This window comes from Taudactylus pleione, unplaced genomic scaffold, assembly GCF_031769625.1.
Source record: "Taudactylus pleione unplaced genomic scaffold, aTauple2 ptg000279l, whole genome shotgun sequence".
NCBI classification, from domain to species: Eukaryota; Metazoa; Chordata; class Amphibia; order Anura; family Myobatrachidae; genus Taudactylus; species Taudactylus pleione.
In genome coordinates, this window is record NW_028284681.1 from 3,405,038 (window position 1) to 3,477,126 (window position 72,089).

The following is a 72,089-nucleotide window of genomic DNA, read 5'->3' on the forward strand; positions in this document are numbered from 1 at the left end:
GGGAATGGGGTGGTTAGGGTTAGGCACTTAGAGGGGGAAGTTAGGGTTAGGCACCCCTAAGGAGGGTTAGGGTTAAGGGGGTTAGGTTAGTGGATACTTACCTATCGATGATCGGAATTTTCAGCGCTGTCGGGCTTCCGCTGCATCGCACTTTGCTCCTGTCGGGCTGCCGCTGCGGCCGGCGGTATTTCATTCCCATTCCATAGAGATGCACAGCAGGGGAGAGATCAGTAGAGAAGCACAGCAGGGGACAGATCTCAGGAGATGCACAGCAGGGGAGAAATCAGTAGAGAAGCACAGCAGGGGAGAGATCACAGGAAATAAACAACAGGGAGAGAACACAGGAGATGCACAGCAGGGTAGAGATCACAGGAAACACACAGTGGGAAAAATAACACAGAATGCACAATGGGGGATACATCAGAGAAGACACACGGCGTGGGACAGATCTGAGTATATGCATAGTGGAAGACAGATCAGAGAAACGGATAATCCATGTCCACATGCTGTACGGTGGCTGGTTGATCTCCGATCATTTACTTGCTGGTTATGCAGCATTATCTGTTATCTTATGATTGAAGACAGCGGAGAGAAAAAGTACCGGTATGTCATACTGGCTCAAACCGCCCGACTTCGAGCACTGGGCCTGATTCGGAGCCGCTCTTAAGTGGCCGCTCGTTCGCTCCGAGCAATGTTCGCACAACTGCGCATGCGTATGGGTCGTAATGCGCATGTGCCAACCAGTCAGTGCGATCGGAAATCGAGCGCTCGCAAAATAGCGAGTGCCTAATTTGAGTGACAGGATGAGGCGTTTGTGGGTGGTAACGGGAAGGTGCTTGAAAACGGGGAGTGGAGATCCGAACGCAGGCGTGCCAAATGGCCAAAACGGGCGTTTTAAGGGTGTGCATAATTAACAAAGCAGCGTCATCAACCACGTCACTTGGTTGTTTCTTAGCCTGAACTGTTCACATGATTGCGGTAGGATAAACCTACCACAAGCACTGCGAGCAGTTCAGATGCCTTTCGATGTACTCGATTAATCAAATAAATAGCGGAGATGACGTATGATGCGAGCGGGCCAAGGGGGCGTCTTTACAAAATAGCGAGCGCATGTTTTGTTTGCTCGCTCAGACATAGAGGCGTCAACAGACCGCAAAGAGCGAGCGCTCAATTTAAATAGCCGGCCCCTATTTCTGACCGAGTGAGCGCAAATAGCGTGCGGCTCTGAATCAGGCCCACTGTTCAAAACCCATTGATGAATAAAGTGGTTGCACTCAACTTTAGTGAATCATTTGAATAATTATGGAACTTTAAACATTCATCTATCACGATGTTCGTTGGTGTTTTGAAGAATATTTACTATAACCAGCCCATAAATCTGGGACTATAATAAGTCCCAATAAATAAAAGGGTCACATGAGATAAACTGAAATAAAGCTTTATTATGGAATGTAAATAGTGTACATTCTTAACAAATATGGAGTGGCAATGCATAGTTATGAGGGTATACAATACTTCATATTCATGGCAGGCTTACTTACCACCAGGATGGATTCTCTGCAATAATTTCTGCATAAAAGTACATTAAGATTTTTGTATTCCATATATACCTCCATATATGTCACCTTTATTTATAACATAATCCACGCTGACACCATTTGTAGTCAGGGGTTTAAGATGCTGTTGTAGAGAGCACTGCATATATTGTAAGTGTATATTGTATTTATGTATGTTCATATAATTCAGCACAGCCCTTTACTTATTGATAGCTTTTGCTGAATTTCAAGTACCTCCTCCACAATCAGCACTGATGGAGGCACAATTGTTATGTGAGGCCATCTCTAGCTTCTATCTCACTTCTCTGCTTGTTTGATGTATTGCTGTGTTAATTAAAAGCTATGTGTAGTACAACTTTCATTGACTGGACATTGTGATCCAAGTCTTCACTCTTCTGTTCAATGCCACAGGTAATTTTATTCTGGTTTACGGCTTGATTAGATGGCACTGGCAGAAGAAATGACATTTCAATATTTTTATTCCTATACCTTACATATGAAACAGAGATTCACATAAGTTCATCAGCACATAGAGCTCTAATTTTATACAGATGTCATATATTTTTTTATAAACTCCCTGGGCGGGATGTACTAACCATCGCTTTAGCAATGCGGTACATCCCCACTGTCTTTGGGTACATACCGCGGCTCATTACCGTGGTATGTACTAAGAATATCAACTTTCCCGATAAGAGCTGTCCTTTGCGATGCTGCCGGGCAGAGGGACTTCTGGGTTTGACACCCAGAAGTACCTCTGGGGCCGTGGGTGCTCATACCCAGGGGGGAGTGTCCTGAAAAGAAGCCCACAGGCTTCTATTGGGTAATGCCCAAGCTTTGGGTACATAACGCTTTGGGTAATGTACAAGCTTTGGGTACATACCGCGGCTCATTACCATGGTATGTACCAAGAATATCGCAAAGGACAACTCTCCCGATAAGAGCTGTCCTTTGCGATGCTGCCGGGCAGAGGGACTTCCGGGTTTGACACCCAGAAGTACCTCTTGAGTCGTGGGCGCTCATACCCAAGAAGCCCACAGGCTTCTATTGGGTAATGTCACCTAAAGGTGGCGTTACTCATAGGGATGAAGCTTTGTACATATGGGAATGCTCTAAAAACCCTGAAAACTGCATTTTCGGGGGTTTTACTGCATTTTCCTATTTAGTACATCTTGGCCCCTAACTGTTGAACTCGCTTGTGACCCCTTTAATAAATTCCTTGACATAATAAACCTTATAATATATATCATCTCCATTAAATTGTATGAACATACTTAGGGCCTGATTTGGAGTTGGCCAGGGCCGTGTTCATGTCTGCATCTGTTGCTTGTAGCACATGTGCAACTTCAAGCTAAAAAAAAAGTCTGTCCAAATCAAATGTACAAGAACAGAGAAGCCTGCTTTCAGCATCCATAGAGGCACAATCGGTCACACAATCTAAAAATTTTTTGGATTATCCGTCTGAATATAGCCTCCAATGTGGCAGATTCTGCATCTATGTATGAAATCACTATCAGCAGCACTCCCACGACACACCAAAAAGACGCTTATGAGATGGGCCATCTCTGTGGGACCACTTAGCCACCTCCCAGGAATGCCCAATATATTTTCCAAATATTTCTAAGACTTACAGGGGTATTTAATTTGGAGTGAAAATTTCGGAATCAAATGTCATTTTCGCCGATTTCAATTATCCCCATATTCAATTTCAAAGACTTATCGCAGGTTCGAAAAGACTTTGAAAAAAAAATGGGGATAACTTTTCACCACTGAATAGGTGGCGAAAAAAAGTGCAGAATTGGGGTTTAGGGGTGCAGGCTTAAAAAAAAATAGCCTGCAACCCTGGGAATGTCATTTAAAAATAAACTGTGTCAAAAAAAGTTATAAAAAAAATTAGGGACACCCCAAAAAAATTACTTAAAAATCCGGGTGAAAAAAAAAATTGATAAAAGTGTTTAAAAATAGGGAAATAGGTTCAGGGGTATTCTGAAAGTATGCAGCAGGTGTTTTCTAGAATAGGCTATTAGCAGCAGGTGCATTTTTGCTGAATTTTTTAAAACTTACTTTAGGGACATAAAAATATGCTAGTACCCATGTTCATGTACACCAAATTTGATGGGACCACTTAAAAAAATGAATAAAATAACCTAAGTGCTCTTCTGCATCACTTCTTCAATGTCGGAAAAAAAACACCTGCCGCGGATATTTAAAACCCTGACTTTCATTTGCAGGCTAAAACGGTGGTACCCATAGTGATCACCCCATGTTTTGACAGCTTTAGGGGGGTCGTACAATTTATTCCAGGTAAATCCTGTTTTTTTTCGCCGATCCTATTTTGCCGGCAGACTCTCATTGGCTGCTGCACGGAGGGAGCTGGTTGGAGCTCACTCATGAGCTCCGTCTTTCGGCTCCCTCCGCGCATAATAGAGCAGCAGAGCGGGACAGATGGCAGCAGGAGCGGGGATTCAGGTAAGTTTTTTTTTTCTTTTTTTACTTGTGTGTTTTTAAGGGGGCACTACTGGGGGCATGCTAATTGGGGCACTGCTACTGGGGGGCATACTACTGGGGAGCTTACTACTGGGGGCATGCTAATGGGGCACTGCTACTGGGGGCCTGCTACGGGGGACATACTACTGGGGGGCATACTACTGGGGGGCATGCTAATGGGGGCACTGCTACTGGGGGGCATGCTAATGGGGGCACTACTACTGGGGGCATGCTACTGGGGCATGATAATGGGGGCACTGCTACAGGGGGCATACTACTGTGGGCATGCTAATGGGGGCACTGCTACTGGGGGGCATACTACTGGGGGCTACTGCTACTGGGGGGCATACTAATGGGGGTGCTGTTACTGGGGGGCATACTAATGGGGGCACTACTACTTGGGGCACTGCATAGGGGGCCCTACTACTAAGGGGACTGCATAGGGGGCACCACTACTGGGGGCATTGTGTAAGGGACACCACTGCTGGGGGCATTGTATAAGTGGCACTACTACTGTGGGCATTGTATAAGGGGCATTACTACTGTGGGCTTTGTGTATAAGGGTCACTACTGTGGGCATTGTGTAAAAGGGTCACTACTGTGGGCATTGTGTAAAAGGGGCACTACTGTGTGTCGTAACATAAATAAGAGACACTACTTTATGGTGTAATGTGAATCAGGGACACTATGTGCAGTATAATGTGAATAAGATTGTGCACTGTGACTCCTAGGGCGGTAGCCCACTTTGTAAACAAGTACTGTGATTCTGCTGGCTGTACCCCACTGGGTAGGTGCACTACTTTTCATTTCTGCCACTGCTGTGTGGCAATGTGTCATTGATGTGCTTTAAACTGTGGTGTCTGTGACGCTGCTTTGTCGCTTGGTAACCAGTCATCTCACTGCAACCTTTGTCCAATAATGGTGAAAACTATCATTTAAACTGTCAGGTGGTCTAAATTGACTGTAAATGACTGGAAATTAAGGTTATTGAGGTTAATAATACTCTAGGAAGAAAAAAAAAGCCCAATTTATGTGATTTTAGCTTTTTTTGTCAATTTTTGTAAAAAAAATCCAAATCCAAAGCCAGTCACCGCAGTTTGGCAAATCCAAATCCAAAACCGGACGACGAATTAGAACCAAATCCAAATCCGGCAAAAATGGTTCGGCGCACATCCCTAGTCCACATGTACCTTTATTATTATATTTAACATCAGCAGATAATTAATAAATGTTATTGACTGCTGAACATTTGTGTTTCATAATTATGAAGTCAGGTTTACTTACAAGGTTTAATTTGCATATTGTTAACTCTTTTGGGATTGGTACGTTTAGTTGACATGTACATTTCCCATTTATTATTATATTTAACATAATTGTAGACAATTAATAAATGTTGTTGACTACAGAACTTTTGACAACATTAGCATGCAGTGCAGAAGCCTCATCGGCCACAAATACAAAATTAAGTGCCTGATTCAGAGCCGGACGCAAGTGGCCGATCGCTCATCCGCCGTACGAGCGGAAATATTTAAATCCAAGCGCTCGCTCGTATGTTCGCTCGTATAGCTAAACTTCAGCCCCATATTCTCCCAACCCCTCCTCTAGCTAGCGAACGTACAAAATAGCGAGCGTCCGTCTCCTCTTTGGTTGCAGTGAGCGCTCGCACAAGTCAATTCCAGAAGTGGCCCTGCCAGTTTCGATTGCCTGCTATTTCATTCTGCAAACATACTTGAATCGATTACTGGCAATCACTATATTAATTACCTTAATTGTTTGTTTCACATGATTGCAATCCTGTTTTTTTTATCAATGTCAATAAACTTTATTCTTGTTAGTGTGTGTCATTTCTTCCGCAGAATACGCATGGTTTGACCAAGGGGATGGTTTTTCTAATGGAAAAGTTTGTTTGAATGCTACTAATGTTTTTTTTTTATTTTTAAATGCAGATCTTCCATTTTTTTTTTAAATTTAAATTAGCTTACGCATGTCACTGCATCAAGCCTATCATAATTCACATTATATTTGTGAGGGTGTAGGTCACATGACTCATACACTAACTGATAGAATTGTTCCTGTTAATTTACAAAGTACATTAGCCAATCAAAATTTTTCTAGGACCTTTATTAAAACTGGTTTGTGTAAAAAAAATCATTGCCATCGTGAGAGCCAACGCTTTCTGTAGGCGGGAGCTAATGGTGCTAGTTGAGGTCATGGACGAGCGCATTACTGACTATCCGCTCCCCATCACCAATCTTCAAAAGCGCAGGGCCTGAGCCGAGGTGCGCCGCCACCTGCGTTCCCTCGGCTATCGCCGTAATATCGGCCAGATGGAACGCAGGTGGTCGGATCTGAGGCGCCGATCACCACGCCTGCTGGCCCTTTTGCGGCGCCGGATTGGCCAAAGTAAGTGTTTCTGTGTCTGTTTTTTTTTTCTCATACCTGCGTGTGCTTGTTTACAGTATATCCCTGTTTTTATTAATTTGGTCATACCTGTGTGTGCTTGTTTACAGTATATCCCTGTTTTTATTAATTTGGTCATACCTGCGTGTGCTTGTTTACAGTATATCCCTGTTTTTATTATTTTATCCCAAAATTGAAAAAAAAAAAAAATTTAATTAAAAATGTTTTTCTCCATCATTTAGGGGCAGAGCGGATAGTCAGACGGCGCCGACATGTGGCTCGTCCCCTATCCCCCACTCCCACCCAAACATCCCCTGCCCACTCTTCCCCAAATTCCCCCTCCACCCCAGACCTTGCCATCCTTCAGTCCCCTCCCTCTCCTCACCTGACCATCCCTCCAACTTCCCCCTCCCCTCAAAACCCACCTCACTTTTCCACACCCTCCACTCCCTCAGCCATAACCCCTCCTCCTTCACTTACCCACTGGCCCACCTCAGATGAGGAGGATTTTGTGGCTCCAGGCCCAGTCCGCAGTGTGGCTGGTATGTTTACATTGTAAACTATGTTTGTTTGTTTTTTTTATTGTGTAAATTAATTTGTTTGATGTTGTCCTTTTGCCTGTGCAGTTCAAAATAGTAAAGTAGTTGAAATGTTTTTTACATATATCTTTGTGAAACAATGTCAAGGATGGTTTCCCCTTACACATATGACACATGTCCAAACACTCCCACTTGTGTCTTTCTTGTTTACGGTACCAACAAATGTCATAGTTTTGCTTAGGTTTAAGACATATGTTTTTTTTAGGTTATTTCTACTTTTTGGCCCCTTATTTTTTGAAAATCTTTTCATTTGGCATTCCTTTTTTTTGGACATGTTTTTGTAACTGATGTTTTTTTTTGGTATAGCCTGAATTTTTTGTGGGTTTGAACATTCTAAATGAAGGTGTCATTTTAGTAACCCGCACATTTTTTTTCACCACAGAGGCCCAGAGGCGTAACGAGGCCATTGCAGGAGGATTGGTGGAACTCCGGGGCCATGTAATTGGCATGCTGGTGGCTTTGGACCACCTTTTGGTGATCCTGCGCCAATAATTTTTTGTATTTTGTCAAAAAACAAAGTTTATTTTGATTTATTTAAGTCTCATTCCTTGTCTGTAAATCTTAGATTGTTGAACCTTACATAAGTCTACTATTTGTCCCTGTGTTTTTAAGTAATGTCAATTTGTTTGTAGAAAGGTCAAGTAAGTATGTAAGCTTGCACATTAAACACATAACAATACCAATAGGTTTTTAGACTTAACGTCAAAAATAGATTAAATATTTTTGGTGGTAATGTAAAAATTAAAGCAACCTGCTTAGGCCTAGAATTGTAAACATGCTGATTCACCATAATACCTTTGGTGTTTGTTTTTAGCCACAAAGCAGGGTACAAAAGTTTAGAAATTAAGAAATTACAGTATTAGGCATTAAGCATGTTTGCATTTTTTGGAGCAGGTTTCACTTGTTTGTAATTTACGAAGGAAATGGTTGTTTAATGAAAAAAATAAATTTATTGCCCACAAATAATAAACACCAAGTGAATTGTCAAAACAAAATCACACAGTTAAAACACACACTAAAGACCAAAAAATTCCAAAATCCCCCCCCCAAAAAAAATCAAGAACTGTTTGAAGAAGTAGCATGCCAACATGAATCCACAAATGAGGAGAAGAAATCATTGTTCCTGAAGTTATATCCAATGTGTTCACATAAAGTCATTTGTGTTGATCAGGTAGTATGCATGGATTTTTATGGTCATTTTAGGGAATAAAACAAAAACAAAATTTAAAAAAAGTTAAAAGTGTACATTAAAATAATACATGTCTACATTGTGTCAATTAAATAACTTTGTGGAAATAATTACCTAAAAAAATCTGGCAACAATTTGATCGCGTATGGCCCCCCCACATACTGACCTCCGACCAACCCCGGGGGGGCCGTCCTCAGGAAAGGCATCCTCTGGCTGCATTGGGACACCACTCCTTATGGCAATGTTGTGAAATATCCCACACAGGACCACAATTTTGGAAACCATAGCCGGCAAATACATGAGGTCGCCACCAGAGCGGTGGAGTCATCTGAATCGGCCTTTTAAAAGGCCGATACAGCGCTCCACCACCTGCCTGGTGGCTGTAAGTGCGGAATTATACTGACTTTGTGGCCCTGGTGTGGGAACCAAATAAGGAATGAGCAGCCAGGGTGTGCAAGGGTAACCACTGTCTCCTGTGAAAATATAAAAAACAACATCAGGACCATTGTGTACCAAGCTTTGCATTGGTTTCAACAGAAGGTGTCAACTTACCCAGAAGCCACGCATCACCAGCTTGTAGGTTGTTTAATTTGTGCCAAATCCCTGATTGCCGGATGATGAAGGAATCATGTGCACTGCCTGGGAATTTGGCATTCAGGGACAGGATCTGGAGGGAGGCATCACATACCACCATTACATTCATCAAACGAAAGTGTCTTCGGTTCCTAAATATTGCCTCCAGCATTGCTGGAGGCTGAAGTAGTATGTGAGTGCCATCCACAACCGCTATGATGTGTGGAAAGCCAGCACTTTGGTAAAATTTATCCTTCACCACATTAAGGGAACCCATATCCAATGGCATTTTAATAAAATGATGGAGGTGTTTAAATAGTGCATCCATCACTGCCCTCAGGATCCTTGAAAAGGAGGATTGGGAGATTCCTGAGACTATTCCCACGGTGGTTTGAAAGGATCCTGAGGCACAAAAATGTAACACCGACATTAATTGCGTAAGTGGTGGTATTGCTGTAGGACTGTCAATTTGCCATTCAAGATCACTCTCTATTAATGAGAGAGTGTCTATGATGATTTTTGGAGGCAGACGGTAGCGCCTTAACACCTCATCATCTGGCATTCCAAAAAGGGTGACATGTGTTCTATATATCTGGGGCCTTGCATGCCTACGAGGCCTATGCCTGGGACGAAGTTGAGGTTGGTCGGGTTCTGGAACCATGGCCAAGAGAATACGACCAACATCAACCTGAAATGTTAAGTAAGGTAGTTATTGTTTTAGACAAATGTGTTAAGAAAAATATACTTATCTTTTCAAAGAAAACCAAAGAAACTTACAGGCCTGGGTAGTGTCATGTGAAAATCCACCTACATTTCAAAAGGAGAAAATATTTTTAAGATTAGCTTTATGAACTAGGAATTAAACCAAATATAGTTTTCTAAAATTTAGAGAAGGGAGCACACATTATTTCGCAAAATAGTACGCTACATTTAGACTTAAGACATGATTTTACACAGAACAAGCACACATTAGTTCGCAAAATAGTACACTACATTTAGACTTAAGACATGATTTTACACAGAACAAGCACACATTAGTTTGCAAAATAGTATGCTACATTTAGACTTAAGACATGATTTTACACAGAACAAGCACACATTATTTAGCGAAACATATGCTAAGACCAACACATGTAATTTGTTAATTAATAAAACCAAAAACACTTACCAAAAACAGACAAATATCAAAAAGTTATAAAAGGTCACTTAGGTTCCAGCCAAAATAACTTAAAAAAAAAAAAAAACAATATAAAAATTTTGCCACTATTTATTAATAAATGTTTATGGGAATTATTGAAATACTTACTCAAAAATATAAATAAAAATAGCTAATAAAAATACGCAAAAATGCTAACTTAAACAAAGAAAGTAATAAAAAAAAACGCTCCTTCAAAAAAAAAAAAAACTCTTTCACGTTCCACCAACCAAACAACAAACCACTCTACACTGAAATACCTCCAACAATCAAAAATGCCACCTCGAATGGAGTCACACCAAGTCATAAATAGTCTACATTTTCCCGCTCAAATTAAGGACAGACAATAGGAGCGCACAATGAATGATGCGGCCGAATAATGCTGACGCATGCATAAAAACGTCACTGAAGGCCCAAATCGGTCTGCTGCATTGAGAAAAAACACAATGAGTACAGAGCAGCAAAGTACTAGCCAAGAGGCGCCATGTAAGTATTTGGTTTTTTATGGGAAAATGCATATGTTTAACATTACATTTTGAAACATTTTACATTAAAAATGTTTAAACCATTTAAAAAAAAGGTGTGGAGGATGCCATGGAAGAGGCTGCTGGGCCAAGTAGGCAAACTAGGGCCAAAAAAAAAAGGCAGCCACAATTCACAAGGAAGGAGATGGAGGTTTTGGTGCAAATGTGCAACGACAACCTGGCACAGGCACCAAGGAATATGGGTGCAACCCAGAGATGGAAACTGTGGAACGACATAGCCAGTGCTGTCAATGGGGTGGGTGAGTTTGAACGTTCAACCCGGGAGGTCAAACGCCGGTACGTAAAAACTACATTTGACTAAAAATTGTTTACAGGTCCAAATACTGCAGTAATAATGCCAACTTTTTAACCAACAGATGTAGCGACTTCAAATATCGGCTTAAACAAAAACTGACTGATAGGGCTAGGCATGCATGGGGGACAGGTGGGGGTCCCACCCCTGTGTCACTTGAGCTCACGGATTTGGAGGAGCTGGCCCAGGGGTGTGTGCAGGATGAGGAGGTGTTTGGCGTGTCGAACATGGATACCGACATGCCAGACTTTGCGGCTCCTCATGTTGCCCCAGGTAAATGTTGTAATGTTAACAACTCAGAAATGTGTTTTGGAAAATATCTAGATTATAATTTTACTCTTTTCTCTTTTTTCTCACAGAGACACAGGCAGATGAGTCTGCTTCAGAGGTGAGCTTTGGCCGCAGAATTTCTTCTGGCTCTGCAGGGGAGGAAGCAGTAGTTCCGGCTGGGGAACCTGTGGCAGACAGTCCAGGGCATTCCCCCTCGCAGGCAGTGGCCCTCCTCACTGATCTCAATGTTAAAACGGATGAGCACACCGGGATCCTGCTGAGGATGGACGCCAATCTGCTACGGGTGGTGGACGCCCTGGAGGAAACTGCTGCGGCCAACGTGAGAATTGCAAATGCCCTGGAGCAGCTCGTTCGCCAGCACATGTTGGAGCCGGCCTCCCTTCCTGCCGGAACATCAGGACCCTCCACCTCTGGCACAACAACAGCCATCCCTCCAAATGTGCCTAGCCCTATGCCTAGTCCAGAGGCCACAACATCTGCCTCTGGCCAGGCCAGCCGAAGGAGATCCCAGACCCGTTCAGGCTCCCTCCAACCCCCGGCCAAATGGCCTAAAAGGCGATGACACATCTGGCTAATTTCCCCACAATCCATCTCTGTGTTTGCCCCATATTCCTTCATGCCAAAAACCTCCCTCTCCTTTCTTGTGAATTGTTTTTATTTGTTTTTATTTTTTTAGTTCAAATGCCACTTATTTTGTTTGTGTGTGGCCAAAATCATTTGTAAATTTTTTTACCTTAAAATAAATATGTTTATGAAAAAAAAAAAAATCCAAAAATGGACACAATCATTTAATAAAATTATGTTCAAAATCTGCAAAATTCTATTGTTGATTTATTCAAAAACTGGTTAAAAGGTAATCCCTCAAACAAACTTACAAACAATACAACGGAAATAGAAACATTTAATTTTTTTTAAAAAAACAAGGGTTAAAAACATGAGTTTTAATTAACACTTAGCAAAAAACAAAAGGACGATTGGTTTCTTGGCCAAAAAAAAAATATGAAAAAAAACAAACATGCGTACAATATTGTTTCCATAAAAAAGAAACACAAATATTTTAAAGGCCCACAAAAACCCCCCATTTGTTAGCTAATTGATTGTATGACCCAGAAATTAGCATCTGAGTAGTTCACCTGCGTTCGGTTTTTAGCTACTAAGAAAGGTCTATTTGCTAAAAACCTTACAAGCAGTTTAGCAATTAAAAGATGATTGTTTTTGTGGCCTCAATTGATAAATCGCTACACCATCGATGAGCCCAGGGAAGTACGAAGAGACCATCGTCATTGCGGTAGACTATACCAGACCACAAGCTGAGTGAGCAGTCTTAATGGAAATTGGATCAGACAATGACGTATCACTTGTTGCATTCACATTTGGCGCTCGCATAAGATAATTTATGTACGCCCAAAAAACACCTCGACACGCCTGCGTTTTCCCATCTCCACCCCCGTCACCACCCCAAAACAGACAGTTCTGTCAATCACATTTCACATGTCACTTCCTGTTCGCTGTGTATATGAACGACTGAAAAATCACCGCAATCAGACGTATGCACATGCACACTGTTACACCGACGCATACGTGGTTGGACAACATCGGCTGACTACGAACGGCCACTTGCGAGCGCCTCTGAATCAGGGCCTAAGTCCATATGTGTTTTGGGTATGTTCTGGTAAGTTCAGTGCATTGGTTTTCAGCTTGTAATGGAACACGGTCTGTTGAAATGCACCATTATCCAACACTCTACCATATTTTCCAATGTTCACAAAGATAAATTCAGATTTGGCATTGGCAATGGCCATTAGAACTATACTGAAGAATCTAATTGTAATTATAGAGATTTCACTATTAGCTGATGGCATAATACAAAAGCATTTGCCGTTCACAATTTAGAAAATTCCATAGTTCTTCCAATTCTTTGGCAATAGAATGCCACTCTTCCAATGTTGTAGGAAACAGAAAGTAAATAAAATAGTGCTTGCATTATCAGTCATTAAACAAATGTACCAATTTTTTTAATATTTAATTTTTTTAACAGCCTTCTCTATTTATGGATGAGGGAAGTTGACCTACTATAGAGCAATCAGTGGAGCTTCCATCACCTGTCCTCTGTTCCACACCCACCCCCAGCACCCAGCAAGCAGCCTGAACTAATCATAAGGAGAGGACGCAAAAGGCCACATCAAGGAGGGGATATGCCAAAGCAGATAACTCGACAGATACTTGAGTTGGCCAACAAGCTCATGGCAATGGATGAAAAAGAGCACATGGGGTACACCATAGCCAAAAAACTATGGAGCATGGACCCTGAAACCAGGGCAGAGGCAGAGAGGATCATGGATATTTTATTTTACAGGACCAGTGTTGGGACCCTAAACCAACACACCCGGTTGACAAATGACTGCCCTATGCCCCAACAGGATTTCAGACCTATCTGCCCTGCCCCATCGCCACAACCAGTGGCATATCATCCAGCCCAATATCCCCACTATCCCCATTTTGAAATGCGCCCACCGTCCACTACTGTGCACACAGCCTCCCACCACCAACAGTAATGTCAACAGTCAGCACTTCCTTCATGAATTTCGGGGAGACCCCATCTCCCTCACAACTACTTCCCCATGATAGTGTCCACTGTCAAAACCTTTAAAGGTTTTATATTTTTATATTTGTAAAGTTTTTTTTATAGTTCTTAAAGTTATGGCTAGATTTTAAATAAGTTAATATTTAGATTAAAATTAAAATTAAATAGTTATATTTGTTTCTATTTCTGTTATTTAATATTTAACAATTTGATAATTTGTTAATTTAATAAAATAAATATTGTTTTCATAAACTGTGTAGTTCATTTGTATTTACCTTCATGTACTGTATTGCTCCTGTAGGACTTGGACGATGGCCACACAAGTCTCAGGTAGGGATGTAGTTAGGAAGCCGATGGTCTAAATACCGACTACCGGTTTCCCGACAGTCAAATCCCGGCAAGGTACTAATGACAGGTGTCGAAATCCCGACTCCTGTCATTAGACCTATGCTGGGAGCCCGACATCCGGCATACTGAATGAAGGTAAGCCGGGCCCCAGGCGGGAAGGGTTAGGTTTTAGGGCTCCCAGGGGGACTTAGGGTTAGGCACCCTCCAGGAGGGCTAGGTTTAGGCTACGGGAAGGGGGGTTAAGCACCCCCGGGGGGAGGTTAGGGTTAGGTATCCCCCCGGAAGACTTAGGGTTAGGCTATGGGGAAGGGGGGATTAGGTGTAGGCACTTAGAGGGGGGTTAGGGTTAGGCACTTGGGGGGAGGTTAGGGTTAGGCACCCCTAAGGGAGGGTTAGGGTTAGGTGGGAAAATAGGTTTAGTTATACATACCTAATTAGCAATCGGGAACTTCACCTCTGCCAGGCTTCCACTGTCGGGATTTGAACCGCCGGCCATGTGGTATGATCTCTCCCAAGTCTTGAGAGGATATCGCTGAGCTGTACCACAAATCAACCAGTGTCCTTTCAGTAGCCAGATAGCACAGTGTAGCCACCAGTCTGTGCTCAGCAGAAATAGGCTTCCGAGAAAACTGTAGGTCTCCTGCTTTTCTGAGTGGGTTGACTAGTGTGAGAACCTCCTGGAAGGATGGATCATCCATACATAGAAATTCCTGAAGTCATCAGGGTTGTTCTCATGTATGTTCTGAACCAAAGACATGTGGGAAAAGGTGTCTCGCCTCAGCAGCCAATCCTTGGTCCAGCAACTACAATTCTTGCTCCTCTTCTGTTCCCTAATAGCAGCAACAATACAAGCACAAGGCTTTTTTCTCTACAGACTCATGATGTAGATAGAAATTAACAAATAAATTTTGCCTTCAGGACTCATGTATAAAATGCGAAGGGATGCTTCCATTTCTCCTGTCTTCTTCCAGGAGGTTTGTTTATGTTATGTTATCACGCCCTTTTCCAGCCCATTATGGTAATTCTGTTCACATCTGACTTGTCTGTAGCCTGAATCGGAAAAGTGTGTACAGTGGTACAGTACAATCATTTTATTTAGATATTTTGGACGGAGGAGGATTGAAGGTCATAAGTAGAATTATATAGGTGTGTACGCGCAAATCTGAACTGTGGTTGGGACGTCTGATCTAGAGTGAAGTTGATCGAACCATTGCATCAAAGTAATGATTGCATAGGTGTGTACACAGCTTAAGAGACATATTATTTCCTACACCACTCAGTCCTGCTCCACAACTGTCAGTGCTACAATGTCACTTTCATGCCAGTTGTCTCAGTAAGCCATGCAATTCCCCAAGACCATGAGCTTAGAGCAAATGGTACACCATGTTCCCAATACCGGTGTGGCCTTCCTACACCTCTTGGTCCAATGTTCACAGTAGAACTGGTCTGGTCTCTGCATCAGATATGATGGATGCTGTGGACCGCAATATGTTGAGCAATGGCAGGGGGACATTTGAGATAAGACTATGGAGAGCTGATCTAGGGTTCTGCACTGGTTTCTAGGCCCCAACATGGTTGTAGGTGGGGAGAAGAAGGACCAGTGCTGCACTCTTCATGTGTGTGGAACATTCTGATGTGCTCACACCCTCTCTCTAACTCATGCACCTATAGTGTTATTGGTTCTGATGAAGTATGGTGATGACTGAGTGCTGCGAATGTTAGGTCCAATGTGCATGTGTGTGCTACTGCAATTATATAAATTTTGTTAGCACTTGCAAATAATAGAAACATTTCTCTATATACAGTGCATCTGGAAAGTATTCACAACGCTTCACTTTTTCCAGATTTTGTTATGTTACAGCCTTATTCCAAAATGGAATACATTCATTTTTGTCCTCAAAATTCTACACACAATACCCCATAATGACAACATGTAAAAAGTTTTTTTGTGATCTTTGCAAATTTAATTAAAACAAAAAAACCCGAAGAAATCACATGTACATAAGTATTCACAACCTTTGCCATGAAGCTCAAAATTGAGCTCCGGTGCATCCTGTTTCCACTGATCATCCTTGAGATGTTCCTACAGCTTAATTGGAGTCCACCTGTGGTAAATTCAGTTGTTTGGATATGATTTTGAAAGGCATACATCTGTCTATATAAGATCCCACACTTGACAGTGCATGTCAGAGCACAAACCAAGCATGAAGTCTGGTTTCCTCTTTTAGTAGTTCTTCATCAAGATTCCCCCCTGGAATTCCCATCTGGACATGTTTCGTTCCAAAGGCTTTCAGGGCATTGGGATTGCTGTCATGGTATTTATAAATATGCCTGGCAATTGTTGTGAGGGGTTTACATTTTGCCAAGTCCTGACTGGCATTGTGGAACATTCCGGTATGTTCCAGTACCCTCACTTTAAGAGGTATGGATGTCTTGCCTACATAAATCTTTCCACAGGGACATTCCAGTTGGTATATTGTCCGTACTGTAGTACAGGTGATATAATTTTGAATCATCTGCTTTTTATTATATCTGTCGAAGAACCATTTTTTGGAGGTCATATATTTGCAAGACTTGCATTGTCCACACTGATACAAACCTTTTTTATTGAATAGTGGCTTCTTATTCAAGGTCATATGACTGTGCACCAGCCTATCTTTCATGTTGTGAGATCTCCTCCAACTCATTTGTATCGTTGGGGGCAGGATTTTCACCAGATCAGTGTCCGTTTGTAATACTGGCCAGTGTTTCTGGAGAATATCTTTAATCTCTCTCCATTGAGAGTTGAAATTTCCCACAAATCTGATCAGTTCTTCTCTCTGTTGTTTCATTTTTGGTTTCAACAGTGTTTCTCTTGATGTTTTTTCAGTCTCCTTAATTGTTTTTTTTTTATTAATTTGTTACTGTATCCTCGATTTCTAAGTTTTACACTGTTGGTTCCGAAATTCAAATAGCTCTGGGGTAGAACAATTTCTTTTAGTTCGTAATATTTCTCCTTTTGGAATCGCTTGGATAGTAGCAGGTAGATGAGAACTTGTTGAATGCAGTATGCTGTTTGTAGCAGTGTCTTTCCTAAACATGTCAGTAGTGATTTGGCATTTTTCATCAATCCTGATTGTAAGGTCTAAGAAATTAATTTCTTTATGACTCATGCCACATGTTAATTTCAAATTAAGATCATTAGCATTGACGATTGAGATGAACTTCTCCAGTTTGTTCCGGTCACCTTCCCATAATATAATAATATCATCGATGTAACGAAGGTACATCAAGATGTTATCAGTATAATTGTCATACTGTTCCTGAAAGACCACCTCCTTCTCCCACCACCCCGCAATGGCATGATGGATCAATGAAGCAGGTCATAGATTTATGAGTTATAATATAATTTTATATTACATTTACAGTAATTATATTAATAATCATTAATACTAAACCATATTAAATCCACACATTTTATATATTCTTTAATTTTTATTTTCATTATTTTTTAATGACTATAGACAAAGTCATTATAATACTACAAATGTAATATTCAATTATTAATCTTGATTTAACTTTATTTACCTTTTATTAATCACTCATTTCACATATATTTTTATTCACAGTTGTATCATATATTTATTTATATTTTAGAGTCACATGCTTCTTCACACTCTTATGCACATTCTATTAGCTGTTTAAAGAACTAGTTAATAAAACGCACCGTAGTCGCAATGCAATCTAGTTACATTCATACGTCTATATAATATAAATATACACTTAATTGTTACTCAACTAAGTTGCACATCATTTAATAAACCCACTTTAATTGAGTCACACTCATGAATATATTACATGGTTACTTACTATCACCTACTCATGCTGCACATTGTCACATTAATTCATTTTATTATCATTTGACACTATTATTATACACCTCTCTACTTTTAATAATATTCAATAATTTTTTTCCCTCCCCTTTTCCCTATATTAAACTACTATACTAAATTACTATATACATTGATATTTTCAAATGTTATTACATTTTATTAATTTCTGATGATTTTTATTCCCTCCTCCTTTTTATATATTAATATATTACAGTCAACAACATGGCTCAATTATGACCAAGAGTATGTCATCATATAAATGTAAATTCCATCTAGGTATTAATTTACAACAGGGGATTCTATTTTATGGGTACTATGAAGTAATAATTAAATTAAATAATTATATTAACAAATATAAAAATCTGGAAGTAATGGTTTTAACATAAACAAACATATGATTGGAGGAGAACACCAACCCCCCACCTCCGATATACATACATATGAGATCTACTAAAGTTATATTAGTCATCATGTATTTAGTGACTATGTGCAGTTCTACTGATAGGTAGGGATATGCCTTCTAGTTACGATTCCTGAGACACTAATTCTCACTGGATGAGACATGAATCTCACAGTGATTCTACAAACTAATACTGGATTGGTCCTCGTGACCACATGACCGGGAAACACAATCCCATTGGTTCCCTTGTATAGCAAAGGGCAGTGGAGGCAATTGTCTTGCCTTTGAAAAAGCTAATGGTGGGTACACACTGGGCGATATTACTGAGCGACTGCACGATTACGACATCGTAATCGTGCAATCGCTCAGTAATCGTGCACAAATCGTGCACTTTTATGTCGGAAACGACCAGCGATGCACACTCCCGCTGGTCGTTTCCGACATTGTCCATCGCCTGAACATGGAGCACAATCTGATGACCTCGTCAGGTTGCTGCATGTTGGGGAATGGGGGAGAGAGCCCAGCGCTGAACGATATCGTTAATGATATCGTTCAGCGGCTGTGCTCAATGTCATGAACGATATTGAGCACAGCCTGCCGGGGACACACTACACAGAATATCGTGTAGTGTGTACGCACCTTAACAGTGAAACGCGCATCGGCAGCATGCCCCACCATGTGTAAATTCATGCTCAGTAATAATCAGATATAACAAACTCTGACTATAATACTTATCCAGTTACAGGACGCTAGATAGTGTATGCGAGCTTACTTACTCACAGTATATTTAACCAGATGTCAAACTGGTAACAGTGTCTAATATTCAGTGTGTGTGATATTCACATAGTGATCTGGTCATACAGCACGGGCAGTATGCCCGCTGGGTGCAATTCACACTCAGTAATAACCAGATACAATAGAATTTGACTGTAATACTCGTCCAGTTACAGGACGTTATATTGTGTTTGAGTCTGCATATTCACTGTTAGATACTGTTACCAGCCACCAAACTGGTAACAGTATCTAACACTGAGCGTCTGTGACACTCACATTGTGGTCTGGTTATAAAACACAGAGACAAATTTATCATGTGTCAAGTTTAAATAACAACATCTGATTCTCACCACAGTATCTTTCTAGTGACAGAACGTCAAGAATGTTTCAGTGTGTATAAGCCTGTGCATCTCATTAAACCAGCAGCAACTGGCAACAGTGTTTCAACATTTATGTTTGTAACACTCTTACTGCAGTTAGAGCAGAATGCAGAATTGGTTTATTTAACCAATTGTGAATATTAACGCCATATATTCACAGTATGAGATCTGTGGCAATTATCATGATAGTAATATATTATTAAGGAGTTGCTTGAATACGCAAATTATATAAAGACATAAGCACACTGGATAATAAAGATATCTCCTTACTAATTAAACCAGACACTAATATGCAGCAAGAAACCAATAATAAATAATTATTAAAGGATAGATTGATAAGGCCGTGTATCGTTACTGGCACTTATCGGACATGTACTCGTGGACCATTTAATAACGAGTATATCTGCTATACTAGCACATCTCATGTATGGGAAATTAATTCTCCCACTGTACCGATTATAATAACTGCATCTATCCTATTATTATTGGTTACATGTGGGAATGGAGATGTATGGGTTTATGCAATAATTGAACCTTTTACCTTTAATATAATTACCATCTCTCCCAAGTGTTAATTGCAGAGATCTGCAAGAACTAATTTCTCATTTACAGAGCATGGATATCTAGTAATATAATAAATAAAATATAAAAACACACGGCAGGGTTTCTCTCTGATTTTATTTCACTTTGTTTATTACAAATAGTCACACAATTATCATTTTTTGCTTTATTTTTTAACCTATATATTGCTGGATTATGTTCCTGTCGGAATATTTTAATGTTTACCCAATAAAGAAACATATATTTTTTATTATTACTTTCAGTCTGTGCACCATATAGAAAGACAAACTTTTCTCTCTTCTTATGAATATTACAGTACGTTTTGTCTGATGGCAGCACCCCCATTCAGACATATCAATTTCCTTGATGTTAAATATGGGGATACTGGGAGAAAACAATATGCAACGTGTGCAGATGTACTTTTTTCCTTTGTAGCTGTTTTTAGTGAAGCAAGTCAATAAAAAAAACGGTCCCTGGTAGGCATCTGTCTGTTTGCTTGGGCTAATCTCGAGAACCACTGGATGGATTTTGATGCAATTTTTACTATTCTATAGAGCATTTTTATGCAAAATGTAGGTGTAGGTTTAGGTGTATGAAACATGAATGTACTGTATGTCAAAAGGGAGCTGAGCAGTGACAAATTTAGTGAAGCAAGTCAGTGAAAAAAACGGACGTCTGAGCGGTTTCTTGGCTTACGCTGCCTAAACCATTAAAAATATATCACAATGATGGACTTTATTTTATACCATGTAGAGATTGATACGTGTCATCTGGTTTCTCCAGAAAAAATTATGTAAGCCCTGTTTACTGATACAAAATGTAAATTTTCCCTGTTTTTAATGATTCTATTAAAATTTCTGTGAAAAATTATTCTTTAATTCAAGCAAGTACAATTCCCAGTGATGCTGGCCACACACATGGCGATTTTTTACCCGTTCTGGCCGATTCCGACACATTGGAACAACAGATCATGTAAAATACGGCCAAATCCTGAGTAAATCGTGAGTCCCCACTCACGATCACGATGCGATGCGTGTCCCCGCTGGTCGGCACGTTGCATAGTCAGATCTTCCGTGCAGTAGGGCAGATCTGACAATCTAGGAGGCGATGCACTTTGAAAGTCTGACTGCAGGAGAGATCGTTTGAAGATTGGACACCAAATCGTGTGCAGATCGTGTGGAGATCGTGTGCAGAGCTGCTGGGGAGAGTTTCAAGGGAAATCGTACACATCGGCTGATCGTGTGCAGATCGCCATGTGTGTGGCCAGCTTAAGAGTCTGCTTTGGCATGACAATAAAGTGGAGACTGTTTTTCACGTGTTGATGTCAGGAGGAAAAGCAACTCATGTCATCTACAAGGCAATGTTATAAGACCTCGGTTAAAAAAAGACTATCAGCATGAATTCAAAATTGCTCCCATGCAAAGCCAGGGCAGGTCGCTAGTATTAGAATATATAGTTGCATTTGTCATTTGTATAATATAGAAGTATAATGATTGCATTTGAGTAGGAATGTAGTGGTGATGTGTTTTAACTTAGAGCATACAGTCAATGGTGTATGTGAGATAATGTGAGGGCATATTGTTTATGTTGTAGCTAGTAGAGCATATGGCTTATGTTGTAGCTAGTAGAGCATATGGCTTATGTTGTAGCTAGTAGAGCATATGGCTTATGTTGTAGTTAGTAGAGCATATGGTTTATATTGTAATTGTAATTAGTAATGAGGAGAATTGAGTACTGTAGAGCATAAAAAAGTTGTAATGGATAATATAATAGAATGTGGCATATAATCAAACACACACACACACACACACACACACACACACACACACACACACACACACACACACACACACACACACACACACACACACACACACACACAAACTTGATTTAAGGTATACATACATATTTAAAACAGATAAAGAATTTAAAGTAACTGAAACTTGATGATGTATTATGTATGTTTTATACCATCTGTGATACAGTGTTATGTGCAAAGTTGTTATTTAAAATTGGTAAGTTAACACAAATATGTATAACATCTCAAATTAAGATTTATTTGCAAGCAGTCTTTCCTTATATTTTTCTTTGATGTGTCCTGTGCATTTAAGTGTATATGGCTATTAATGTTGTACAATATATGCATAGAATCAGTGTGTAAGTGGCTGGAAGGAAAATTAATATGTGCCGTGTATTTAACTGTAAGTCATACAGTTAGGATGTCTGCTATGATATGTACGTGAATAACATATAGTGGTATATTCATCTAATCCAGAGTTAATATAGAGCAGTTTTTTAAATCTGAGGAGCTGATTCAGACCCAGACGCTAAGAAGCGTTCGCTCGTAGTTGCCGAAGGTTCGCATTGTGCGCATACATATGCATCGCAGTGCGCGTGCGAAAGCCACTGCGAGAGATCGGGAAGCGTTTGCTTGCCGAGCATAGACAGCCCACCAGAGTGAGTGACCAGAGAAGCCGTTTGTGGGTGGTAAAAGGGGCTGGCAATGAGAAACGGGGGAGTGTAGATGTGAACGCAGGCGTGCCTGACTGAACTACTGCTGTTTCAGAGGTGTGCATAATTAACAGGCAGCGTCATAGTACACGTCACCTGGTTGTATTTCACTCTGAAGTGATCGCAGTGCTTGCGGTAGGGTATAGTCTACCTCAAGCTCTGCGCATCCGATGGTGCTCGATGTACCAATGTTTTCATGCACTTCCAGGAGATGACGTGCGCAAGTGGGCGTCTTAAGAATGGCTGGTGGGCGTCTGCATACACAAAGTGATCTCACGCCAAGACATAGTGGGCATGCTAATGCCTTGCCATGCAATCGCCTGCCTTGCTGGGTGTGCACTGGATTTGCATACACAGAGTACGAGCGAACGTTTCTTAGCGTCCGGGTCTGAATCAGCTCCTAAGTTCCGAATTGCGAGAAGACCAGAGCCGGGACTTGGTTCTACTCGGATCCCAAAGTCATTCCCAAATGGGACTCTACTCTGCTCAGAACCCCTAAGTTCAGGTGTTTTTGGTTTTGATGAAAACTAAACTGCACATCTGTAATCAATAGTAGAGTTAAATTAATGCAATATTAGCATACATGTATATAATAATATATGTTAGGGTGGGGGCACTGACTCATTTATCAGCAAGCCAATAATGCATAACATGTATTATTAATACATGTTATGTATTATTGGCTTTCTGATAAATGAGTCAGTGCCCCCACCCCAACCAAACAATATTACCCCCTTCACCCCCACACTCCCTGTAAAGCTGCCATTGCCAGCTACAATAAGCTGTATATTAAATACTGTATATTATATATATTAACAAAAAATGTATGGTGTGTATGTACCTGTAAGCAAGTGTAATGGTGCTGACAGCACCATTACACTTACTGACACCATTACACCTACTGACACACACACTGTCTCACACACAACATACAGTACATTTCTTATTACTATATATTATATGTAATATTACAGTATATAGTATTATTGACAGTCCACAGCAGGACCATTATTACACACTTACTACTACTAATGTAGTGAAGACTGAGGGCCTTATTCAGCAGTGCACTGCTGAACGCAGATTGCTGATGATCGGTAATCTGCGCAGGCATATGATCCGTTCTGCGCATGTGCAAAACTGGTCTGTGATCCAGCACAAGGACTGTCAGCAGACTGTCAGTGATTGACAGTCTGCTGCCATTTGTTGGCGGGGAGGGGGCGGCGATGCCCTCCATTCCCCGAAACTGAGGCATGTCGCTGCCGTTGGGGGGGAGGGGAGAAGCCAGGATCTCGGCTGACGGAGATTTCCTGGCTTCTTCCTCTCATCTGCGGCGGCCGGCTGCGTGACCCCATGGGTCACTTTAGCCGGCCGATGTTCCGCAGAGTATCCGATGCTGCATTGGTCAACGCAGCTCGGATACATAATGCAGCAGGAGGCGTGATGCCTCCTCCTGCATTACCATATCTGCACAGACAGAATTGCAAAGCTGCTTGCGAGCAGCTTTGCAAAGCTGAATCAGGCCCTAAGTTTCATTCGTCGTTCCCTTTCCATTCCCAGGCTCTCAGCCCGGGTGTCATCCATTCTCTGCTCCTCAACTCTGAGAGGAAGATGAGGAGCAAAGAGGAAGTATTGAGCTAGGGGGTGGGCGATTGATTAATTGGCTAAGGCTTACTTTCACAAACAAAGTGAAAGCAAGCGCTGCAGGCGCCACATCAGCTGATGCGCTGACAGCCTGAACACGGACACATCGGGAAGTCGGTGTGGCTGCGGGGAGTGAGGAGACAGTGGGGGAGTTAGGAGACAGTGTGCAGCACTGCCGGTGCACACTGTCTCAGTCACTGAGCGGTGGCTGCGGCTGGCTACACCAGTGCTGCGGCTGCCATGATCAATTCAGTACACAACACAAGGCCATTTATGGGTGGAGTGTGGCGCCCTGGGCAGCTGCCTAATGCCGGCGCCGGCCCTGTGAAAACATAAGTGTAATATGCACCTTAAAGATGCAGCTTAGTTTGACTCGGCTGCAACTCCAGATACACTTTTCAGGGGGAGTTTCTTTTGTGGGTCCAGAAGACCTGTTGTAAAGATGTGTACATTCAGAACCAAGGTAAACTCTATGGCTGCCCTAGACTGTGTCCCCCTTCCCCCGCTCAAAAATAATGCACCGATTTGGTAGTATTCCTTCTACATTGGAAATCAAATATTGTTCAGTAAGTTCTTTGTAGCACTGTTGCAGATATGTTGCACTTGTTGGTTGCTTTGCTTTCACCCTTCTGTCCAGTTAATCCCAATTCTGCTTGATTGGCCTTAAATCTGGAGATTCTAATCTTGCTATAGGATGAACTCTTGACTAAGTAGGCATAGACCAGAAGGTATTACTTGATGCTGCAAAATGCTATGGTAGTCCTTTTGGCTTCCTCCTTTATATTTGACAGTTGGTGTCTTCAGGATTTATTTACTAAGTAATGGTTTCCCTGTATGTTTAAGCCCGAAGTTTAAAACGGCAGTGCTGCTAATTGCAAAACAAGGGATATTTTGATATTAAAAAAGCAGTGCCATTTCAAAGTTTGAGCATAAACATGCCAGGGAACGCGTTAACCCCACACACTGAGGAACCATCCTTTCACCTACACAATGGCGTAAAAAACCCTGCGTGTTGAACCACAGATTTCAAATGTAGATTTTTTCAGCTCACTTTTCCATTGCTCCAGAACAGATGTAAGTTCTTAACTCATTACTTGTTTCCTGAAATGTTTTTTTATAATTGTGATATTTACACTATTTTCCAGTTTTTGCTAACATAAACATTTACCGGTTTCATTTGTACCAAAAGCGCATGCAGCAGCGGCTGTGACTTGTGCAAATGCCACTACAAGCTTCTTCCTTTGTCTACATTCATGTGGCCGACTGCGCAAGGTCTCAGATGCCCACTTTTAGCATTTGTGCACGCTGTAATGCTGATTGGTGCATCCTTATTCACCACAATCAGTTGCACCATCGAAACTTGCACCAATCCTATGGCAGGTACAGTATCTCCATCTGACCAAAGCTTCCTATGCCTGCGGCTGTACGGCTGTGTACACAGCTGCTTTCATTGTCATGCCCGTGACACTCCCATAACAAGCCTACTGAACGGAGCAGTTTTGCTTTCATTTCTAGCCACTTCCCAGTCATCGCTCAGGAACGCACATCACTTTTCCACAACATCTCTGATACTGTCTTTCTCAATCCCAACAGTGCCTTTGTGCATACATAGGGCCTGATTCAGAGGTGCACGCAGTGTCATTGCCACACACAAGTGGCCGATGGTTTCATTCTGTGACTGTGCATGCTTTTGAGTCACACTTTGCACGCATCTTGACGGGCCTGTCATGGTCAGCCACTGCATCTTAAGACGCAGTTGCACTGACATAGGCAGCTATGATAAAATGGATAATCTGTGCCTCCATAGGGTTGGTGCAATGTTTAATGGTGAGATCGATGATGTGACCACAGTGGCGGATTAGCGTTACATCCGATCGGCATCTCTGTACAGTACAAATACCATTGGCTGCAGCATTAGCATAAAGACACAGAGAAGCTTGGCAAAAGACGCAGTCACAGCTGCAGTAGCGTCCACTTCTGAATCAGGCCTCTCTGTGTAATTCATGCACCATAGGACTTTACAGAAATTTCCATGCATGCACAGTTACTCAAACAATGCTCAAATACATAAACATCGTCATTGTGTGCGGATTGTGTGCTTTTCTGGATCAGAACCATATTCTTGTAAAGAGTTTTTACAAAGATGAAGCAACATATGATCAAACTTGAAGTACAGTACTGTGAAATAATCAACATATTTAATAAATATGTCTTGTACAGTATGCTAGTAATTATTCTTTAAAATAAAATTGTTGATTCTCAATAATTGTAAAAAAATACTTACATTGTTTATTTAATGGAAAATGCAGCTTTACTACATTTTAAAGTATTGAGTTAAACTTTTTGATTTTCCAAATATTTTTATTCCGCAAGAATATACAAATAAATTGTTTAAAAATCATACAATGTGGTTTCCGGAGTTCTGATTCTGTCTCTCACAGTTAAAGAGTACCTATGATGGAAATTACAGACCTCTCTCATCTTTTAAAGTGCAACAACTTGCACAATTGGTGGCTGTCCAAATACTTTTTTGCCCCACTGTATAATTTTCAGGTCATTAATTTTAAATGGAACAGTGCTAATAATAATCCTGATATTCAATTAGCCGCGAAAAGCCAAGATTCGTGAAAAAGTATCGCCGATTGCGACTTTTTGCCTGACGGAAACTTATCTCCGTTTTCATTTCCATCCGCTTTTCTCGTACGCTTAAAGTCAATGCAATGTAATAGGCAAAAAAGATTCGCCTCTGAATAGCAGGAGAAAAGAAGTGCAACATTTTAGTTTTGGGGTGTAAAGATGGGGAACCCACTCAGAACCCTTGGGACAGCCCACAAAGGACAACTGCATAAAAAAATTCCAGAAAAAAACTGAAGAACATCCCCAAAAAATACTTTAAAATTGGAGGCAAAAAGCACAAAGTGGGGGGACAAGTTCGCAAGCTAGCAAAATCATGTTCTGGAGGTGCTCTAAGAAGAGGTCAAGTGTTTTGGGGATTGCAGGTGCATATTTGGGGGAGGAATTTAACTTTTTTTTTTAAAACTTCACTTTAGAGACATTAAAATATGCTTGCACCGATTTTCAGGTACCCAAAATTTGACAGGACTACTTATTTACTCCAAAAAAACTGCATTATGCCATTCTTCACCACTTGTGCAAAGATGCTAATTAGAGGCAATTGTACCAACTTAAGTACCCCAAACAGTGTTAATAGGGCTAATCGGACACTACTACATCGATCCCCAATGTTTCTGCATCTTTTTTGGGGGTTCAGGCTGATATCCCCGATTCTGACACCACTTTTCGCCTGTTCTGACTTGCATCCTTTGGAATTGAATACGGCAAAATAGCAGGGGCGTGTACTATAAGTTTCTGCGGCTAAAATACGCGATGTAGGCGAAAAGTGCGGCATGCAAAACTTTATCACGGGTGCGAAACTAATTGAATACCGCCCTTAGTATCCACAAACACTAAGAGGTCTATTTACTAAGCAGTGTTAGGAGTCAGAGTGAAAAGTGATAAGAAAGTGATAAGGTGCCAGCCAATCAGCTCCCAATTGTCATCTCACAGGCTGTGTTTGAAAAATGACAGTTGGGAGCTGATTGGCTGGCACCTTATCACTTTCTTATCACTTTTCACTCTGTCTCCTAACACTGCTTAGTAAATAGGCCCCTAGGAGGTCTATTTACTAAGCAGTGTTAGGAGACAGAGTGAAAAGTGATAAGGTGCCAGCCAATCAGCTCCCAACTGTCATTTTCAAACACAGCCTGCAGGGGCATTTTAAGAGAGAAGGGGGCCTGTGCTCTCCTCGTGCGGGACCCCCTCCACTCTCCCTGGTGGCTGGCAGCCGTCTGACGCAGCTGGCCAGCCACCAGTGCATTAGTAGACTCTGGGCACTAGAGTGTGCCTGGAGTCTGCTGTGCATGCGTAGAACGCCAGAAAAATGGCCACTGTGGCCATTTTCCGGCGTTCTGTGCATGCGCAGTAGACTCCGGGCACACTCTAGTGCCCGGAGTCTACTGCGCATGCACAGAACACCGAAAAATGGCGACAGCGGCCATTTTTCTGGTGTTCTGTGCATGCGCAGTGACACGCGACGTGGGACCTGGGACAGGTAAGTTTAAAAAAATATATGGGTGCAGTGTGTGCGATGATGGGCCCGTGTGCCCCGCACACACTGTACCCATTATAGATACGCCACTGACAGCCTGTGAGATGGCAGTTAGGAGCAGATTGGCTGGCACCTTATCACTTTTCACTCTGTCTCCTAACACTGCTTAGTAAATAGACCCCTATATGTGCCATGTTTGAAATTGAACTGCCATGTGTTTGTGCCACTGCTGTCGCTTAGCTTAGTCAGCCAGCGAGCTTGCTGTAGCCTTTGGCCAGTAGTAGTGAAAAGAATATTGTGAGCTGTAAGTAGGTCAAAATTGACTGGAAATGACTGGAAATTAAGGTTATCGAGGTTAATAATACTGTAGGAACAAAAACAGTCCCAAAAAACATGATTTAGACTGTTTTTTTTTTTAAATCCAAAACACTTGAGGGTGGTTTTGCCAAAACCAAAACACGATGATTAATTAAAACCAAAACACATTAGTCCACGCGCTTCTATAGTTAGAAGTCCTAATATATTGTTCGCAGGCTCGGAAGTGATAGCTGGAAAATTAATGGTGAATTAATCATAATGAGTACACTTCAAATAATAATGGTTAGATTTACAGAAAATAATAAACTCAAGTGCCAAATTCCTACCTCCTTTCCAAATTATTAATGAATCATCATTATACTGCCATAGAGCCCTAGTTTCGCCCCATATGGAACATAGCAAATATATTCTTCTTCCTAAGTATAGTTTAGCAAATCTGTGGCAAACCTGAGGCAATATGGCTGTTCCTAGTGTCTGAAGGAGTGCCTAAAAGAAAATAACTATGCTTCAAATGAAAAAATAGCTTCCAAAATAAAATCATATATCCTGACTGATATCCCCTCATCCATATTTGGAAAAGTATGGACTGCCTCTGCACCTTTTTGTGAGGGATATTTGTATATACAGTATTTTCTGTACATCTAATGTAAACATACATATTCAGTATTTCAGTATTACACTTGATAGATTCAATAAACATAAGGTTTTGCATAGTACTTCTAATATGACACTTCAGGCTGAAAACCTGACCTTGTAATTATGATCAAAGTAAGAGAGATTTTATGTAAGTGATAAAAATAGAAATTATAGGATGAAACGGTGGCATGTGCAGTGTTTTCTGTCATTTGGGAATGTGATAAAATAGTGAAATAATAGGTTGCTCAATAAATAGAAGTGAAACTCCATCAAAAAGTACCTTAGTTAATTCCCTCAACAAGTACCTTAGTTAATTCCTTCAACAAGTACCTTAGTTAATTCCTTCAACAAGTACCTTAGTTAATTCCTTCAACAAGTGCCTTAGTTAATTCCTTCAACAAGTGCCTTAGTTAATTCCTTCAACAAGTGCCTTAGTTAATTCCTTCAACAAGTAGTTAATTCCTTCACAAAGTGCCTTAGTTAATTCCTTCAACAAGTGCCTTATTTAACTTATACCTCTTTTCCACCAAAAACCTGGGTCCGACCTGGGTTTTCAAACATGGTTCCATCCCAGGTCAGACACCGTTTACACAGCACCATCGATCTGGGTTATTCTCAGGTCAGCACCATTCACACTGAACCTGAGTCTGCCCTGCTAGACTTGTGAGGTCATAAAAAGTGGGAGGTGACTGCTCCACAGCCACCAATCAGCTCATTTTAGGCATGACCCAGGTCGGATAACCCGGGTTGCGCCGTTTACACTGCACCATTACCCAGGTCCATCCTGGGTCCAACCCTGGTAGCTACCTGGGTTGGATTGCAGGGTCACTTGACCTGGGTTATTTTTTCAGGGACCCTTTTACACAGAGCTACGACCCGGGTAGACCCAGCAAAAACCCAGGTTTTTGCCCTGGTGTAAAAGGGGTATTATTCTTTAAACTCCAAATGCATCAACGTAGTAGGATCTTTGTTAAGGGGTTAACAAAATTTTGCGTGCTTGAGTTCTGAACTATTATAGAGTTTTCTTTTAAAAATGAATTAAAGCAGGACCATTTTGATTTATAAAGTAAAATTCAGACTTCTTTTTAAAAAATTATTCACCTATGTAGTTAGTATTCTCTAATATCTTTCCTCAACCATTTATATATTATAAAGTGTACTTTTTCCAACAATATCAGGATTATTTGCCTATTTTTCTAATACATTAAGGCCATAAGAGTCTTTAGTATGTAATATAATGGGAATAGTACAATTCTCCTTTCATCATTTTTTACTTGCTACAGCAAGGAATCACTTGCTACACAACGACTGAACAGAATTGTTCAATTCAATAAAAATCTAAAATAAATTAGGCTGCCTGCTATTTAACCCTACAGTAACTGCTACTTAAACCTCAAAACTAACTGTATATCAGTAAGCCTGACCTACAACGAGTACTGTCCCTGCAAGGAAAGCATCCATATACCTTCTCAGCAATAATGTATATTTTCCATGCGCACTGTCCACCATTACATTTTTGTCTCTCTAGGCTTTCTGTCCTCCATTGTACTCTGTCTGCCATTTTTTCTCCATGTTCTTTTGTGCTCAATGTTCTCCATGATTTCCCATTTGTATTGTTCTCTTTCAATTACTGTCTCTCACACACTTTCTCTGATGTTCTCTCTTTCATACATGCTACACACACACACACACACATGCATAATTTCTGTCTTTGCCCATGCACACCTATCCACATACATGTACATATACATATGCACACACCTTAAAGGATCCCTGATATTTTATATACACAAAAGATGTATAAGCAACATAGAGTTGACATAGCAATAAAATTGGGTGTCACATTACTGGGATTTAAAGTAGAAACTGACTTCTATGTGAAGCTTAGTAATAGTGTGCCTAGTAAACTGTAATGTATTATATGTATTGTATATAATAATTTTATGTACATTTAATCTAAATTATATACTGTATGTAAATTATTTCTGTAGCAAAACGCTATGTGTTGGTCTTGATTGCCTTGATAACGAAGAGGAAGGGTGGGTGAATGGTTTGTTAATACTTATAGCACATTGTACTTGAGTGGATGATAGACTTGTGTTTAGTTAGAGATAAAGGGGGAGATGTATCAAAGCGTACGGGTCTATGTACTAAACCTTGGACAGAGATAAAGTGGCTGGAGATAAAGTACCAACCAGTCAGCTCCTGTCATTTTTCAAACACAGCCTGTAAAGTGACAGTTAGGAGCTGATTGGTTGGTACTTTATCTCTCTCTGAGCTTTGATACATCTCCATCTAAAGGCCCCCATACATCAGCAATTGATTGCAGCAATCGTGCAATTTACAATCGATTGTGTATAAAAATCTTTCCCTTTTTCAATCGATTGCAGATTGCAGAATTGCTACAATCGATTGAAAAAGGGAAAGATTTTTTTATACACAATCGATTGCAAATTGAACGATTGCTGCAAACAACTGCTGATGTATGGGGGCCTTAACACATATTGGCCCCCTGATGTCCAGGTTAAAGATAAAGGGGTTCATGTACTAAACCTTGGAGAGAGAAAAAGAGGTCTATTCATTATGTTAATTATTCTTACTCGCAGCGAGCGCTGGAGCGATTACTCATCGCTCCAGAACGGAGACAGCTTATCCAAAAATCAGCTTTCTCCCTGAACGGTTTCACTGCTCCTTTCAGAGAAGTGACGCTGACTCGGCAGTGCTAGTGCCACAAAGCCCTGGCGTCCAGCAGACAGGAGCCGGACAGGGGCGGAGGGATCCGAAAAGGAAGAAGTGAGGTGTGCGGTGTGTGAGAGCAAATGCCATTTGAAGATAGCAAATGATCCCGCAGTCAAGCTCCAAAATGATTTTATTTTTGGAGCTTGATGAATTTAGGTCTCCATACTAGTGTATGGGGACAGCAGGCACATCAGGAGAGAAAGGTAAGCAGGAGATATCTGTGGTATCTCCTGCTTTACCCTTTTGATGAATGGCCCCAAAACTTAATTTCTACAAAAGAAGGTGAAAATATTAATTTCCACCTTTTTTTTCCTAGAAATGAAGTCATAATGAATAGACCCCAAAATACAGTGACAGTTAGGAGCTGATTGGTTGGTACTACTACTTTATCTATCTCCACTTTATCTTTTTCCATGCCTCAGTAAATCTTCCCAAAAGTGTGAATCTTGGGTGGCATAGAACCCAGTCGAACAAATAAGTTGCCTGAGTAGCTTACTAGTTGGGACAAATTTTGCCTAACAACTGGGTCTCCCTGTCTATAGTTGAATAGTGGTACAAGCAAAGGTTTTGACAGGGTTAAGATGAAGGATGGCTCTTTGAAACCTTTAAAACCAGGCATACATTATGCAATTAGCAGCTCGATATGTAGATTATTGGCAGATCAGGCCGATAATTGCATAGCGTATGGCCGTGACCGATCACCGATGATGGGACGTTCGGGCATGAAAAATCTTACAAGTTGCCCGATTTATCCAATCATTTGTCAACTGCATCTGGCAGTGTATGTGCTGCCGCGGTCGACCGTCAATATTTCCCTTGTTCCTTCACAGGGGAGGAATGGGGAAATGTCTCCTCCGCAGGGGTGGAACACAGATATATCGTGATGACCATACACTGTGACATACCTCACGGGGTATGGCCACGATATCTGCTATGCTGGCAGATAAAAAGACAGTGTATGCCCAGCATAAGATGTTGCGAGTTCTGTCATTTCTGTTTTGATGAAAATAGAATTAAAGATGCAAATTGTATTATATCCAATAATTAATGACAAGGTTTATTATTAAGATCTATGACATTTGTCTTATTATGAGTAGTAATAGGAAAAATAATGATGTCTGAATTTCTTACTTTACTATCCTGAGATGCTGTTACCAGAACACAAGCGTTAAGTAACTTTATTCTTAGAATAAAGCATGTTTTAATACACTGCTGCCCGAATGATTTTTACTGATACTTGAAGAAATTTACTTGTTATGCCACTGTAGCTCACCAATGCCAAGCATTTTCTTCCACGTGAACTACTATTTCACTATTTCAAATCTACCACTGCCTGGCTTAACTGAATTAATAATGTCGTCATGTCAGTCAGGCAGCGGAAGTTTTGAAAATAAATGGTTGAAGTGGAAGAAGCAGTGCTGGTAAGTTGCAGTGGCATCTGTATAATTAACAAGTAACAAAATAAAAAAATATTTACTTTGAATAGAATATAAATATAAATCTACAATGCAAATACGGTACATGCACTTACAGTACCTGCATAAGAGTGAATGCATGGATTCAAATTAATCTAATCTCTTATGAGGTTTGATCGTACTGTAAGAAATCTTGTGTCTGCAGTCTCAGGGCCTGATTCAGACCCGGACGCTATGCTGCGCTCGCTCGCATTGAGCGATTTTTCGCAATCTGCGCATGCGTATGAGTCACATTGCACGTGCGCGAACCAGCCAGTGCGATGGGAAAGAGCTCACCCATAGCCCGCAGTTGGGCCGCTATTTTGAGTGACAGATAGTGCCGTTTGTGGGTAGTAACAGGGGAAGGTGCTTGTAAACGGGGGTGTGGATGTGCGAACACAGGCGTGCCCGGCCGTCAGAACGATGTTTAATGGGTGTGCATAATTAACAAAGTAGCGTCATTACACACATGACTGGGTTGTATTTTAGCCTGAACTGCTCGCAATGTTGTGGTGGGAAAAGGCTACCACAAGCGCTGCAAGCATCTCTGATGGCTCTCGATGTTCCCGATTAATCCTACAACTGCCGGAGATGACGTGTGTTGTGAGTGGCAAAGGGGCGTCTTTATACAGATGCGAGCGCATAGTGCGGCCGCTCGCTATTACTTAGTGGGCGGCTTTACGCGACGCAGTGTGAGCACATGATTTAAATAGCCGGCCCCTTTAAGCCATTGAGCGGACGCAAATAGGGTCCGGGTATGAATCAGGCCTTCAGTCTGGACTCTTCTTCCTCTTGCGTGAGTCTGCAATGACCCTGACTGAAATAGACTGCTAATGTAGAAAGCTTCCTTAAGACCCAATGCTAAAATGATGAATGACATATGACAAATTCTGCACAAATGTGGGCCATGCATATAAGAAGCTTATCCAAATTCCAACCACAGCCCAAAGCATTTAATATGCTTATGTGGGCTTATGTTTTCCTCAACACCATACTTGGATACTTTGGTCAGGAAGGGCAGCACCGCCCCACAATACCTATACAACTCAACCCTCCCACTACCTATACAACACACCTCCTCCGTACTTCTTGTGCAACTCACACCCCTCCTGCTACCTAAACACCTCACCCCCCCCTTACTACCTATACAACGCAAGTCCTTCTTGTTCTTCATTCACTTCTACATTCATACATTCACCCTTCCACTTTTTATTCTCTCAGGAACCTACCCCCAAGTTGTACTTACTCTCCACTGACAGAATCATGATATCATGCCATCATGTGCAGGGCGCTTCTGGGAACAAATAGATGCAAGATAGGACTGAAATACAGGAGACTTCACAGAGACCAGGGACAGGTGTTGCTGGGGCAAGTATTGGGTAGCCTTGCTTTGTTGGTGGCATCATTCATACCGTTGTCAGTACAGCGTTAGCCTCCCTACTCCATGCCCAGCCCAGCCTTGCAGCCCACAATCGGCTTTTGAGACAAGGGGGAAGATGTATTATAGCTGCGATTATCATGCCGCTATAACTCTAAGCACTAACGATGAGATGTAAGAACATCTCATCTGCCGAAGCGGGGGAGTGAAATCCCCGCTAAAGCCCACAGCGCATCAGCCTAGTGCTGATGCTCTGTGTCTCACTCCCGACCGGCTCCACTGGGCATGTGCACCTGTCATTTACCGCCCAGCCCCCCAATAATAAATGGGTGGTTCATACATCTCCCCCAAGATTTCATTGAGGATATTGATAGTAGGCAGCCAGCCTTGTAGATGCATGGTGGAATTGCTAACAGAAACCCCTGCATTTGGGGCAGTGATTAATGTTATTTAGTATAATGTCCATGTAAAGTGCAATGTTTATAACAGAAATTTTCAGTGCTCCCACTTCTCCCTCAAGTAGTGAATTGCTTAGGGAGCTACTGGTTCAAGGCAACTAAAACACTAAAAGAGTTTTTACTGTAGGTAGTTAAATAGTTGACACATGCTGTCAACAGTCAAACTGTCAACAACGTAATGTTGATCAGGAGATTGCGACTTGGTAGTAATGTCATTTAAAGCATTTTAACCAGGTCGACATTATATCTTTAAACAGGTATGTAGTCAGGAAGCTGGCGGTCGAAATGCCGACCGCCGGCTTCCCGACTGTGAAATCCTGGCATGGGACTAATGATAGCCGTCTAAATACCGAGGCCTATCATCAGCCCCATGCCGAAATCCCGACTCCCGGCATACCGAACGTAGGTAAGCTGGGCGTCGGGACCTGTTAGTCACGCGGGGAGGGGGGGTTAGGTTAGGGATAGGCACCTCCCTGGGAGGGTTAGGTTTAGGGAGCGGGGAGGGGGGGTTAGGTTTAGGCACTCCTGGGGGGAGGTTAGGGTTAGGCACTAGTGGGGGAGGTTAGTGATAGGCACCCCCCCGGGGGGGGTTAGCGTCAGGGAGTGGGGACAGGGGGCTAGCTTTAGGCACCCCTGGGAGGAGGTTAGTGTTAGGCACCCCCCCGGGAGGGTTAGGTTCAGGGAGTGGGGACGGGGGCTAGGTTTAGGCACCCCTGGGGGGAGGTTAGGGTTAGGCACTAGGGGGGAGGTTAGTGTTAGGCACTCCTAAGGGAGGGTTAGCGGGGGGAGAGAGGAGGGTTAGGATACTTACCAGGCACTGTCGAGATCTTCATCTGCCAGACTTCCAGCGTCGGTATTTCATCCACCGAGCTTAGGTCCGGCGGAATGTCATACCGATTCCCTTTAAACATGATGGTAAAGCATTACAATTACAGTAAAACTGGTAGTGTAGGAAAATTAACTCTACTGATTACCATTTAATTTTAAACACTCTAATGTTTAGACACCTATGTAGATGATGTCATAATATATGTGCAATTCACTTTACTTATTTATTGATCTATATATAACCATTACGATTTCAGCATTCTAGAATGGCAGCCTTTGTCTGGTTTATACTGGTTCACAGCATGCACTGGGTAAGTTTTTGTGTGTGCTCCTTTTCTAGTGTGATTATTTTGAGAGAGCCGCTCCTGGGATTACATTTTATTTATACTTGTGAAGGCACCTCTGCAAGCTGCTGCGCAGTACTAGGGAGTGCCGCACCTTCTGAATACTATATATCTATACAGACAAGAGTCGGCACTCCAGGACTTGTAAAGAAATAATCAAACAGATGCTAATGCAACGTTTTGATTTAATGATAAACCGTCATCGGGCATACCATAACACAAGCAAACATCTCACCTTAAGTAACCCCCATGATCAAGCAAACACCAGCTACCCCTGGCTGCACGCTGCGAGCGCGGCTCTCAGTGACATCAGACGCTCAGCGGTGCCCACCAGTGACATCCCCGTAGACCAGGCTGGCCCATAGCAGCCAAAATAAACAAGCAGCGCAAGCCCCACGTGTGACAGCTACATCATATAAATGTGCATATACAGAAGTACAAAACATGTAAATACCTGTACACAGTAGAAAAGTATAAAAAGCAGTGGACACACAAACAAACATATCTCAACCTACCTGGACCAGTTCCAGGACTGCAGGTATGATCCCAAGTATCAAGGGGTATGTGTGGATGATACTATAGCTCCTGAACGAAGAGCAAATCTAGAAAAAACATATAATAAATATGCTTAAACTATGTGTATCAATAAAGGAGTCTAGACACGACAATCTGACAGCAACAATACAAATGTGTAATATATGTCAACTAGAGTAAAAAACTAGAGCAACCCGCGCTCTATAGTCAGAATATTACCAAAACCGCAAATAAAATACATTTTAAGCAACAAGTCGGTAAAAGCGGTTCATTGAGCCCGAATGGAGTCACAGTGTTCAAGGTATGTGTCCATTTCGCCTCCAGGCGTAGTAAGGCATTACTCCTGTAACCACCTCTAATTGAAGGGGGGATACAATCAATTATTTTATACTTAAGGGTGGCAAGACCATGACGGGATTCCCTAAAATGTCTTGCCACGTTCCTTCCCATCCAGGGCTGCTCTGATGGCAGAGCGGTGGAGGGCCATCCTCTCTGAATTGTCGAGTGGTTTTACCCACATAAATCAAACCACATGGGCAGCTAATAAAGTATAATAAAGCTAATAAAGTATACTACATAGTGATAGGTACCTGACAATACATGTCTAATAGAATAGCGTTTGCCAGAATGGGGATGCGAAAATGAATTCCCTACTTCCAAATAACTGCAAGTGGGGCAATTAATGCATCTATAGCACCCAGGCTTCTTACTTCAAAAATGACTAGCAGGGGTAGTTCCTAGACCTGATACATCATTCCTCACTACCCAATCTGTAATATTTTTTGGTCTTTTGTAGCAAGGCATTAGTGATGTCCCTTTCAATGCCGGTAAGTTGGGATCATTTGCGACAATATGTCACAGTTCTTTCGCTGATTTAGCAATGTGGTGATTTAGGGGATTAAACTTGTTAACACAGGTTATGGAATTCTCCCTATGTTTTTTCTGAGTGGTCCTCAAGGTGTTACCTCTCTGGATAGACAACGCTCTTTTTAATATGAAGAAGGTCACGCAGATGATATCCATGTTCTACAAATTGAGTAATCATGTTGTCCATTTCCAGTAAGGCAGTCTCTGGGTTATCCGTGATGCGATGTACCTTCAAAAGCTGGCAAAATGGGAGGCCTTATTTAAGGTTATGTTTAAGGTTGGCTATCAGCCCTCAACAGGGTGTTTCGGTCAGTAGGTTTTTTAAAGATAGAGGTGTGTAGTTCTGTGTCAACCTTGGTAACGAGCACATTCAGGTAATGAATCTGTGTCAGCTGAATATCCCAGGTAAATTTAATAAGGTCATCCATTTGATTAATGGCACACAGGGATTCTTCAAACAACGCTTTAGTGCCTGTCCAAATAATTAACAGGTCATCTATATATCGAGTAAAGAAGTAAATGTAATGAGCTGTGGATGGATCCTCAAAGAAAAATGTATGTTCCATCTGGAACACAAAAATATTAGCAAAGGATGGGGATACACAGGACCCCATTGCACAGCCCAATAGCTGCAAGTAGAATTTGCTATCAAAAAGGAAATTATTTCTTTTGAGGGTTAGTTCTAAAAGCTCCATAAACCAAGAGATATCCGGGCCTTTCTCATGTTCATTGGTGATAAGAAGCCTGCGTGTAGCTTCTAGTCCAGCATTGTGTGGGATGTTCGTATAAAGACTGGCCACGTCTAACGTACAAAGATAACTGTTGCTAAGCACTGGAGTGACTTCTTGAAGTTTGTTAAGAAATGCAGTGGTGTCTTGTAGAAAAGTCGGTTGGCTTTGGATCAAAGGTTGCAGAAAAAAGTCCAGATACTTTGTAGAATAGGGAACCCCTAGCTGAGTTAGATATCAGGGGCGTATTAAGAGAGGAGGGGGCCTCTGTTAACTCCCTGTCCGGGGCCCCCTACTCTCTCCCCGGCAGCTGGCAGCGAACTGACAGCAGCAGTAGACTCCGGGCACTAGAGTGTGCCCTGAGTCTATGCACGGCTGCCATTTTTCCAGTGATTTCCTACTGCGCATGTGCAAAACGCCATGTTTTGTTTAGCGCTACTCTGTGGGACTAGAAACAAAAAGTATGGGTGCAAGGTGTGCGGTACGGGCCCCCCTGGACCCAGAGGCCCGTGTGCACAGCACCACACACGCTGCACCCATTATAAATATGCCCCTACATATATATGTGTATATATATCATATATACATAATACACACGACAATAGTGTAAATCTTCATTTAATAGAGGATCTACTTCTTAGCAGGAATAATATTACCAGAACTAATAAATGTTTATGGCTTATCTGTGTGTAGCACAAATGTGGAGTGCACAGGGAGCATCCAGTGCAGCTTTCACTTTTGGAGATACAAAGCAGTCATGGATACACACTGCTTTGCATTGCATTGCAGTGGACTGATATCCCTCTGTGCAGTCTGCATTTGTGTTACTAACTGATAAGCCATGAATGCTTCTTAATTCTGGTATGATTATTCTGGCTAAGAAGTTGTTTTTCTATTAAAAAAAGATTTACACTATTGTACGTCCCATCTATTTGTTTTTACAAGATTTTGTGAGCCAAAAAGATTGGGTAATGTGAATGGCAGCTGGTAATATAAATTGAAGTTTTAGACTGAACTGTGGGGAAAAATTGTGTTTCTCCATTCCAGTATTCTTACACAGATTGATTTGCTGTTGGAATTTATATGTTACTATATTTATATTTAGGGACATATTTATTAACATTATTTTTACTAAAATATTGTGAAAACGGGAATTATTTTAGTAACACATAAATTTATTAAAAGACAATTGTAGTAGTTTTCATGAAAAACTACTCCAATCCCTTCAATTCACATATTTTTATAAAGCAAATCGCATTTCCCATATTTGTAATGGGAAATGTGATCTGCCCAGATTTACTAAAAATATATTGTGAAAAAAACCGGGGGAAGCCCTGTGATAATAACCCTTCCTGGAGATGGCGTTATTGAGGCTTTCGCCCGATTCCCTGACTCCTGCTCTGCTCTGACAGATCTGGGAGCCGGACCCTGTGTTCAGCTGTGTGGTCTAAATAGACCACAAACTGATTACTGTAAAAATATTAAAAAAAAAGTTAAAAAAGAAACATTTACCTGCATCCAGGGGCCTCTCGGAGTTGGCAGCCAGAAAGTAAGTAAGTCTGATTAATTATCATTAAGGGACCTATGAATCAATCTGTTTTTTACATAAAATTATGCAGAAACTGCAGTTTTTGCATAATTTTATGTCACAAGGAGGTGCGGGGGGTGCGGGCCGCGCCAGGGTGTCTCCAACCGAGGGGTGACACCAAGCAGACTCCTCCTCAGTGACAGGAGCCGGGTGCTGTACTGTAGTATTAAGTGCAGCACTTGGCTCCTGACACTTTGAGGGAGCCGGCACTTCACACAGGACAGGATAGTCCGCACCTCCTGCCCCGCACGCTCGGACCCCCCGGTAAAAAGCATGGGATGGGGTTCGGGCCGCAAGGCCATGCCTCCTTGTCCACAAGGTCACACCCCTTTTCTCGGTGCACAGCATCCCTCCCCACACCAGGTGACAACGTGGGGAGGAACGCCACTGGTTTACACCATCTTCAGATGGTGTAACCTACTGTAAGCCTATTGGTGCTCCAGGAGCAGGAGAGAGACCTTACGATCTCTCGGAGCCCCCAGCTGACTCAGGAATCTGACACTGTGCACTTTTGTGAAAGACTTCTCCAAATTTCCAGGGATATCACTCACAGGGAAAGCGGTTACCGCAACCGCTGTCCCTGAGAGTTCCTTTTTTACATAGCAGGGATATTTTCATTAATAATTAGAATATCTTTGGTGAAATGGGTAGATAATTGCATTTTCTCCTGCTTTTGTAGAAATTAAGTTTTGGGGCCATTCATCAAAAAGGTAATGCAGCAGATATCACTGATATCCCCTTCTTACCTTTCACTCCCGATGTGGTCCGCTGTCCCCATACACTAGTATGGGGACAGAAATTCATCAAGCCCTGAAATTATAATATTTTTGGAGCTTGACTGCATAAACATTCGCCATCCGCAGATGGCGTTTTCTCCCGCACTTGGCGCTCACCCCGCTCCTTTCTTTGGGTAGGAGTCCTGGGTTGCAAAGAGGGATCCTTTCAGATCCCTCAGCCTCTGTCCGGCTCCTTCCACCTTATGCCGGGGCTTTGTGCGCCTGCGTGATCTCAGACTTGGCAGTGCGTTCGGGGAGACAGATTATATTCAGATCAGCTGTCTCCGCACCGGAGCAATGATGAATTAGCATAGTGAATAGACCCCTTAGCATCGGGGTTGCTGTGGGCTATATGCTCCCACTGAACTAACCGAAGATCGGACACCATGGAAGATGAGAAACATCCAGGAAGTCAGCACACTTTGCTGTTGCGGGTCCTGTGGAAAGCAGAGTTAAGTGGGACTGTGGCCTCACTGGTAACTGGGAGAGAATCCTCAGCATTCTAAAAACTACCTTGCAACAGACATCAAAGGGCTGGCTAACTACAAATGTTTACTTGTTCCTAATAGACCCCATTTCAATTATACAGGCAAATACTTGCCTGAATATGTTATGTTCTCATGTAGCGGTTACCTAGGGTTGGGTACAGGCTAGAGGGTAGCCAAGTAGTATGGCAGAAATCAAGTTCAAAAGTAGTCACCTGTTAACCCCAGGCAAGATCTGTTAGTCTGCCTTTGTGAATTTGCTGCAGGCAGCCCCGTATCATGACAGATGGCTCAGTCCAACAGGAATTGCACATGTTGGAAACAGTTCTGCATCCTACTACAATACCTATTCATGACACCTCCTTCGTTAAACTTTGCAAAATGTCTCCTAATTTCTTCTAATCCAACCTAATTTATGTTTTAAATTAGTAATGAAAAATAGAGGTCATAGGTACTACCTTTAACATGTATGACTTTTGTTTCCAGATTGCCAAAAGTACCTGAGTACCTGGTCGCTGCATCCAGGGAACGTACATGTACATCTGATTTGTCTAACTCATCTCGCAAAAGAAAATCTGAGCATGAGTGTAGCCAGCCCAAATCTAGTTACAAGAATACCATACCCACTTATTCCTCCTAATAGAAGATGCAACACTTCCCTCACACGTATTGATGCACAGAACCATGTACTTCATGTAATATTAGGTCCTTTATTTTTTTAAAAGTAATGGCATGACATGAAAAAAATGGCATAAGTCCTGTTAGGGTGTATTTTTGCCCATGTGTAAACTATAGTTATGTGTATAGTTACGTGTATGGAATGTGGTTTTCAGTTCTACATGAGGTTCTTGTAAAAAATATGTACAGATATGTTCTGCTTATACCAGTGTGGCAATGTTTATGGGTTTCTATGGAAATCTTTCTCAATATTGGTAATATTGTGCTGAACAAAAATAAAATGGTGCAGATTTTGACCCTTGAAGGCTGCTGCCTATCAGTATATGTGACTATAGGAATGTGGGCGAGTTTGTCAGGACATGGTTAGATGGAGTCATAGGGCCTGATTCACTACGGATCGCAATATAGCGTACGCACGCAGTTCAACTGCGATATTATGCTAATCCATAGAGATCGCAATGCCGCCGCAGCACTACATTAGGACGCCCACTTCACCTACACGAACATCCGTAATGGTTAGCAAGACTGCTATAACATCGGTACAATTGAGTACCATCGGACCCATATGCACAGTTAAGGCAGGTCAGACCTCACTCAGGAATTGCTTACTTCATCGCACACTACAAGGCCTCAGGCTGCGTAGGGTATCACAGTCGATAATTTATGCACGCCCATGAAATGTCGTTGAAACGCACTGGCACACCTGCATTCAGCCGACCTCCCCCCGTCACCACCCACAAATGGCACTTCTTGTCAATCACTCTGCGATTAGTCTGCGTAGTCTCTGTGATTGTATGCATACGCATGCGCATTATGCAACAATCGGCTGCTTGCATGCGTATTAGCAACTGCGATCCAAGTTGAATCAGGCCCATAGTTTGTGGCTTAGTTTGTCTTGGGTTTGATTCATGGAGGTGCCCTGTTTATAGAAAGCGAAGATTGCATAGACATGAGATTAAATAAGAATCTTTGCTTAAAGGGTTTTTGCTGATTGGCTGTCTTGACAGCCTTGTTACTAGGCAGATTAAGTGGTTTTAAGGGGTTAGGTGGTTGTTAGCTGACCAATGGTAGGAATTGTGGGTGTGTCTGTTTATTTGGGGTATAAAAGAGGTGAAGGGCATGTGATCTGCCTCTTTGGTGATTCTAGAGCCCACCCTCTCGCCCAAAGCTTTGCTGTTTGTTGTGTTTATTTTTTCCTTATTCAGGGAATGCGTAGCATGGCGCTGCATCTCAGTGGCTTTATTGTGGTGCAAGAGAGTGTTGTGAGGGCGCTAGACTTCGATGTAGCATGGTGACTTTGTCCTTCTCGTACGAAGGGACCTGAGTGCTTTTGTACGGAAGCGCTCGGACTAGACTGGCCACGGAGGAAGGCGGATCCTTCACAACATAAGTGTGTCTTTAGGGGCAGCGTTTCAGTCGTTTCCCGTGTGTGTCTCCAGCTTGAAAGCTAGAACTGAGTATGCAGCGTCTCCTGGCCACCTTGGTTAGGTGAAGTAATTAATTCGGAAATAAAAGCTGTGACCTTTTATCCAAGCTGTTATGGTGTCCCTCTCTTTATTTAATAGATAAGTTAAGTGCTAAGTTAAGTAAGGATGTTTAAGGTATTTATTTAGCAATAAACCAATGGAGATCTTATATGAACTATTAGAGCATTAATTTAAGGTGACATTGTTCTCTCTGTAGTAGTACTATAAAGACCAGCAAAAGTAAAAGCTGCCAACATTGAGAATTAATATCAGAATAAGCTACTGTACACTGAAAGCAGGCATCTCACAGTAACAGAATGTAGAAGGTGATATCTGCCAACAATTGCGCTACAAAGGCTGCTAAAGGGTAAATCTCCTTGGTGTTATCCTCACCAAAATTACATTAACACAAACAAAAATCCGGAGAATACCACTCTGCGCTCACCCAAGATATAGAATTTACTTATCTTCAATATGAAGTCCTGATCTTGGGACCTCAAATCCTTTTTATAATGGACACTTTATATGATAGGTGTGGGATGTATGTTCCAATGTTGATGAATATGTGGGAACATAAAACATAGAAAACAATCTAGTGCAGACGTATAAGAATTCACTTGAGTACACAATAATTCACATATAGGGGTGTATATGATCTACCCCAAATTAATACATATATAGTCCATTCAGGTATATGCTCTCCATATGTCCATATTAAAATGGAAAAAAAAGCACATTTAAAAACCAAAGAGACAAAATTTCCAACGCGTTTCGATCAGTACTCTGATCTTCCTCAAGCCTTGAGGAAGATCAGAGTACTGATCGAAACGCGTTGGCGGTATTGGTGTTGAACAGCTATCCTGACCAGACCAGAGGAGGACGGTGCCATTTCCATAGAAGATTTGGGTGCATTACTGCGGGCAGTGAGATCACTCTTATACGCACAAAAAACCACTGTATTCTGGTAGGAAGCCATCTTCACCTTTTGTGGAAATTTCAGCTGTGAAGCATTGTTGTATTTTTAAAGTTATTTGGAACTCCTTCATTTGGATATATCCAATTAAAACACTTTTATTTTTTGGGAAATTTTGTCTCTTTGGTTTTTAAATGTGCTTTTTTTTCCATTTTAATATGGACATATGGAGAGCATATACCTGAATGGACTATATATGTATTAATTTGGGGTAGATCATATACACCCCTATATGTGAATTATTGTGTACTCAAGTGAATTCTTATACGTCTGCACTAGATTGTTTTCTATGTTTTATGTTCCCACATATTCATCAACATTGGAACATACATCCCACACCTATCATATAAAGTGTCCATTATAAAAAGGATTTGAGGTCCCAAGATCAGGACTTCATATTGAAGATAAGTAAATTCTATATCTTGGGTGAGCGCAGAGTGGTATTCTCCGGATTTTTGTTTGTGTTAATCTCACAGTAACAGCATGACAATGTACTGTATGATCAACACAGAAATACTGAGTTCCATGCAATTTAAAAAGCAAGGAGCCAATCGGGAAGTTCCTAGTCAGTCGGAACCACCTAACTTTAATTTTCTGCAGTTCAGTCAAACAGCTGGGTAGGGATCATGCTCCATGCTCATTATTGTGTACTGTAAACCTTGACATTTATAGAAATTAGTTAAAATGCTATTTTTTTTTTAATAACTTCCTTCTAAATTACATACTGTACAGTAGTTGGCAGCAGTGAAAGCACTTGTTGCTACACAGTACTGTCTACTATACTTTTAAAGAAATCATAGAAGCTTGGAATTAGCAAAGAAAATCATTAAATTAATTACGGTGGTGCTATCATCACAATATGCTTTTAACTGGCAGATTATGGCTATCTTGTCAGGTTCAATAGGAAGGTGACTGGTTGACCTGCCACACTTTGCCAAAAAAATGAAGTGGGCAAATGTATTTATCTTCCAGCAGTACAATGTTCCATTACTGGAGTAAGCTGAAATGGAAATGTTATGCTAGGACAAATTACTGTCTATCGCTACTCCTCAACTTTGGCCATGCACAGTTAACTCGAGTGCAAATCTGTATTTTGTATGTTTACATAGTTGGACCAGGGTAGGGAAGGAGGCATTTTATTGTAAAGCAAATACAGCAAAAGTGTGTTTATGTTCTTTCTGCCTATGTAGAGGTTGAAACAGCCACATGTATTACAGGTTGAGTCTCCCATATCCACAATGCTTGGGACCAAGGGTATTTTGGATATCGGAATATTCCGTATTTTGGAATATTAGCATACCATAATGAGAGATCTTCTGAATGGGACCCAAATCTAAACACAGAATGCTTTTATGTTTTATATACATCTTATACACAGGTCATTTTATACAATATTTTCAACCATTTTCTGACTCAAACAAAGCATACAGCCTGAAGGTAATTGTATACAATATTCTTTATAATTTCGTGCCTTAAACAAAGTTTGTGAACATTAAGCCATCAATAAGCAAAGATTTCACTATCTCAGTCATGCTAAAAAGAAATCCGTATTTCGGAATATTTGGATATGGGAGACTCAACCTGTATAATACCATCAACCCAACCTGCTATAGCCTGGTAGTGGATTCTTCAGGGAAACCCTATAGTGTTTATTCCCCTACTTTGCAACTACAAGCCCAGGCTGTGAGCCTTTGTACAGGTAGCACTTTTGGAATGGGGGCCAAATTGAATTTCAAGAAGAAAAATCATTAAAACACCAGTCACCTTCATCAAGCTAATTTGGCATATCTCTACTGTATGATACACTTAAAGTGTGTGATGTACTTTACATTGATCTTCCTCCAGCATACTATATGTAGTTTATGTAAAATGAGTCGTACATATTGTATCTTAAAATAAATGCGGCTCAGCATACCCTTGTAAGTGGATCTTTTTTTGGACGCATTTTGTGCTGGATTCTGAGGTGGGAGCAATGCAGAAAATAAGCAAGTAACTTTGTATCTAGAACCAAGTTGCAATGCAATGGGTGCAAATACATTTATTTGTTTTGCATGCATTATTATAAATAGTAAATACTGGCTACCTTTACATGTAGCTCGCAATTACTGTCAGGAAACGGCCTGGGATCATCCGCTACTCACTGCAGCGCCGGCGTCCTTGATCTCTCAGGCGGTCTGAGACCAGGTGCAGCGGCAGGTGTATTCTCCCCGGGGTCTACTAGGACTTCCATTTGTGCGTCCTGGGTGCAGCCATGTTGGTCTTTATCACCTGTCTTGTCCCTCATCCAATGGTAGCCTTGCCAGCTCTCAGCTGACTCTCTCCTCCTATTGACAACTACCTAAGTGTATACAGCAGGACTCCAGGAAACAGGAAGACGCCTGTACAATTTTGCTCACTGCTCCAGTGGCTATTACATCACTCCAGGCTCCACGCTGAGATATTCTCTGGTACTACTCCTCCTGATTCCTAGTGTTATATATTTCGGCTCTCACACTAATTCCCAATTTTATATATTTCAGCTCACACGCTGATTCCTAGTGTTACATATTTCGGTCCTTGTACTGATTCCCAGTAGTAGTATCAGTCTCCGTACTGATCTCCAGTGATTAACTTCAGAACTCGTCTCCATGTCGAACTCCAGTGTTCAATCATCACTATCCATGTGCTGACTTCTAGTGTTTTTCCTTCAGTGCTAATCCACTGTTTGGCTCTCCGGTGTCTACTCAGTACTGATTTCAAGTATTCTACTACAGTGCTTCACCTGCGTCTGGATCACCAGTGTGTGTACTCAGTACATCATCCATGTACTGACTTTAAGTATTCTCCTTCAATACTTATCCTGCATCTTGATCGCCAGTGACACTCAAGTGTTTACCCAATCCTGCATCTGGTTCTCCAATATATCCTCAATGTGTTATTTTCCAGTGTATTCTCTACGTGTTATTCTCCAGTGTATTCTCTACGTGTTATCCTCCAGTGTATCCTCTACATGACATTCTTCAGTGTATCCTCTACGTATTATCCTCTATGTGATATTCTACAGTGTGTCCTCTATGTGACATTCTCCAGTATATCCTCTTTGTGATACTTCCAGTGTATTCTCCACGTGTCATCCTTCAGTGTATAATTCCCAGTGTATTCTCCAGTGCAAGTAGTTATTCTTTACAACCCTGCCACCTTGTCTCATTGCTAGTTTCTGGGTACCTGACCAGAGGGCCGCGACCTGCTCACTGGGTCCAGTTGGAAATGTCACAGGTGAAAACCACCAGTGGATTAGACTCCGTGGCTTTGGTCAAGCCTCGCCAATACTCGAATCTAGCTGAGGAGGAAGACATACCTACTTCCTCCTCCTCTACTGTCACTCCCCACCCTAGTACCCCGACTTCCAGTCCTCCTATCGAGGTTCCCAGTGCATGGTTGTGATAATTACTGGACAGCTTTATTTCTACACTGCAGTTTAGATTACAGTTTGGACACATGCTGTTCTGAAATCACTCTTTAGATTTCCTACCCCCTCTCTGCAGTTCTGCATGGATTTATGCAAAGTTACATGCTCTGTAGTGTTGGCCAAAGAGTGTTGGCCAAAAATAATTAAATTAATATTTCAGTTTTCCATTTTTGTTAAAACTTAAGTTTTGCCAAATAAGAATTCTAGTTTGTGCCATGCTCAAGTATGAAAAACAGGATGAGGTTTATAAAAGCACTGTATTAATATCCATTGTGATATTACATACACTTCAGTCTCAGTTAATAGTTTTTTTTTAAAAAACAATTTTTATTGGTGTAAACAAATGCAAACATTGGCCCTCATTCAGAGCCGTACGCTCTGAGCAGAGCGCACGCTCTGAATGAGGGCCGGGCTCCATTTTCATGGAGCGTCCTCCTGGACGCTCGTATAGCTGTGGGTCACCACCCACAGGCTATACGAGCGTGCTTTGTGATGGCCGCGATGGTCGAGACCATCGCGACCATCGAAATTGCGAGCCGGAGCCTGCGGTTGAGGTTTTCAACCGCAAGCTCCGGAGTGATTTTGGCTCTATCAGAGCCAAAATCACTCCCACTGACATCACTAGTGATGTCAGTGGGCCGGCTTCTGATGGGAGGCGTTCCCGTGGGAACGCCCCCGTCAGGGAGGCACGCCCCCGGCACGCCCACCAAAGGGTGCGTGCTGTCAATCAACATTGACAGCACGCCCCCTTTGATCGGACACAACGAGCGAAGGACTTTCCTTCGCTCGTCGCGTCTGGCGCATGCGCACGACGGAGCTCCCTCCGTCGTGCGCATGCTCAGTGCCTAACATCGACCAACTTGCGAGCGGACAGCCGCTCGCGAGTGGGTCTGAATCAGGCCCATTGTATGCAAATATACATACTACTACTACTACTACTACTACTACTACTACTAATAATAATAATAATAATAATAAAAATAATAAAAAAAAATATATATAGTATTATCTAAATATAAAAGTAAATAATGAGTACAAAGGTAATTTGTGGGAATTTGCATTATAAACAATATATAAACTATAACAAGATTTTATATTTTCAATGAAAAGAGCATATTAGATTAAAAAGAGGGGAGAGAGAAAGACAAAGTTAAGAAAAGTGGTTGATAGAGGGGGTATGGAGGAGGGGTAGGGAACCATGTGCATTCATATGTTTCTATAAGAATATATAAACAGTATGTTGGACATACCATGTAAAGGTGTATATTATGTCAACTGACTAGGTATCAGGAGCAATTGTGTAGTAATGACCAAGTAGTACTCTTAAAATACTTTCATAATTTCATTTTTTGTAACATTTTTCTACACCTTTTTGAATATCTAAAAGATTTAAAAACCAGTGCAATGTAAGGTGGATTTGGTAACAGCCATTCCTATAAGATGTTTCTAGCTAGCATGATTAGAACTGCCAATAATGGAATATATTCTTCTGGTAATGAGGCATGCTTCCAAATATCAAAATAACTTGGCAATAAAGCCTCCCAACAGAAATACAAGGTTGTTCCAGCTAACTTTATAATCAAATGATGAAGTTTATACCAGATTTTTTTTTTTTTTAACTTTGGAGCATTGCCAGACATTATGGATGAAGGTCACAGAGCTAGCATGGCAATTTGGGCAAAAACTTGGGATAATTGGAGAGACATGACTTTGCTAAGCTTGTTATATAAAAGGCCTAATTAGAAATGTAATATGTATTTATTGCAATTAGTCTTATTCAACATACCACTAAATATCTGGCATTGTGTATACAATTACATCAGAAGAAGTAAAATCTAGAAAATCAGTGGACCAGACCTTCGCCTATACCTGTTCAATATTTGAGGGTAGTAGGTCACCATATAGAAATGTAATTTAAATTTCAGGGAAGTACAGAGTGTAAGAATAAAGTCTGCCTCTTGGATCAAAGATGTTTTTGATTGTTGCAATTCCCTTCTGACTCCAGGGGGCCTATTCATCATCACTTAATTTTTACAAAAGCAGGTGAAAATGAACATTTTCCCCTGCAAATGTAAAGTAGGAGATATCACAATTATTTCCTGATTACCTCCTTCTGGGGAATGGGCTGCTGTCACCATATACTAGTATGAGGACAGAATTCATCAAGCTCCAAAACTACAATATTTTCGGAGCTTGAGTGCGGGATCTTCAGATGGCGGGTGCTCCCGCTCCGGGCTCACAACCCGCTCTTTCCCTATGGGAAGACCCCCAGATGTTATAATGAGGAATACTTAAAATTGAAGGAAACTCAGGGTTACCCCATAATGATAAGTGCTTAGTAAAATGAGGATCAGAACTCAAGCATTTATTTATGGTAATCCAGGCTTTATAAGTGTCTTTAAACAATATATTATGTCCAATTCCCTTGGGAATATGAGTATGTGGCATATGCACTAATGCAACTGGTGAATAAGGGGCTAACAGTGCATGTTCTGTATGTGTTTGTAAAATGTGTAAGACCTAAACACTAATCAGATATGTAGCGGAACACCGCTGCATGAGAAAATGTGAATATGTTGGGGAGACCTAAACCTCCTTCAGGTTTGGGCTGAACAAGTTGTGCTTTGACAATATGAGGTCTCTTGCTGTTCCAAACAAATTTCTGGAAAGCTTTTATACAAATATCCCTTTTCCTGTGGCGGATAATGCTAACAATTGAAGAGGATAGACTAATTTTGGGAATAGTATGCTCTTAACCACCACTATTCATCCTAGTAGAGACAAAGGTTGAGACATCCATTGCTGGGTCATGCACACTATCTTAGCCACAATAGGAGGAACATTTGCAGCAAATAAATCAAAAAGAGATGGTGTAATGTGGATACCCAGATAATCAATGCTAGTGGTAACTACATGAAATTGAGAGCAAAGAATAGGACTTGGCGTAAGAGGTAGCACCCCTGATTTTGTAACCAGCAAACAAACAAGCACAATCTCCTCTAAAATAGCTCACAGGTAGTGGGGTGAGAGACAAATAGGAGCCAGGTTTAGGTAGCACTTTGAAGAATTTTCATTGAAATTGGGTGAGAGTGAGTGTTCTAGAAAGATGGAGTTAAATAGATTGCCAATGGTGTGACTATAGAGACCTGGAGTAACTTCTAAAATTCTCCAAAAAGACCATCAGGTCCAGGGGATTTACAATTCTTGAGATTTTTAATGGCCTAAAGTACCTCCATCTCAGTGATTGGATGCTGGAGAGCATTTATTTGCTCTACTGTTAGGTGTGGTAGAGGTAATGAATGCCAAAACAAAGCTTTAGAATCTGTATCTACTGGTTCCTGTGAGTATAGTTTTGAGAAGAACTTATGTACAATAACAAGTACAGCCTGCCCTGTATAATGCAGAGAACCCTCATCATCAGCTAGTGCTAATATTACAGAATTGGTTCTATTCCTCTGTAGCAGGTTGGAAAGAAGTTTGCTGGTTTAATTGGCAAACATATGGAATGCATATTTTATCTGATGATCTCTGACTTGCTGCACCAAAGTATCAAATTTACGCCTGTATTCTTTGAACTTGACAGGCTAGGGTGAGGTCAGATTGGGTGTCTCGAAGTAGTGTTGTATGTGTTTTTCTGGGAATCGGTATTTAAATCTCCTCCCCTAGTGCCTAACCCCCCTTTCCCTACCCTAACCCTCACCCTAACCCTCACAGGGGGGGTGCCTTACCCTAATTCCCCCTTGGGGTCCCTAACCCTAATTCCCCCTGGGGGGTCCCTAAACCTAACCCCCCCTTCCCCCCACAGCTAGACCCTGATACCTGGCATACCTTCGTTCGGAATGCCAGGTGTTGGGATTTTGTAGAGGGGCTAATGATAGACATCAGGGTTTCCAACGCCTATGTTTAGTCTCCTGTTGGGCTGTCAGTGTCGGGATATCGGCGGGCAGGATTGTGCCCGCCGGTATTCTGACTGTTTCCAGTTTTTGTGGTGTGAGAGGCATTGGAGATAATGTGGTAAGCTTTTGTGGCTTACCAGTATAAAGATAGATTTTCAATGTGTTGGGTATTATAAAAAGAATACGAGTTTCAAGAGGACTGCAGCATACAATACCTCTAAAGGAATTAGAGGAGGCTAAGTGAGACGGGAAATGCCATATATGTTTGTTTCCCACAGCAACAGGGGGGCAAATTTCAAGCCAAATTAGAGCATAGTCTGTTAAGCTTAATGTTTCAATGAAAGAAAATGGAGCTGTAATCACCAACATACAAGATATTAATATATAATCAATCCTAGAATATATATTAAGAGGAGCAGGGTAGAATGTAAATTCCTTATCTATAGGGTGTTGTAATCGCCAAAGATCTGTGAGTTGTAAATGCTGTAATAGGTATGTAATGCCTACCTTATGCTGCATAGAAATAGTATGGGAAGTGGTCCATAAAGTGGGAAGCTATACTGGTGAAGTCACCCCCCAGCACTAATGAATTGTCCATGAACAGGTAAAGCATATTAGTTAATGAAATGAAAAAGGTGCAGTCTTAGAAATTAGGACCATATATATTACACAAAGTATAAAGGGTACCGTAAAGTGTTATTTGAAGTATAATAAATTGGCCTCCCGGGTCAAATATCTGCTGTACCATGGTATAGGGGAGTTTCTTATGTATTCAAATGAATACACCACGAGCCTTATGGTGCATACACATTTGACAATCGTCAACGATAACGATATTGCTGAACGATCTCCCTGCACCTTCCCAGGGGGCTGGATGATCGACATATGTGCCCATGCATCACTGGTCGTTTGTGGGTTGGAAGGTACCAAAAAATGCACAATATGAACCATAACAATATGATCGATATTGTTATCGTTCATATCGTGCATTTTTATCGTACCATGTGTATGCACCATTAGAGGTATATGAAGAGAATGCCACCACTTGCTGTCCTTACATAAATAGTTTAACATGCTCATAGTCTGTTACATTTTTCTCTAGCAGTAAAGAAATATCAGCTGTTTTGATGACTAAGTAGGATATAATTGTACAGCATTTTTCCGGGAATTAATACCCTAGACATTCCAGGAACAAAGTCTAATTTTTGCCATAGATACTCGGACACATGGTATCTAAGGCAAATATCTGACCCAAAAAAGAGAAACCATACCATACATGTGGCAGTATGAACAACATATGATATAATAGGAATATAGCATGGGTAGTGGGAAAAGGAGGGAATGGTCATGGAGGGACAGGAAAAAGGAGAAGCAGAGAGCAGAAAAGAAAAGAGCTAAAATAATCAAGAAAAGAAACAGTTGGTGAGAAAAATATTTCCTGAATACATAGGCATATGAGGACATAGAAAAAGTATAACAAGTAAAAATACTGATAGAACGATATGGATTTAGGAGTCATCAAATTTGAGACCAAGAGAGCCATGGGTCACTCAGCTCAAAAGTATAAATAAAGGGCAGACTCAAGGGCCATTTGACCAGTATAGCCGAATGGAGATGTCATTCCATTGGAGGGAGAGAGCAGCCATCAGTGTCCCCTTTTCAGCTGCTCCACCTCTTCCCTCCCCACAGCACTTCTATGCCTACCTTCTTCCTCCCCACAGTAATTCTCTGCCCACATTCTCCCACCCCACAGCCTTTCTATGCCTGCTCCACAGCCATCGTGATCTGCTCTCTCTCTCCCTACAGCCATTCTCGGCCCGCTGCCCACTACCACCGACCCACAGCCATTATTTGTCCAGTTTCACCTGCCCCACAGCCTTAGTGACCTGCTCTCTCCATCAGGATTCTCCTGGGGTGAAGTAGTTGCTGACGCTGGACAACTAACAGGGCACCTGTCAATAAGTGAGTACCTTACATTGTGGGATACCACAACATCCCATCTACATCAGCATCTCTCACCTTATCTACTTATATCAAAAGTGCTAATCGGCAGGAAAATATATATATTGTTTCAGGGGGGGTAGCCTAAACATCTTGCACAGGGTACAAGTAGACCTGGAGCCAGTCCTTTTTAGATAAATGCAAAAACTAACAGTGAACATAAAGGCTTAGAAACAGGCTAAGGTATACATAAAAAATACTGACAAAAGGAGACTAAAGAGAGAAAATATTTAAGCAACAAAACCATAATATTTACCGTTGTAATTATACCAATTCATATAGTTGGATTACTCAATAAGGAAATAATCTTTTAAAAAGACAACATAGCGATAAGTCTGATATCAGACATTATGGTTGGGACTGTATGTAATAGATCAAATAATTAGTCATGTATTATAATGTAAACCAGGTAGGCTTAAAAGTTAAAACTGTAAAACAGTAACAAAAATGAATGAATAAGGAGTATTATACTCAACATATAGCACATCAATCAGGTGGTGTAATGGTTTCACTCTCGGGCATCATACACATTAGTAAATTCCTTAAACTCTTTGCCTTGAGAAATCTTGAATTTAGCTGGATCTAGTAACACAAGCTTCCTCCCTGCTTGTACTAATTTGGAACATATAGGGGTAATTTCTTTGCGTGCATGTGTGACTTCAGCAGAATATTCCTGAAAAGTCAGTAAATGTTGACTCATCTACATGATTCGGCCCAATTTACATGCAGCCAACCAGAAGATGATCTTATGTGCAAAGTTGAGGCATCGAAAAATCACTGTTTGCGGATGAGTGAAATCTGTAAAGGGACCCAGATGGTGCACCCATTCTACAGCAAAATCTAGGATAGCATCAGCCACTCCCAGGATCTGCAGTCAATCCGTCTGAAGAATTTTGCATTAGTCCGGACCTTTCAGACCTTCAGGTAACCCCACCACTCTCAGGTTGTTTCTGCGTGAGTGGTTTTCTAAATCATCAACTTTGTTGAGCAACTGGTGATTGTATTTGTGCAATGATGTGACCTTCTACATTGGATTAAAGATGCTCATGCCCCAGTTTTCGTCTCATTCGTCACAACTTGGAGGTCTTTTTAATCTAATTGGGCTTTAATATCTTTTATAGCTTCAGCAAATTGTGTTGCTTGTTGTTGCATAATAGGGTCTATAGATCATTTGTCATTCATCTCCATGTCATCATACATTAAAGGAAACATGGGCGTCATTGCTGTGTTTGCGCCATTTGATAAAGAAGAAGAGTCCCCATCATTAGCAGTATCTGGGATCGGTGAGGACGCCTCATTAGCATTTGAAGGGTCTTTAGGTGCCGAAATGACTCCACGTTTTCCAGATTGGTTTTGTTGGGTTTTACCAGGAGTAGGGGCCATGAGGAATTTCTCAATGTGTCAGGACTTTGACTATCTTAGTATATAAAGATAAGCTACACTTGCCGAAGTTCCATTGTGGTCGCTGGAGGATCTATCCTGGTTACTGGCGTTCATCACATGCAGTGTGCAGAGAGTTAAAGTGATCATCTGTTTTTTAGAGGTTGTCAGGTTGTTGGATTCCTTGTTTGCTTATTATTCCAAACCTGATTCTATTTGGGTCACGTTCTGAACTTCCTATGGATCACAGACCTCTAGTATAAAGCCTGTTACTAACTATGCCTCATTGTCTGTGCAACGTTACTTTCAGGTCTTCCTTGGACTCCTGCCAAATCTCCGCTGTGCCTGGTGTATGCTGTGGACCTCGCTATATTCCTGCTCGTGTTCCAGTTCAAGTTCTGATACAGGTTATCAGCTGCACTACAGAGCTCAGCATTGCTATTGTCTTTCTGCTGTTATCCTGCTGTATTACTGCTATTCCATTCTACGCTACACTATTTGGTTTACTTGTTATAATTGACTCATACGGACACTAGGGTTACTTCTTCTACTGTTGTCAATGGCACCGTTACAGTCTATCCTCATCGGAACCCCATCACATTGCAGGGTTCAACCCTGCTCCGGATCTTCATTACACTGCAGGGCTCAACCCTGCTCCGGACCTTCATCCTGCCACAGGGCTCAACCCTGCTCCAGACCTTCATCCTGCCGCAGGGCTCAACCCCACTCCGGATCTTCATTACATCGCAGGGCTCAACCCTGCTCCGCACCTTCATCACATCTCAGGGCTCAACACTGTTCCGGACCCTCATCATGTCTCAGGGCTCAAGCCTGTTCCGGATCTTCATTACGTCTCAGGGCTTAACCTCGTTCCGGATCTTGTTAAATCTCAGGGCTCAACCCTGTTCCAGGCTTCTGTCACGCTACAGGGCTCAACCCTGTTATTGACCTCCATCCTCCTGAGGCCCTAGCCTCGTGTTGGACTCGGGGTTTCACCCCACATCAGTTCAGTATGTACTTTGAACTTTCTTTCTCACAGGGGCATTCCCCTGCACCGGTTAGTGCATGTCATGAACTTTGTGTAATAGAGATTTAATGTGGAACTTTGAAATACAGTTTCTGTTCTTGAATAAATTCTATTTACTTTTATTTCGTGCTAGTGATATTTCATGAAAAGGTCATTCCTAAAACCACCTCAGTTTATATTTCCTAGTAAGCCTGACTCTTCCCAGGAGTCTCAAGTGTCTGTAGCCTTGACACAATGCCCTGTATATATTACAAATAATGTAATGCAATAGCCAAGCATGTGGGTGATAGTCTCTACATAAGATTAAGTTTAATATGAATTCAGAATAATAGGTGCTGGGGAGAATATTAAGATATGAAATGCCTTTTCGTATAGTATTCAATTATTGAGCAAGAGGGTCCCGTTAACTTCACCTATAGCTCCATAGGAAAGACTCCCCACATCACATGGTCAGGAAATGTAGTATGTACCACAATAATATACAGCAATGAGGTACAGTTTATAGTAGGGCAGCAAATAACAAAAAAGAAAAAAAAGAATAACTTTGCCTGTAGAGAGATGAAATGCAGGTACAGTATGTACTGTATTGCAAGTATGAGACACTGAAATTCAGACTGCAAGATGGCTGCCGGCGTCTGCTATGGCTTCTTCAGGGTGACAGGGGAGAAAGCCTTCCTTCAACTTGAGGCAGGGTTGCCTACCAGCCCGATTTTAGCGGGAGTCTCCCTTTTTTTAATTAACCCTCCCGTAAACACTACCTAAACTCCTGATTTCTTTAACCCCCTTGGACTGCGCATGTGCAATCCGGACCGTCGGGGGCTGAGTCTGTGGAGGGGACGTCATGACGTCACGACGCGTGATGCCACGATACTTAAAGGCCGGCCAACGCGGGGTTGTGGGTAGCGGTGGCCGGCTAGTCAGGAAAGTGTGAGCACACGGAGTGTGCTTGGGGCTGGGTGCGGCGGCGGCAACAGGCGGAGCGGAGCACTGTGTGTGCAAACTAGAGAATATTTACAATAATACAGGTACTTAAAGTTCTGAGTGTAGAGCAATTTATACATACCTATACCTTTTGCTGTAGCTAAACTATATAGGAGTGATATATTTATCTTGAAATATTTAGGACAATTTACTAGTGATTAACATCATTCCCTTCATCAGAACCAGCACATATTTCACTGCTAACATCCCCACTTCCCACCATCCTGCTGGTAAACCAAGCTTCTAGTTAAAATCATTTTGAAAGTTGCTGATGCCTTTGTTGTAGCTAACTGAGCACACACATTTAAGTGACTGACTGCTCTGTAGCCTTTCTCAAGTATACTGTAACAAAGCCAATGTTTCAGATCCATGTTCATCGCCCAGCAATTTCACCACTGATCCATCAAAGCACAGCACTTAGTCACTACCACGGCATTCTACCTGCTACACCAGTATTGCATCCTCTGCTCATCTATGCACACAGTCTTGCCATTGTTAAATATTCACGTTGTCCTATAATCTCTTGTGTTCCTGTTTTCTAGTCGAATGGGTTAATCCGTGTTTTCTAGGAGAGCAGCTGTCTGTGTTAGGTGTTGGACTGTTTCAAGACCCCCTCCCCAGCTTGCACTTTGTTCACTTCCTGCTTTATTTCCTTGCTATATCAAGCTGGAGCATACAAAAGTCACATTGTTTGCGTTGCCAGCAGGGAATGAAAGTTAGTGTCTTTTATTCAGGTGGAAAGAAGTCAAACATTCAAACAAGACGTTTGCTTTCTTCTAAAAATATAAGTCCAGCAGCTCTGCGCGGATCCTCTGGGAAAGGAGCTGCATTTAAACAGCTGTGGCTGATTTTTCAGGTGATTGGAAGGTCCCCAAAGAGTATCTAATGGAATCACCAGAAACCAGAGGAGTGAGCGAGAGAATGAAGATGATATGGAGGGAGACAGGATGGAGAGGGAGAGCATGGAGGGGCAATCGCACAGTGTGAGGGGAATCAGAATAAGACAGTCTGTGAGCAGCAAACTAAACACAAGCTTATCAACTGAATAAACACAACATAGAGACTTATTATTGCTTCCATAACTGCTTTAATAAGTAACACATTTATAATTTTTTCCATAAACCGTATAAAATGCAAAAAACACAAATCTAGCAGCTAAATGTACCATTCATTGATTATGCAGCAAATTATAGGGTACTTGTTAAACAGCTGTTGGTACATTTATATTTATGCATTTCTTGCCATGTTAAGCTCTTAATAGCTAGTCATAAGAGCACTCACTGAGCGGAAGTAATAGTATTGCTAAGACCCAAACACTACTATGCAGCAGTTATTTTTAGATAAGGTGCACAGTCTTCCCTTGGAGTAAAAATGCCAGAGTACCGCATTAGCTCCACCCACTTACTTATTGTCCTATACAATTACTGGGCAGCTTTGCTGTAAGTGGTATGATAAATGTGTTCTGTAACAGAGGCCCAATCTCATTGCTTTCTTAAAGATGAATAAAAAAATTGTCTGTAATGTTATCAGATGCTACTACTGCTTCAACTACTTATTATTAGTAGTATTGTTATACATCTTTATTTACATGACATGTATTCCTGAATATACAACTGCTTCAATTTTAAGCGACTCTCCCATTTTCATGATAAAAATAAGGATTTATTTAACCTTATTGTAGGACTGGACTATATACTGTACAGAATATTTCTTGCAGGTTACGGAATTAAAGCCGAAACCCAATTTGTATACTACTATTACATACATGGGGCCAGTGGCGGAACTTGTGAGTGGTGGGCCCAGGTGCAAAGATTTGCTTTGGGCCCCCCTCCTTCTCCCTACTTGAAGTTCAAAGTGCAGTGGGTGACAGGGAGAGGCAAGAAGGTGACAAGGAGAGGGTGACAGGGAGAGGCAAGAGATAGATAAAGAGAGGCAAGAAGGTGACAAGGAGTGGGTGACAGGGAGAAGCAGTGGGTGACGGAGAGATAACAGGCAGTGGGTGACAGGGTGAGGGAAGAGGCAAGGGTGAAAGGGAGAGGTGACAGGCACTGGGTGTCAGGGAGAAGCAGTGGGTGACAGGGAGAGGTGAAAGGCAATGGGTGAAAGGGAGAGGGGATAGGCAGTGGGTGATAGGGAGAGGTGACAGGCAGTAGTGACAGGGAAAAGCAGTGTGTGAGAGGGAGAGGTGACAGGCAGTGGGGGAGAGGGTGATAGGGAGAGGTGACAGGCGACAGGGAAAGGGGAGTGGCAGTGGGTGACAGGGAGAGGGTGATGGGAAGAGGTGACAGGCAGTGGGTGACATGGAGTTGCAGTGGCTGCCTGACACATTATACCACACTGTAGTGCCCCCAACATTATCACACTGTAGTGCCCCACACATTATGCCACACTATAGTGCCCACACATTATGCTACACTGTAGTGCCCACACATTATGCCACCTGTAGTGCCAACACATTATGCCACCTCTAGTACCCACACATTATGCCACCTCTAATGCCCACACACTATGCTACACTATAGTGCCCACATATTATGCCATCTCTAGTGCCCACACATTACGCAACACTGTAGTCCCCACACATTATGCCACCTGTAGTGCCCACACATTATGCCACACTGTAGTCCCCACACATTATGCCACACAGTGTACTCACCAGCAGCATCCTCAGGCAGCCGACAGAGCAGCAGTCACAGCCTCACAATGAGTCACACCCATGAGGCTGCACTGCTGCTAAACTCCAGGTAAGAGGACCATGTGAACAGCTCCTCCAATCAGAGCTCAGGGCATGCTTTTCTGATCCCACTGCAGAGACTACTGGGGTTAGGTATATTACCAAGTAGTGCACTGCAGTGCTTGAGTCTGACTGTAATGTCCTGGTCCTCTCTGCGTGTAACTGCCGGCCGGCTCAGTCACAGCCTTGATGAGTGCCCAGCAAGCAGCTTCACTGCAGCCTGCTATTTACAAACTGCGCCGGGCAGTGTGGACCCATATATTGCAACAGGTCCCGGTGCAGTGCTCCGGCTGCACCGCCGGTAATTCCACCCCTGGATGGAGCTTAAAAACAAGTCCATCTATGTAGATTGTTTTTTTAGGGATCAAGGGCCATATTATTCACAATTCACATAAAAAATGTGTCCATGCTGCTGGGAGAGCTGCTGCTGGCGGCGGAGGCTGCAGACGAGCAGAATTGTCCAAAGGCAGCATTGCCAAAGCTGGGTCAGAGTAGCTACTGCTGGGGCACTCAGAGGAGGACTCAGGGATACTCATCTCCTGTACTCCCCCTTAATCGTGCTCTGAGGACATGTGCTCCAATAAGAGCTCATCCCGGCAAAAAGCTTGAAGCAGAGTGATAGTATACGCTATCACTGTGCTTCCAGGTTCAGGTCCACTGATGGTAATGTGCATGCACGCCTAGTGCATGCATCATCGGGGGCAGTTACAGTAGCCCATAGGCTACTATGGGCTAACATAATTTTTAGATGTCGTTAGCAGTCAGGGTCCGTAATGCGAAGCTTGGTAAATCTCACAGCATAGCAGTCTCTATAAACCTAAGAGACTGCTTTGCAGTCAAAAATGGAGTGACCTGTGGATCTAGATTTTGTGATTTCTCGCAATTTCAGCTAGTAATAAATATAACAAGTGTGTCTTCTACAAAATTTGGGACTTGTGTCCCCATGTACTCCCAGAGAGTGGATCAGTTGCTTTTAGCAGTGTGCAATTGAGGTCAGTCCACATGGTAGAATACTTAACCAGACTTATAGGCTTACTAACCAGCAGATACCAGGATGCAGGGTAACACTAGGTTAATGCAGATATGCACATATAACAGCCAGGAGCTTATGGAGTTAATGCAGGTGGTGTGCGTTTAGGGTAGCAGTATACTCAGTGGTGGCAGTGGCCCTGTTACAGTGAGTGATGGTAACACAGTGGAATCTGTAGTGCCTCTAAACGGGATGTAATCAAGAAGCCAACGGTCTAAATGCCGACCGCTGGCTTCCCGACTGTCTAATACCGGCAAGGTACTAATGACAGGTGTTGAAATTCCGATGCCTGTCATTAGACCGACGCCCAGCATACCGAATGAAGGTAAGCCGAGCGCGGACAGCGGCGCGCAGGGGGGGTTAGGTTTTAGGGCTCCTGGGGAGACTTAGGGCTAGGCACCCCCCCGAGAGGGTTAGGTCCATGCTAGGGGAAGGAGGGGTTAGGGTTAGGCACCCCCAGGAGGAGGTTAGTGTTAGGCACCCCTCTGGGAGACATAGGTTTGGGTTGCGGGGAAGGGGGGGTTAGGTTTAGAGGGGGACAGGGTTAGGCACTAGGGGAGGTGGTTAGGGTTAGGCACCCCTAAAGGAGGGTTAGGGAAAGGTATTAGGTTAGCGGTACTTACCTTAATTAGCCATCGGGATCTTCACCCCTGACGGGCTTCCGCTGTCGAGATTTAAACCGCCGGCCACCCCTCTAAATTAGGATTCAGTCTCAGATGCAGTGAGATGCTCAGAGGCATGTCCTGTCTCAGTGGAAGATGGAGAGAGAAAGATGTGCATGCACAGTGGATCACTTAGGTCGTAGATTGTGCTGTGATGTCAGTACACCTCCGTCTAGGTACGCAGTCCCAGAGTTGACAGTTCGGGAGAGACAGCACGGAGTGCTCTCTCCTCCTAGCACAAATGGGGAACAGTAATGGCATGGACATGCACTTTAGCTACAGCCTTTAACTGTGTCAGTATTTTGGTTTCCATACAGTATATTTTAAGGGTTATTATCTTACTCAAATACAGACATAAAAACAACAAATTCCCCCAGCACACTTCATTCGACCAGCAAAATAGACTTATGTTCTACATGATAACAGTGATACTCAGTTACATAATTTGTAAACATACAGTAAGCCACAAGCCATGACCAGGTGTCTCTGCTCTGGTCATACTTACCAACATCTGAAGTTTGTTCCCTGGGAGAAGTGGGCAGTTATGGCAGCGGGACCGGAATAGCGCGTCATTAGGCCCCACCCCTCATGATGAAATGTTGGGAATCGAAGATTTAATAAATATATATACCGGGTTTATGTGTGTGTAGATAATATATATACACTATATATACTGTGTTGTGATTGAGGCACGCTGCCCAGACCCAACTAGTTCAGCCGTCAGCTTGTCCGCGTCAGGAGATATGAAAGCCTCCAAGTGTTGACAGCTAACCCTAACTGGTAGCTGAAGGGGATAGTGGGTGTCCCGCTGCTGGTGCAGAGACGGAGACTAGGCTGTATCCATCTCTAAAAAAAAATGTGGCCCCTTATGGGGGGTTTCAGGATGCTTAGAACCCCCCCCTATTGCTACTGGGCACATCACTGGTGCTTGTAAGGGTGGGGTTAATTTCGACAAGAAAACACAAAGAAATTCCCCCAGCATACTGCAATTGACCAGCAAAAGAGACATCCTACAAGATAATAGTAATGCAGAAATCTCAGTTACATACATTTGCAGACATATTGGAGGATCTTGTGGTGCCTGCAGGTGAGTTAGCTCTTAATTTAGAAATACATCTCAGTATAGAAATAATAATTGTATGACTCAAAGTGGTCCTACTGTATTATCATGTAGTGTAGGCAGGTCCGGTAGCATCATGATGTCGCGCCCTGGAGCAATGAAAGGAGCCAGAGCCGGGCCAGAGCTGACTGTCCGGGAAGAACAGCACAGCGCAGCAGGTAAGTGTTGGCTGGGCTGGGCTAGAGAGACACGGGTGGATGGTGCAGGGCTGCAGATGAAGGGGGGGAAGGGGCTGGGGTGGAGCTGAAGGAATGAGGCTGAGGCACACAGAGACTGGGAAATGAGACTGGGCCCCAGGTGACACATGGGCTGGGGAGACATAGGGGGGCTGGGGAATGTTTAAACAGAGGGACAGAAAGGCTGGGGGATAATTAGGCTGGGGAGATACACAGAGGCTGGGGGATGATTAAACTGACAGAAAGAAGGGTTGGGGATGATTAAACTGACAGAAAGAAGGGCTGAGGGATGATTAAGGTGAGAGACAGAGGGGACGGGGGATTATTAAACTGAGACGGAGGGGCTGGGGGTTGATTACACTGAGAGGCAGAGGGGCTGGGGGTTGATTAAACTGAGAGGCAGAGGGGCTGGGGTATGATTAAGCTGATAAATGGAGGGGCTGGGGTACGATTAAGCTGAGAGACAGAGGGGTTGGGGGATGATTAAGCTGGGAGACAGAGGGGAGATGAGTGGATGACTGGAGATGGAGAGACTCGGATGAGGCTCTAATGATGCTGGCTAGGATGAGGCTGTAGTGATGCTGGCTAGGATGAGGCTGGTGCAACACAGGCGAAGATAAGGCTGAGAGACACGGGATGAGCCAATGGCTGACCTGCATATATGTACTAGGAGGGGAGAGGGGGCCCCAAAAAAATGAGTGTGCCAGGCCTAAGGATTTCTGTTGCCGGCACTAAGTGTAGGACCACCAAGGCAGAGACCCTAGAAGTGGCTGTGGCTTACCATATACTGTATTTCAAATTGTAAATAAATTAGATCTCTGCTTTACTATTATAATGTAGTATGTAGGTCTCAATTGATGGTCCATTGCAGTGTGTTGGGGGAATTTATCTATTTTTTCTTGTCTAGATTAACCCCTCCATCACATGCACCTGTGATGGGCCAATAAATTGATTTCAGCAACTACCATTCTGTGTATCAATACATACATGCAAACATAATTGTGCAGATACATATTTGTGTATACTCAAAAGGCTTTTATATTTAACTCTAAATCAGCCCCTAAATTTGCAATCTATACCCTAAGGCAAACTCCTCTACTCAACAACAGTATTTATAGCACTAGAAAGTCAAAGGGGTCTATTCATTATGTTAATTATCGGAGTCAGAACGATGTCTCCTGCTTTACCCTCTTGATGAATGGCCTGATAACGTAATTTCTACAATTGCAGGTGAAAATGTTAATTTTCACCTGCTTTTGTAGAAATTAAGTGATGATGAATAGGCCCCAAAGTCCTTTACATTTGGTCCCACCAACATATCACCTAGCCAAATTCACTGGCTTTGAACAGAGCGGTGTGAAAAACAATTGAATAACACAGTTGACGTGGTGGAGTGGTCCAGCTCTTGTTGGCCCATACGTGATTGCAGAAGTAGGTGGTTGGGAAAATACTATAGGGCTACTAGAGGGCTCATATACAAAAGTGGACATAGACTTAATGTAACACTAGTTTATGGAAGCAATAACTCTATATCCTGGGCACCATATTTTCTGGGAATTTAATATTTAATTTCAGTTTTGAAATTCTATGTATTTTGCCAAATCTGAATCATGTACAAACCTAAAACCTCTGTTATCTTCTGAATTTGGACTAAAGTACATTACTAATTAAAAGGAGTCTGTCTCTTAGCTACAGATATTACAGAAATGCTGCCATGAAGGAATCGCATTGGAGAAGCTGCTGGTCAGCGAGACGTGTTGCCTTGTGAGGAAAAAGCAGTGGAATGTAACAAGCAGGTAGAGAATGGCAGGCAGCACATTTAATGCTCACAGCAAAGCTTTTCATTCTATTAATAGATTGGAAAGACAGAGAAGAGGGTGTTCAACCAAACTGATTGCACATCAGGGGGGTTTCCTACACCTGCATTTGAATACGATAAGAGTCAATTTTATGCAGCTTTTTCCCCTCTTTACTCTGGTGGGGAGAGGGAGGGTGATGTAAATGTCTATGTTGACATGCAAAGCCAGTGTGCGCTTCCTCTTTGATACCTCTTAGCTAGCTCTGTTTATGCAGCTAATGCTGTTTCTATTCCGATGGTCCCCCAGGGCAGAGCTGCCCTTATTATTTCCCTCGCCACCATAACAAGTCCCGTCACAGCACAGACTACAGCCGAAGCAGCCAAGCACTCTGGGGATAGTTTATCCATAAACACAACATGCTGAGGTTAGGTCGCATATCTCAGGAATCTGGACCAATACCTTCTGTAGTGTCCAGTGTGAGAAGTAATTATGTATGTTAATTGGAATATTTATAATTAAAGCAAAGTTTATATAGCTACGCTGGCTCTTTGCTCGTAATTCATTTTCACAAATAAAAAACCAGTGAAGTATTTGATCTTCATTGACAATATGCAACCATGGGAGTTATTCTATTTCTGTATTCTTCACTAGGAGAAAGCATTATGCGTTCAACATCTTCAATAAAGATATTTCCTACATGTTTATTCCCTCCAGGCTTTAAATCCGGAACAAAATTTTTCTTGGAAATTCATTTTTCCCGAAGTCCTGTAATGTCCTTGATCTAGCAAACAAAGTCTGTTAACTTGCTAACAGCTTGGTTATCTGCATAAAAATAGTCTGCAATATATATATAGTGTTTGGATTTGTTTTAAACATAAAATGAAACACAAATGAGCAAATAAAAATAAGCAAAGAAAATAAATAAATACTGTTTCTGCAGCCATAACCAGGACATGCAGAAAACTATTTATTTAACATAATAGTAAAATAAAGTTTAACAGGAAGATGAATGGAAAAATTAATGGCAATTTAAGCACTGCATAAATTTATCCCAACAATGGAAATACTGTTGCGTGATGTCATTTTCCTATATTTGTGAGAATGCATGAATCTATGCCAAAAAAATGTCTGCAAAATTTTGTGTAGTGTGATATTAGGAGCTGGGTGGATCGAAGTACCCATCCAATACCCAGAATCTCATACCAAACACAACCACTATCTGCATAAGTGCTCCCGAATTGCTGAGTCACTGGAAGAAATCTTACGCCAATGACTCCTTCATTATAAATGCATCTATTCATCTCACAATACTCAGTCTTCTAAACCCTAACACCTCTTTGCCACTTCAATTTACTTCTTTGTCCACCTGCACAACTTTCCCCATCCTCTTTTACAGCATAGGACTTTGCCATCTACTTCAATGACAAAATAAATACCATTCAATATACCAGACCCCAAACACCTATCCACCTTCCCCTGGACCCCCTAATCTGCCCTAATGTATTCATGGCTATGACCAAGCATAACATTTGTACACCTTTCGTCTCATGCCACAACTATCTTCCACATTTTTTGTAATTAACTGACATGGACTTGTGTATATTTCTGTTTTTCCCTCTTTGGTGTGGGTAAAAGTAAAAGACCCGGGACAGACAGAAACATCAACTTTATTCTGATGTGAAACTTTTGTAAGTAATAAATCTTACATGAAAAAAGACACCGGTGAGTGGACTTTTCTTTCATTGGATTATAAATGTGACATCACTCAGGGGAGTTACTGGGTTAGCACCGCAGTCATCGAACATTACTATAGTGAGCATGCCAGCAAAGTAAAGTAACAGCCGTGGTGCACTTAGTAAATTGTCAACACAATGTCCTGTACTAAGGCACTCATCAGACTTCTTTTAGAAATATGACAACCAGTCAGTCATATAAATCAGGGTGAAAGGAGAAGAGGGACCTACCAATTCCACTTGAAGTATATAATAATAAAAACAATGGTGCTAATCTGTAATACTTGTTCAAAGACCTAGTCCTCCTAGTAGTCGTCCAAGGACTTTACTTGGATTCAGTACATAAATGTTGCTACATAAACATAAAATAAAAGCGCACAGTAGGACACAGGATATAGTACACACAACGCTGGATGTTAACGCAGCGGAGTGTGCGCATGCACAGGCCATACATTTACTTATTAGTGTCAGTGTGTGTGTGTCAATTTCAGTGTCTTAATACCACAAGGTTGCTGTAGAAAATGTACAGTCAGTGTGTAATCCAAACAGACCTCTTTCTGTACTGAGACTTGTAATTGAGTGATGATTTCATAGAGTGACCCTCAACTCCACTGTTCTTTTCTAAGGCATGTAATCTCTGTAAGTGCCGCACATCACTGCCGAAGTTGCCACTAGGTGCTAGGTGCTTGCAGGACAATGTGCATGGCCCAAGTCACACGGACCAGCACTGACTTTACTAAAATGATGTGTTATCTTGCTGATACATATATCCAACATAATATACTGTGATATTGATAACAGAATACAATTATAAATTGTTTTTCAATATGTACTCTGTCCTCAACAGGACTCAAACCTACTGTAAGTTGATAACTTTGCGAAGCATTGATCATTGCACTAGGCCAAGATAACCACCTATTCATGTGCTACACACCGGCAGTCCTAAAAAGTGATGTCGCTGATTGCAGTGAATATATTTTTCCCCAATCCTGCATTGTTTTTAGTAAGTTATTGCTGCAAAGTTGCTGTAGAAGATACAGTCAGTGTGTAATACAAACAGACCACTTTCTGGGCTGAAACTTGTTGTTGAGTGATGATTTAATAGAGCGCTCCTCAACCATTTCCAAGGCATGACATCGCTGTATGAGTGCTGCACAGCACTGCCACATTCACCACCAGGTGCTTGCAGATAAAAGTTCATGGCACAAGTCACATGGACCAGCACTGATACTGTGATATTGATAATAAAATACAGTTATAAATGGTTTTTCAAAAGTTTACTATGTCATCAATGGGATTCGAACCTAAGTTGATAGCTTTGCTAAGCTACTGACATGCTGATGCTTAACACCACCGCAAAGTTGTGTACCAATTCGCATCATGTTAAGCAAGCTGCTATTGGCAATGTCTATAGCAGTTAGTGGCAAAGCCATCTCTGTTGGCATGGCTCAGAAATTAAGGATGGTGTGAAGCTATAGTATGCAGTGAGTAAAGCACAGTACCCTGACAATGGTCACCATGATTTTATCTGGTTTCATTGCAAGCTGAAAGTGTATCTTTACACCACCACACTTTACACTCTTTATGGCATTTCATGAAGGGTGAATTTGTGTCTTGACAAGTGCCGTGCAGTGCAAAACTAAAATTAAAAAATATATTTATATCAATACTGTATTGTAGATAATATAATATTGATTAGCAAATCACATTGCTCAATGTCAATGGACGCTGGGTTTGATAGAGAAAAATAAGGGGTCATATTATCCATTTATCCATTTGCTTGAGACTACAGGTCCCAGCCAGCCTGTCCCGGCATCTCGCATGTCTGGATAGTAATTGGCGTCTGACACCTGTACTACCAGTATAAGAATATATTTTAAAAATACAGGATTTGCACACTGAAAGACTTAATCCTTTATTACATACTCACTTAAAGCTCTCAATCCTTTATGAACACCATGTACTATAGCATACCGAATGACAGGTTCAGTCAGCCAATCAGCAGGTGGTGCTACAGAACTGCATTGGCTTTTTTACGCATGCACAGTGCAGTTTAGGAAAAGCGTAATCTGGTGGACAGAAAGTTGTATTACACTCTCCGGCTTTTTCAGCATCTCAGTATGTTATGATACGACTAAATACGCCATGTGGTGACTTAATACAGCAAACTGCCGCATGGCAGTGCGCAAGTATCAGAGTGCACTACATGACGTATGGACGCTAGATGTAAGAGGATACATCTGTACTTCAATTTAAATAGTGAAGTATTTTATTTCAAGAGTGTGTGTTTCCTAAAAGCCACATATAGAACTGAACTTAGAGGATGTTAGAAGACTAGACATGTTTGTGACAGCTACACCCCAAAAATAGTAGAAACCAGGCAAAAAAGTAGAAACAAGGCTTTTTTTGGTGTCAACAAAAATCTTCAGTCTTTTAATAACTGTATGGTAAAGGTAACAGTCTCTCTTTTCCCTATCTCATTGTACATTCACTTGGTGTGGTGACAGTTAAGTTCAATTATAGTAGCTTTACTCCTGTTCTGGTATAAAAAATAAAACCAATCATGGATCAGTCGATAGAAGAGCAGGAGCAACCCAGTACTAGAGTTGCCAGTCATAGTACTTCTTCAACATCTACTAAAGGAGGTCAAGGACAATGAAGGTATAAAGGACATCTCAACATCTAAACAGTATTTTACATTCATAGGGATACAGCATCACTTCAAACTGTGAATGGAATATTTACTGCTGAAAAGCATAATATTGCCATCATGCCATACACCACAACCAGTCACAAGGAAAGGCTCAGACCATGGCCTTTCTTTGTGAGTGGTAGTCCTGCAAATGATGTTTCATGCACTAGAATGCCTACTGTGAATGCCGATGCCAAACACAGTCAGGTATCTTTTGTAACCTTACATGAAACACCTCAATGTGTCACATTTAAATCAGTTCACAAAAATAACACTAAAGAACAAACTGTGTGTTCTCAAATTTCACAGATCCCTGAGGAAAGTCTAATAGTGTCCACAAGTGCTATGTCTGAGTCTCACATTTCTAACACTGTAATCATAGAAAAGCCTACTTCCACCATTTCTAAACACTCGGCAAATGCAAGGATAAGTAGTAGTAAAAGTAATAATGATGACATAGAAATTGAGGATGTTACTGTGGAAGAGCAACAGGATGATGTGTATCTGATGTTAATGAGGATGTTGATGAATGTGTTGGACAAGAACAAGTTGACAAGATTCAAGAGGAGGATGTTTGTTTCAAAGTAAGTCAGTCACCAGTGGCAGCAGTTTTTGCCAGTGATAAGAAGGACATTATAATGTCTGGGCATAAGACCAGCAAAAGCCACCTCTTCTGTGTGGAATAATTTTCTTCCAAATCCTGACAATGTATAGATCCCAGCACATGCAATCTCCACCGCCAAGACCTTCAATATCAACCTCATTATTGATTGGAGGTAGTCCTTCTGTACCCAATTTGTAAAGGCTAACTGATGCCTACCCTATCAAGGATTCCCAAGAAGAATCCTTGTGAGCTAGGGCTGCTGCTGCTGGGGGTGAATATTCATCACAGAAGGGGACTAATAAGACTTGTAGATTCAAACAGAAATGAACCCTGCTGACACATACCCTTCTATGTGAGTAAAATATTTTTAGTAATATAACAAAATTCTTATGGCAAAATAATATTTTTTTAGCTATAGCTCCTAAATGTGGGGATATTGTAAGAGATGGTTGAATATAAATTTTATGTTGTCGATTGACCATGAGACACTATTTTTTTCTGTAAGGCACACCCCTGAGGAAGTCACTTTGATGAAATGCATTGGATGTTATAGTGCAGGACTGGCCACGAGTGGGAACAAATGCTGCCAGGAGCTCCCACCCTGAAAGGGGTAGGACAGCAAGTGGCTATCCTCTATCCCAACTGTGGTGTAGACTGCATTGTGTACAATGTTTTTAGAAATTAACAAATTTTAAATGAGAATAAAAACATTTGAATAATTATACTAAGAGGCTATCTGGCCATTTTTCTGGGTGTCTCTGATAACAGGATCTCATTCTAGGATCCAACAGGTGGAGAAGCATCTTGGTTCACAGTGGATTCAGGATAACATATACAGATATAGAATCATCCTCCTCTGGATTGGGAATATCGAACAGTATTCCAGATTGTATATATAGAAAAAAAAACACGAAACACGGCTGCGCTATACCTATATATCCTATATGGGATGCAAGCCTGGGGGTAAAATAGGGATTCTCCTTCCCTACTATATTATGAAGCAATGACACAAGATAAGAAGGCACCCCTGGCGCTTCACATATGGAAAATATATAATTATATATCAACGTAATATTCAAGTCACGATGAATCGGTATATAGTTTTAAAAAATATTTTATTATGAATAGTGACTCAAATACACACTAAAAATATCAGTATATACAGTCGGTCCATAAATATTGGGACATTGACATAATTTTCATATTTTGGCCTCTATTCACCACCACAATGGCTTTGAAATGAAACAAACAATATGTGATTTAACTGCAGACTTTCAGATTTAATTTGAGGGTAATTACATCCAAATCAGGTGAACGGTGTAGGAATTACAACGGTTTCTATATGTGCCTCCCACTTTTTAAGGGGCCAAAAGTAATGGGACAAACTAAACAATCCTAAATCTAACATTCACTTTTTAATACTTTGTTGCAAATCCTTTGCAGGCAATTACAGCCTGAAGTCTGGAACGCATAGACATCACCAGATGCTGGGTTTCATCCCTGGTGATGCTCTGCCAGGCCTCTACTGCAAATGTCTTCAGTTCCTGCTTGTTCTTGGGGCATTTTCCCTTCAGTTTTGTCTTCATCAAGTGAAATGCATGCTCAATCGGATTCAGGTCAGGGGATTGACTTGGCCATTGCATAACATTCCACTTTTTAGCCTTAAAAAACTCTTTGGTTGCTTTTGCAGTATTCTTCGGGTCATTGTCCATCTGCACTGTGAAGTGCCGTCCAATGAGTTCTGAAGTATTTGACTGAATATGAGCATATAATATTGCCCGAAACACTTCAGAATTCAATATGCTGCTTTTGTCAGCAGTCACATCATCAATAAATACAAGGGAACTAGTTCTATTGGCAGCCATACATGCCCACACCATGACACTACCATCACCATGCTTCACTGATGAGGTGGTATGTTTTGGATCATGAGCAGTTCCTTTCCTTCTCTTCTCTTCCCATCACTCTGGTACAAGTTGATCTTTGTCTCATCTGTCCTTAGGATGTTGTTCCAGAACTGTAATGGCTTTTTTAGATGTTGTTTGGCAAACTCTAATCTGGTCTTCCTGTTTTTGTGGCTCACCAATGGTTTGCATCTTGTGGTGAACCCTCTATATTCACTCTTGTGAACTCTCCTCTTCATTGTTGACTTTGACACATATACATCTACCTCCTGGAGAGTGTTCTTGATTTGGCCAACTGTCGTGAAGGGGTTTTTCTACACCAGAGAAATAATTCTTTTGTCATCCACCA

The 72,089-nt window shown here is 41.8% G+C and overlaps 1 pseudogene; it reads left to right on the plus strand.

The window, feature by feature from the left end:
- Nucleotides 1-208: 208 nt before the first annotated feature.
- LOC148512648 (uncharacterized) lies at nt 209-13,679 on the plus strand (annotated as a pseudogene).
- The last annotated feature ends 58,410 nt before the right edge of the window (nt 13,680-72,089 follow it).